The sequence below is a fragment of the Chionomys nivalis genome, chromosome 1, assembly GCF_950005125.1.
Source record: "Chionomys nivalis chromosome 1, mChiNiv1.1, whole genome shotgun sequence".
NCBI classification, from domain to species: Eukaryota; Metazoa; Chordata; class Mammalia; order Rodentia; family Cricetidae; genus Chionomys; species Chionomys nivalis.
In genome coordinates, this window is record NC_080086.1 from 37,019,258 (window position 1) to 37,087,844 (window position 68,587).

At 49.3% G+C, this 68,587-nt stretch overlaps 4 protein-coding genes and 1 pseudogene across 11 annotated transcripts; 3 read left to right on the forward strand and 2 right to left on the reverse strand.

The window, feature by feature from the left end:
- The first annotated feature begins 3,800 nt into the window (after positions 1-3,800).
- Positions 3,801-8,805, forward strand: Rpusd3 (RNA pseudouridine synthase D3). 4 transcript variants are annotated; one of them, XM_057768385.1, is made up of 9 exons: positions 3,801-3,923; positions 4,200-4,339; positions 5,032-5,088; positions 5,163-5,262; positions 6,049-6,156; positions 6,235-6,319; positions 6,479-6,602; positions 6,909-7,048; positions 8,065-8,805. In XM_057768385.1, the coding sequence occupies exons 1-9, from the start codon at positions 3,823-3,825 to the stop codon at positions 8,254-8,256; spliced, it is 1,047 nt and encodes a 348-aa protein (XP_057624368.1). In that variant the 5' UTR covers positions 3,801-3,822; the 3' UTR covers positions 8,257-8,805. The 4 variants fall into 4 exon arrangements, with proteins under 4 accessions (XP_057624368.1, XP_057624374.1, XP_057624379.1 ...); XM_057768391.1 differs by having other exon boundaries at positions 5,032-5,076; XM_057768396.1 differs by having other exon boundaries at positions 6,919-7,048; positions 8,065-8,233.
- An 18-nt stretch (positions 8,806-8,823) lies between these two features.
- On the reverse strand, positions 8,824-32,258 carry Ttll3 (tubulin tyrosine ligase like 3). Of its 4 annotated transcripts, XM_057768363.1 has the most exons (14): positions 31,967-32,258; positions 28,795-28,886; positions 27,115-27,283; positions 26,889-26,986; positions 24,282-24,410; positions 23,209-23,323; positions 22,221-22,322; positions 20,567-20,762; positions 17,720-17,868; positions 15,860-16,103; positions 14,224-14,659; positions 10,624-10,894; positions 9,640-9,866; positions 8,824-9,517 (listed from the first exon to the last, which is right to left on the reverse strand). In XM_057768363.1, the coding sequence occupies exons 2-14, from the start codon at positions 28,840-28,842 to the stop codon at positions 9,260-9,262; spliced, it is 2,442 nt and encodes an 813-aa protein (XP_057624346.1). In that variant the 5' UTR covers positions 28,843-28,886; positions 31,967-32,258; the 3' UTR covers positions 8,824-9,259. The 4 variants fall into 4 exon arrangements, with proteins under 4 accessions (XP_057624346.1, XP_057624352.1, XP_057624354.1 ...); XM_057768369.1 differs by lacking the exon at positions 28,795-28,886 and having other exon boundaries at positions 8,825-9,517; XM_057768371.1 differs by lacking the exon at positions 31,967-32,258 and having other exon boundaries at positions 8,825-9,517; positions 27,115-27,390; positions 28,795-28,823.
- A 147-nt stretch (positions 32,259-32,405) lies between these two features.
- On the reverse strand, positions 32,406-45,593 carry Arpc4 (actin related protein 2/3 complex subunit 4). The gene is made up of 6 exons (XM_057768410.1): positions 45,452-45,593; positions 42,436-42,554; positions 41,417-41,528; positions 39,477-39,572; positions 38,160-38,330; positions 32,406-33,282 (listed from the first exon to the last, which is right to left on the reverse strand). The coding sequence occupies exons 1-6, from the start codon at positions 45,452-45,454 to the stop codon at positions 33,277-33,279; spliced, it is 507 nt and encodes a 168-aa protein (XP_057624393.1). The 5' UTR covers positions 45,455-45,593; the 3' UTR covers positions 32,406-33,276.
- Positions 45,594-45,762: 169 nt separating this feature from the next.
- On the forward strand, positions 45,763-56,686 carry Tada3 (transcriptional adaptor 3). Of its 2 annotated transcripts, none has more exons than XM_057768380.1 (9): positions 45,763-46,337; positions 47,473-47,705; positions 48,677-48,927; positions 49,035-49,140; positions 51,601-51,742; positions 51,834-51,937; positions 53,077-53,186; positions 53,868-54,053; positions 56,190-56,686. In XM_057768380.1, exons 2-9 carry the CDS (start codon positions 47,499-47,501, stop codon positions 56,380-56,382), a joined length of 1,299 nt encoding a protein of 432 aa, XP_057624363.1. In that variant the 5' UTR covers positions 45,763-46,337; positions 47,473-47,498; the 3' UTR covers positions 56,383-56,686. The 2 variants fall into 2 exon arrangements, with proteins under 2 accessions (XP_057624363.1, XP_057624361.1); XM_057768378.1 differs by having other exon boundaries at positions 45,764-46,337; positions 47,455-47,705.
- A 9,850-nt stretch (positions 56,687-66,536) lies between these two features.
- LOC130884919 (T-complex protein 1 subunit gamma-like) overlaps positions 66,537-68,587 on the forward strand; it is a 2,395-nt pseudogene continuing 344 nt past the window's right edge.

Sequence of the window (68,587 nt, forward strand, 5' to 3'; positions counted from 1 at the left end):
AAGAGCACTTTCTATTTTAGGCCCTCTCACGGTTGTGGACCTGCCTGGAGGCAGGCTGGCTCCAGGGCTCGGCCTTCTGGAGGTCTGGTTTACCTCAGTCCCGTTTCCCTTCGCTTAAGCGCTAGCCTGTCCACACCTGCTGCAAGGTTGTAACTGAGCCAGAGAGGCTGATGCAAGCTGGTGTTTGTCCCTGGCCTCTTCTCCTGGGCTTGAGTTTCACAAGTTCAGCTGCTGACTAGGGCAGCCACCTGGCACTGAGCCCTCAGCCCAGGCAATGTTTGGCTCCTCCTTTTCTTCCAGGAGCTCAGAGCCCACTGGAATGAAGGTAACTGTCTGTGGGAAGGGAACAAGAGAGGGCAGCCTGCCAAGGGGCATGGGGCAGGGAGGGAGACCTCCAAAGAGTAAAGGATCTATAACCTCTGGAGAGCCCGGTAGCTCCAAGTAGGGAGACAGCCTTTCCTGGGGCTAGACAGTGTTGGCAAGAGGAAACCTCTGCTTAGCTGAGTGGGCCACGAAACAGCCTTTGGCTAGTCTGTCTGTCTGTCTCCTATTTTAATTAATAAATGAAAATAAGGGGCTGGAGAGATGACTCAGTGGTTAAGAGCATTGCCTGCTCTTCCAAAGGTCCTGAGTTCAATTCCCAACAACCACATGGTGGCTCACAACCATCTGTAAAGAGGTCTGGCGCCCTCTTCTGGCCTTCAGGCATACACACAGACAGAATATTGTATACATAATAAATAAATAAATATTTAAAAAAAAATAAATGAAAATAAAAACACAAAAAAACCACACATACTTTGTTTTTGTTTTATTTTTATTTTGGTTTTTTTTTTTTTTGGACATGTACTGGCATGCATGTGCCATAGCACAAGTCTAGAGGTCAAAGGACAACTTGTAGAGCTGGTTCTCTCCCCCCACCATGCGGATATTGGGGATCAGACTCAGGTGTCAGACTTGGCTTCAGTCCTCCTTCCTGGCTCCATCTCACTGACCCTTATACATATGTATTTCAGACAGTCTCACAGAGCCCAGGCTGACCTCCAGTTTTATGTAGCCAAGGGTGACTGTGGACTCCCGATCCTTCAGCCTCCACCTCTCTAGTGCTGGGATCACACTGTGCTGTGCACTTTGCCTAGTCTGTTCTAAATCCTTGCTCAAGCTGCTTCTGAGATACACAGGAGACCTCCCAGGAGGCTTCGGGAATACCCATAGCCTGAGACAGAGTAGCCACACACTCTAAGTGATGCCAGACAAGATGAAACCAATTGCTTTTTTTTTTTTTTTTAACGAGACAGGGTTTCTCTGTGGCTTTGGAGCCTGTCCTGGAACTCCCTTTGTAGCCCAGGCTGGCCTCGAACTCCCAGAGATCCGCCTGCCTCTGCCTCCTGAGTGCTGGGATTAAAGGCGTGCGCCACCACCGCCCGGCACCAATTGCTTTTTTTTTGTTTTTTTTTTTTTTTCGAGACAGGGTTTCTCTGTGGCTTTGGAGCCTGTCCTGGAACTAGCTCTGTAGACCAGGCTGCCAGGCTGGTCTCGAACTCACAGAGATCCACTTGCCTCTGACCAATTGCTTTTTTAAATTTCCTTTTTGCCAAGTTTGTCACCCACCAGCCCTTCCTGTGTTGTGCATATAGCACAGACCTGCAGACCTGGCTGTCTTGGAACTTGTAGAGTAGGGTGGTCTCAAATTCCAGAGATCTGCCTGCCTCTATCTCTTGATCGCTAGGGTTAGTGCTGTGTGCCACCACGCCCAGATATATTCTTTAAATGTTGCTTTTAAAAACATTAATTTTGAATGGAAAGAAGCCAACATAAGATGTAGCCTCCAAGAAGAGCCACCCACAACAAACTACCCACTTCCTCCAAGCAGGCCCCACCTCCCACAGTTCCATCACCTCCCAAGAGCCCATCCATTCTGATCCATTCACTCATTCAATAGGTCAGAGTTCATAGGTTCCAACCGAGCCTGGAAGCCTCCTTATAAACCCGCCCAGACATGTGCTGTGCAAGTAGCCTAGGTATTCCTCCTCTCAATCAAGCTACGTCATCACTCCTTCCACATTTGTCTGTTTGCTGTTGCTATAACACAACACTTGAGACCAGACTGAGTGTGCAGCTCCGTGTTAGAGTGCTTGCCTAGCAAGTGTAGGGCCCTGGATCCATCCACAGTACTGAAAAAACAAACAAGCCCAAAACTGTGAAGACTGATATGTTTAAGATATATATGGTGTTGGAGAAACCTCTTGGTGGCGGAGAGCACTTGCTGCTCTTGCAGAGGACCTGAGTTCAGTTCCCAGCACCCACATGAAAGCTCACAACTGCCCAAAAACTCCAGCTCTGAAGGATCTAATGCCCTCTTGTGGCCTCTCAGGGCACCTGCAACACATGTGATATACACTTACACAGATGCACAGGCATTTACACACAAATAAAAACAAAACAAATCATACACACACACACAGTTTATCTGGGTCATGGTTCTAGAGGCTGCAGAGTCCACAAGCCTGGAGCCAGTATCTACTTAGCATATCCAGAGTGCACCCCAAAACGGTTCTCTTTTCTCTTCTCTCCTTCTTAGAAGGTTGTTAATGTCATTACGGGAGCAATGCCTTCATAGTCTTTTCTTTTCTTCTTTTTTTTATGAGGGGGAGGGTTGAGAGGGTTTCTCTGTAGCTTTGTAATCTGTCCTGGAACTTGCTCTGTAGACCAGGCTGGCCTTGAACTCACAGAGATCCACCTGCCTCTGCCTCCTGAGTGCTGGGATTAAAGGCGAGTGCCATCAACCCCAGTTTATAATCTTATCTAGTACTAATTACTGCAGCCTCCAAATACCATTATCATGAATTTGAAGATTTACTATCCCAGAACCAGATAAAGCCTCAGCAAAGGACACAACACAATTTTAGGCCGAGTTCTGTGGTGGAGGCAGCACCTGCCTCTAAATCAGTGGTTCTCAGCCTTCCTAATGCTGTGACCCTTTAATACAGTTCCTCATGTTGTGGGGACCCCCAGCCATAAAATTATTTTGCTGCTACTTCATAACCACAATTTTGCTACTATTATGAATCATCATAATGTAAATACATCTGTTTTCCGATGGTCTTAGGTGACCCTGTGAAAGGGCCGTTTGACCCCCAAAGGGGTCGTGATCGACAGGTTGAGAACCAGTGCTCTAAATAAAGGAAGAGAGAGGGTTATTGTACCCCTCTGATTTCTCTGCCAAAAGTAAATCTAGTGCTGGAGTCTTCAAAAAGCCCTTTCAGGTCTGGGAATGTAACTCAGTAAGAGCCTGCCTCTGCCCCCACACCCGGCCTAGCTTGTTTTTCTTTTGATAGAAGGGCCTAATGTATTCCAGACTGGTCTCCAACTCAGTCTGTACCTGTGATCTTGGTCTTCGTGTGGTGCTGGGGATCGAACCCAGGAACTTGTGCATTCTAGATAATCTCTCTACCATTTGAGGCAGACTATTTCTATGCAGCTGTCCTAGCAGGAAGGCTGTGGGGCTTCACCTTCTTCCTGTGCTTTACAAGGGAGATTTTCAGATTAAGGGTCTCGAGAATTAAAACGACAATCTGCAAGCTGGTCTCCTTCTGTTCTATCCCGACTAAACCACCCCGCCTCGTGCCTCGGTTTCTCCCACAAAGCAAAGCTGAAAACGGCATTTTCCCTTCCTCAGCCCAGGGAACGCTCAGAGCGTCCCTCTGCTGAGCTCCGCCTGTTCGGTGCTCTGATTGACAGCCTGCCTGACCAATCTGCGCACGGAGGGTGCACGTGGTGGGCAGTCCCGTGGACACGCATGCGCCTGTGCTTGCTCTGGGGATGGGAGCCTTGCGTGTTTGGCATTGGGTTTCGGGGACCTGGCGGCCCGGGTTCGTAGCTGGCGTACGGCGGAGAGATGCAGGCTTCGGCACCAAGGCCGGGTGATTATAACACTCCACTTCCGTGTAGGAGGGAGGGTAGGACAAGGGGAGGGCAGGTCCGGCATTCAGATCAGAGCATGGGTTCTAATCCCAACTGTGCTGTGTGACCCGACTCGAGATCCATGGCGCACTGAGCATCTGATGCCTTTCCTGTCGTCTTGGGCGCATGTGGACCTCAACTGTCAGCCGAGTCCGGGAGTTCTGAGGCTTTTGTAAGAAAAGGCTGCACTGGGCAGGATGGGCGGAGGAGGTACCGGTTTCTGTCGTGTTTCTCAGGCGTCGGCCTCAACCTCAAGCTTCCAGCAAGAGCAAGGACCCAGTGGATGACCAGCCCTTCCCGGGGCTTCTGCGGACAGAGAACCTCGGCGTGGAAGAGCTGGTTGACGTGCTGAAGGCAGCTGTGGTAGATCAGAAAGGTGAGGGAGCCTACTGCTCCTGACCCTCCGACCCCCTGGAGTCGGACCCTTGTAGTTTAGGAGCCCGGCCAGCAGTCACATCCCCTTCTAGCCTAAGTCGGCATCGTGGGGACAGGCATGGGAAACCTTCACACCGCCCCTGCGTTCAGAGACCCCCAGTAACAGACGTTAGTTTCCTGTCAGAACAAACTTTGGGGTTATAGCTGGGGCCTGTAAGCTGCGTGCTGTGCGCCATGAGGGATAACAATTTCTCCGAACCTCTCAATTCTTGTAGCAGTGAGGAGGCTACACGGTATTGGGGGAAGTATGGCTCCTGGCTTGACAGATCAAGCGTTCTGATGTGAGAAATGATGGATCTCTGCTGTTTCTGGGAGTGGTGATCACACCTGTAATTCTAGATTTGGGCGTTAGAGGCAAGGAGGATCAGGAGTTCAAGACCAGACTTAGTTATGTGAGTTTGAGGCCAGCCTGTTTGAGCCCCTGTCTCAAACCAGACCGTCAAGGACTGTGGGAGGGACACGCATTATATAAGGGACATGGCAGCCAGTGTGAATGAAAGCCCAGAACAGCAGGTGCAAAGGCCCTGGGGTGCAAGGAGCAGGAAGTTCAGTTTGGAGTGGGGTTGGGAGCTTATAACCCCTGAGACTGCATGCACACAGGCTGCTTTTGGTGACATCTACGGAATGTTTCAGGACCTCTGGTGACACTGAACAAGCCACAGGGTCTGCCTGTGACAGGTATGGGCACAGGTAAGGAGGGAGAGGTTGGTAGGGAGGAGATGGATGGATGGTGCTCTGGCAACGTGTCCTCTCCCTCTTCTCAGGGAGACCCGGGGAGCTGACGTTGCTTTCTGTGCTGCCACAGCTGAGCCAGGCCCTGGGGCTTGGACACCGGGAGCTCCAGGTTGTGCGAGCACCTGGAAAGTGAGTGCTGACTGCCCGGGGCATTCATTTTACACCCACTGCATATAAAAGTCCTATGCAGGTACTTGGCACACGGTAGACCCTCCTGCATTGGCTCTGCTTTCTCCGGGGTTGTTTTTTAGGAGGTGTGGACTGTAGCCCTGGCGTTACTGTTTGGCCTTAAACTGATGTTCCTTGTTTGTTTGTTTGTTTGTTTGGTCTTTTGTTTTTTAGACAGGGTTTCTCTGTGTAAAGCCCTAGCTGTCCTAGAACTAGCTCTTGTAGACCAAACTGACCTCAAATTCACAGAGATCCGCCTGCCTCTGCCTCTTGAGTACTGGGATTAAAGGCATGTGCCACCACCGCCCAGCTATAATTTTGTATTTTATGTGCATTGAGTGTTTCACCTGCATGTATGTCTGAGGGTCTCAGATTCCCTGGAACTGGAGTTCAGACAGTCATGAGCTGTCATGTGGGTGCTGAGAATTGAACCCAGGTCCTCTGGAAGAGCAGCTAGCGCTCTGAATTGCAGAGCCATCTCTCCAGCCCCTTGGAGGTCTCCTTTAAAAGGACCAAAGATTTGTTTTTATGTAATGTGTGCATGTTTAGCCTGCCGGTATGTCTGTGCCCCACAGTGCATGCCTGGTGCCCCAAGAGGCCAGAAGAGGGCATCAGATCTCCTGGAACTGGCATTACGGCAGTTGTGAACCACCATGTGGATGCTGAATGCAGGTCTCTGCAAGAGCAGCCATCTGGCCCTCAGTTTTGAGACCCAGGGGCTTTATGTGACGTGTCCCCTTCTTCCAGGGAGGCCTCTGGGCTTGTGCTCCTCTCCAGCTGTCCCCAGACAGCAAGCCGCCTGCAGAAGTTCTTCGCTCACTCCAGGAGAAGCCAGAGGCCCACAGCCACCTACTGGTGAGCGGTGTGGGGTGACTCCCAGGGCCAAGGGACAGTCCCGGGTGACTGTTCTGAGACCTCCTTTCTCTTTCTCAGTGCCATCACTGATGGCATCCCTGAGCCTTCTGAGGGGACTGTCAGCGTGGCTCTGAAGCTGGAACGCGTGGATGGCATTGATCTTGTGAGTCAAAGGAGAGGAGCCCTTTCGGGTTTTGCCTTACAGAGGAGTCTGTACTGTGCACATGGGGTGACTAGGTCCCCTGTCCTAAGTCAGCTGGCAGCAGGTGGGCTCGATGGGGCTCGTAGGTGTGTGCTAAGTCATTCTTGGCCGGTTCCCTAGGCAGTCCCAGCGGCATCCCCATCTCGAAAGGACATCCTAGAAGGTGTCAAGAGGACCCTCAGCCATTTTCACGTGATGGCCACAGGCTGTGGCTGTGCCCTGGTCCAGCTGCAGCCACTGACAGGTGGGTCTGCTGGGGAGATGAAGCCTGTGAGGAAGATGGAGCTTGGCAACAGGCAAAGAGCATCTTGTGTGGGCGGGCTCAGTGGGAGGCAGCACTTCTAGGTGCACACCCACAGTCTAGCATCCAGGGACTTCTGCTCTGTAGGGTTGACTCCCCAGGTGTGGTGGCATGCCAGCTGTCACTGTCCTGATCTGCTCATGGGCCTCTCTCTGAAGGCAGAGGTCACCTCACAGATCCATAGGCTCTGGGAACGAGGACAGCCCTTCCTGGTCAGGAAGAACAGCTGGCTCCTCACCCATCTTTCAGTGTTTCCCAGTCAACTGCAGGTGCACATGGCTCTGCAGCTCTGCCCGGTGCTTGGAGACCACACCTGTGCTGCTCGAGTGGGCACTGTTCTGGGCCAGCGCTTTCTGTGGCCAGCCACGACCACCAAACCCCAGATACAGGTAGGTCCTCAGGCCTGCTCCATTTGGAGGCGGGGGATGGCTTGTCTTCTGTGCCCCTGTGGAGCTGCGCGGCTCAGACAGCGCCATACTCCCTCAGGCTTCCTTCTGTCCGTGAGCCCAGCGAGGGGTAGCTGATCTCTAACAGGCCCTGAAGTCCACCATCCTGAGTGTTTGTGTATCATTTCTTCTTTGGGTTAAGTCCAGTGAATGGGCGTGCAGTAGGAGTGGGTTTGACTCTAGGCAGCCACTTGGAGACAAGGACTGTTGCTTTCTGGCCAGAGGGGGAGATGAAGTTTTCGTGAATCGTGGCTTTGAGAGCCAGGTCTGTGTCCTTTTTCTCACATCCCATTGACCAGAGGCTCAATCATATGGCTTCAGTAAACACAAAAGAGGCTGAAATGTAATTTAGCTCTGTGCAGAGAGAATACTCTGCCTGACTGTAGAGAAAATGACTGCATTTGCAGTAGACCAGGGAGGCCCATCAGAGCTGGGTGCTCCTCACTGTAGGTCAGGGAGGCCCATCGGAGCTGGTGCTCCTTACTGCAGACCAGGGAGGCCCATCGGAGCTGGGTGCTCCTCACTGTAGGTCAGGGAGGCCCATCGGAGCTGGTGCTCCTCACTACAGACCAGGGAGGCCCATCAAAGGTGGGTGCTCCTCACTGTAGGACATGGAGACCCATCAGAGCTGGGTGCTCCTCACTGTAGATCAGGGAGGCCCATCGGAGCTGGGAGCTCCTCACTGCAGACCAGGGAGGCCCATCAGAGCTGGGTGCTCCTCACTGTAGGTTAGGGAGGCCCATCGGAGCTGGGTGCTCCTCACTGCAGACCAGGGAGGCCCATCAAAGGTGGGTGCTCCTCACTGTAGGACAGGGAAACCCATCAGAGCTGGGTCTCCTCACTGCAGACCAGGGAGGCCCATCGGAGCTGGGTGCTCCTCACTGTAGGACAGGGAGACCCATCAGAGCTGGGTCTCCTCTGGCTGGAGCTCAGATGGGCTGCCGTCTTTCCCACCCCAGGTCCTGGATGAAGCTCTCCTCAAACGCCTCCGCCTGAGTCCTTCCCAGGTGGCCCAGATGCCCTTGCACCTGCACCTGCACCGCCTCCTCCTCCCAGGCACCAGATCCAGGGACCCTCCCAGTGAACTTCTGGCGCCCGTGCCCTCTTACTTCTCTCGGACCCTGCAGTGCCTGCGGCTCTCCCAAAAATAGACAGCGTTTGACCCCCAATTGGAAAATGGAAAGAGGAAGAGCTGTGACCCACGTCATGGACAGTGGGGTTGGTGCTGAGCACAGCCAAGGTCCTGGGCTCCTTAGTCTGCCAATCTAAGATCAAATCCCAGTTAGGCTACTTGCTTGCTGTGTGGCGTTGGGCAGTTGACTTTCCTCTGGACTTAATAAAAGTCCTACCTCATAAGCCTGCTTTTGAAGATTTACTGAGAAAGCAAATGTTAACCAGGGACTGTGCTCTGCTCAAGTGAACAGCGGCCAGGTCTGGAGGTGGCATCTGCCCTACTCCTAGCCAGGAGGAGCTTTGTTTGACTTTTGAGACTGGGCCTCTCTGTGTATCCCTGGCTGGACTGGAGCTCAGAGATCCACCTGCCTCTGCCTTCCGAGTACTGGGGGCCAGGCATGAACCACTGTATCTGCATGAGCTCTTCCAACTTTGATTTCAACACCCAGCTCCCCTCCCCAACCTGCCCAGGACACAGACACAGGCTACAGATAGTGCTGGCAGCTAATGCTCTGCAGGTAGGAAATGCCACACTTTGTTTCTTATGGCTTGACTAACCTGTCACTGAGGGAAAGACTAGACATACTCTCTGGAGAAGGGTTGAGGTTTAGGGGAAGCCCATCTCTTGTCAGAACGTTCTGTGCCCATAAGAAACTATTCTGCCAGCCCAGTTTGCCTTTGGAAAGGGGCACTTCCTGCCTGCTATGGTCTCAGGTGAGCCTTGTCTCCTTGTTCAATCTCAGTTTCCTCATCTGTATAGTGAAGGCTCTTCCCCCACCAACCCAATCTTCCTGCAGAGAAAGCTGATGTCTGTTATTGGATAGGGACTGTGGCCCTTGCTGGTGCAGGCCCTGCTGGTCAGCTCTTGTTATGAGCCTTGTCTCACATTATTCAAGCCAAGCCTGAAGAACTTTACTTGTTTTTTTTTTTTTTTTTGTTTTTTTTTAATATGATTCTGGATCCAGGATGGGGCAGTGGAGATCAGAATAGGGGTTTCTCTATCCTTATAGCCCCCCTGGTCCACAGTGTCCGGGATGTCAAAATAAGGGTCAAGGGTTTGGGGAAGCTCAGCCTCTTCTCAGGGTATGCCTCAGCCCTGGGTTTGTCGCAGAGTCTGGCCTTGAACTTGCCTTTGGCTTTGACTTTCCTGTGGGTGCTGGGAAGAGGTCCAGCTTCGAAGGGCAGAGGCCACGAGGCACTTCCAAAGTGGGGGCCTCGAAGGTGCAGGGGAATAGCAGCCTCGGTGTAAAGGAGGGGAGGGAGAGAGATGATCAGGCCTATGCCCCCTGTCTGTGCCCTTCAGCCCCGACCCCACTGCTCAGCACTACCCGCCAGGGTATGAGGTGCAGCTCAAAGCCCACCTTTCCTGGTTTCAGCATGCTGGGTGCCAGCTTGAGGTCAGGGTGAGGTGGGAAGGACATCAGAACCTTGGCAGTGGGTAGAGTCATCAAGGCCTTGCCTGTGGTTGACAGAGCCTTAGAGCCCACCAGCCGGCCACGTTGCAGTCTGAGGACCCGGCCCTGGGGTCGGAGCACGCGGGGAGAAGGCAGCCAGGCCTTGGAATGGAGACTAGGGAAGTAGGAAGGGGCTGTGGGAGAAGGGAAGCTGTGAGGGTCTGGGTAAGGCCCCAGAGCCTGACCAGTTTTTCCACAGGGTATGTGGAGAGGTGGGGGGCGGGAGGTGAGGGCAGAGGAGCCCCTCCCAGCTCCTCCAGAGGCAGTGGGAAGAACACAGGGTTGGGGAACCAACAGACCTGGGTCTGCATCCCAGCTCTGCCCCTTCTGAGCTGTGCAACCTCAGGCAGCGTCCTTAAACTTCCTGCTACCTCGGCTGGAAAATGGGGACAATAGCGTCTACCTCACTAGGGTGTTGTGAGGGCTGAGGGGGCTGATTAGGGATCGGGAAGGGCACGGTAGCAGCACTTTTCCCCCAGAGAGGAGTGAGGGCCAAGTCTGGCCAGAGCACAGCAGAGGTCTGGACTCCAGGGACGCGCACTCTGGGACCAAGCCGGGGCATATTCTGGTCTAACTGCCTGGCAGGGTGACTACTTTGGAATACTCATTTGGTTGTATATTTAACGATATTTGGTGAGCAGAGCAGTGTTCGTACTTGCTATCACTGGTGGCCTTTTGGCATGAGGGCAAGCCCAGACGCTTGGGAAGGGCTTGGAGAGCCGGTGGGAATGGCCTTGGGAGCTCTAGGGCACTTGGGGAACATCGTATTACCCCAGGCCTCAGGTTGTTTCAGACACAGTGACCTGTTGAAAGTGTGGCCCACCCTGGTGTTTGAGGGCTCCCAGTCCCGGAGGGTGAGGCAGACCAGGGCTGTGGCACTTTTTGCCTTGCCTTTCTTCCCCTTTCCAGAGACGGAAGTGGTGGCAGTCGGGTCTGGCTTCTCCGGGTGTCCCAGGCTTCTGGCTCCAACGTCTTTCCTAGAAGCTGACCTGTGGGTAGGGGACCCTGAGTCCTTGCCTTCCCCAGAGCCTTGCTGGGTCAGCAGATGAGGGAGTGATGAGCGGACTCCTGAGCGCCGATGGCCCACTGCCATGGGCTTCTTGATGGTAGACCCCTCCACCAGTAGCCGGATACCCACGTACTGGGGCACCTCCACAGCAGGCTATGGGCAGGAGAGAAAACAAGGCCATCACAGACACTAGTGAGAGATGGCAGGACACCATCTAGTGACTAGTGACACAAGGCAGAGATGGGCGGAATCAGTTTCTGGGGTATCTGGTCAAGAGGCACTTCTGTTCTCAAGGGGTCCAGAGAACCTAGACTCACAGAGCCCCAGGGAGCAGGAAACCAGAGAAGCAGAGATCTTAGCCATGCAGACAAAGCAGTCAATCCCACTACACACTAAGGTGACCTCTGGCCTGTGTCAGAATGAAAGCAGGTTCGTGCCATGGGCAGCCAGAGGCAGATGGGATTGAGCCATGGTTTTCTGTGTGGATGTAATTCCCATCATGAATACTGAGAAGAGGGATGGGGCTAGAGAGATGGCTCAGAAGAGCACTGACTGCTCTTCCAGAGGACCCAGATTCAATTTCCAGAATTCACACGGCAGCTCGCAATTGTCTGTGACTCCAGCCACACCCAAACAGACACACATGCCTGCAAAACACCAATGCACAGAGAAAAATATTTTTTAAAAAAGAGGGAGGTACGGTGACTCCTCCCTGGTAGGGTCTCTGAGGTTAAATAGGGGCTTCAGGATCGACTCTACCTGACTCCTAGTAGCTTTCTAATAAACGGGCAAGTTACAGGCAGTTGTGAATTGCCTGACGTGGGTGCTAGGACCTGAGCTTGGGACCTCTACAAGAGCATCAAGTGCTCTTAACTGCTGACCCATCTCTCCAGCCCCAACCTGTTTTCTTTGTAACTTACACTGTCTATGGTATTATGTTTTTAGCAACAGAAATGAATAGATACACGAAGTAATAAATTTTGGGGGGAGACAGTGTTGAGATGGCTTAGTGAGTTAAGTTACTTGCTGAGTTCAAGCCTCAGGACCCATGGGGTAGGAGCAGAGAACGGGCTCCACAAGTCGGCCTCTGACTTCCACACCTGTGCTGTGGCATGTGTGACCACACACATACACATACACAAACACAATAAATATAAAGAAAAATTTAAAAAGCTGCAAATGGGTGGACGTGGCTTCTAATAGAGGTCTCTGCTGGCAGCCACCTCAGTCCAAGGTCAAATTTGGCATCAGGAACCAGAGGATCTGTTGGTTGTGCCTTGTGACAGTTCCGTGATGTACCTAGCACCACCCAAGTGTTTTTTGCCAAATGTCTCTACCCTGAACCTCATCAGCTTGTTAACCTATCTTCTAGTTTACAGGACAGAGAACAGACTGAGTTGAACAACACTAGGGGACAAGCAGATAAAGGAGAATGTGGGACAGTGCTACAGCCGGCCTGCCTGGCACCCAGAGCTGTCCTAGATAAAGGAATCAGAGAGACAAAGCCACTAGTGTAGCTACCTTAGTTGCCCAATGGCCCTCAAACTCAAAAACAGATCAGCAATAAAAGATACCTGGGGGACAAAGGACATTTGAAAAGTGTGAATGCCCAGCCATTCAGTTTTGTTGTGAGACAAGGTTTCATGCAGCCCAGGTTGGCCTCAGGCTCCCCATACAGCCAGGATAACTGTGAACTCTTGCTCCTCCTGCCGCTGCCTCCAAAACGCGGGGGTTACAGGTGTGTGTTGCCATGCCTGTACAAATTTCGCTCCAGTTTAAACTGCAGATTACTTCCTCTTTCCCATTTTCTCCCCTCTCTTCTAAGACTACGTTGTTGTGACAGATTCTCATTATAAAGCCCTAGCTGACCTGACATTTGCTATGTAAATCAGGCAGGCTGTGAACCTGTGACAGTCCTGCCTCTGTTGCCCAAGTGCTGGGATTGCAGGTATATGTGGATACCTGCTTATATGGCCTCCTTTACCTGGAAGTGTAGCTCAGTGGTACTGCACATGCCAAGCGTGCAGGCATGGATTCCGTCCCTAGTGATGGCATCCCCAACAAAAACTGAAGCTTGTTGATCAGGAACTGTAAGAAGCACGGGGTCACCCAGGTTATGTGGTCAGTGCTTTCCCTTCCTGTGGCTAACCTAGACTTTGGTGGATCCTAGCTAGAAGACTCCTGCTTATAAATAGTTCTCAGAATTCAGAAACCCTTAAAAACATCCTTTCAAAGCTTTGTTTATGTGGTTGTTTTTAAGTTGGGTCTCACTCTGAATACCAGGCTAGTCTGGAACTCACTGTGTAACCCAAGCTTCCCTTGAACTGAAAGTGATCCCTGTCTCAGCCTTCTGAATACTAGGCGGTGGGGGGTTGAAGCCCCATATCCCACTGTGATGGCTGTCAGCTTGACTGGACTGAGACAACCTAGGCCCCTGGTGGGCCCTTATGGGTGTTTCTAGAGAGAATTAGACCAAGAGGGCTTTGACCTTATAAATGACTTCACCCATTGGTGGATTCAGAACTCTGATAAACTGCTGGGAGACTGCAGCTCCGTGGGGAGTGGCATGGAGACTCATTCCTGTGAGCTCAGCACTTGGGAGGCTTGAAGTAGGAGGAATGCTGTGAGTTTCAGGCTAGCCTGGGAAACAGCTTAAGTTCTAGCCCAGCCGAGGCTACACAGAGCAAGCCCTGTTTAAAGAAACTAAAAGTGGGTTTTAGTTTACAACTAAAAGATGGCTCTACCCACTGCCAAGGTCCTGATGTCCTTCCCACCTCACCTGACCTCAAGCTGGCACCCAGCATGCTGAAACCGGGAAAGGTGGGCTTTGAGCTGCACCTCATACCCTGGCGGGTAGTGCTGAGCAGTGGGGTCGGGGCTGAAGGGCACAGACGGGGCAGAGGCCTGATCATCTCTCTCCCTCCCCTCCTTTACACCGACTAAACTAAAAGCCAAAGTAATGTTTTTGGCTGAATAAAAACCAATCCTCTTCTTATTATAAACAAGCAAGATCAAATCTGTTTTTGGGAAGAGATGAATAGTATAATGATAATCATTATTATAACAATAACGCACTGCTAATTGATTCTTGATAGACCTTGCAGTTACTGGAGCTCCCATCAGCCTTACTGGGCAAAAACAGTAGCTAAAGCTGTCCTCTGTCCTCTGGCTAGGCAACCCAAACCCTTGTGCAAAGATCAAACCCCTTCACTGTACAGATGAGCGAATGAGCTGCTCCCTAGAGGCTTGGAATTACCACTGGAAGCTGATCATGTCCCAGACCCTCTGAAAATATATCTGTGACTACAAACTCATTGGCATTAATGTTTCTCAGAGGACAGTAATCTCTACAGATGAGGAGACAGGCCAGAGGGACGTGTCTGTGTTAAGATACCCCTTGGGGACAGGCCAGAAGCCCAGGTCTCCCAGCAGCCCCCGGGGCTTGCTGGGAGGTGCCTGTGGGAGGTGCTGGAACATCTCACCTGCTTATAGATGAGCTCAAAGGCTCCCGTGTTACAGCTGCGGTCCAGTCGCCGGTCAATGACCACACGCAGAGTGTCTGCTTGCACACCAGCACAGAGACGGGCAGTGACAGCTGTGGAAGGCGCCATGGTGGGGCTGGCGTTGATCTCAATCAACCAGGGCCGGAAGTCTTCCCCAAACACAAAGTCGGCTCCATAGAGCTCAAAGCTGGCCTTCCGGCACTGCACAGTGTCTTGGGAGGTCTGCAGGGCGTGGATCACAGCAGCCTTCATGCCGGGTACAATGACACTAGACCAGGCATTTGGGGCGCCCACCTCCTGCAAGTGAGCCTGAAACCTTTGACTGGACCACATGTTGTCGGGGGGCAGCATCGGGTGCCGGTGGCAGGAGGCCTCCAGGTGTCTCTGGATGGAATTGTTACACAGGTGCACAGAGCTGCAGTGGAGCAGAGACACAGGCTCAGCCCTGGAGCCCAACCTCGGGACTGCAGGCCGAATCCTGTGGTCAGCCATCTTGGGGAGCTTAACTGACATGGAAGGACAGAGCTGCCCCCTGGCCCCAGCCCTCAGGTGAACTAAGGCCAGGGCTAGCCATTTCTCAGAACACTCGGGTGTTGCCGACAGGCCACAGTGGCAGGTGCTTTGGTTCACCCTTCCTGTGTGTGGCAGGGGATGGAGACGGAGAGGATGACCCTAGATGGTCAAATCCCAGCTTCACCAATGACTAGCTGTGAGACTCAAGCAAGCCGTGAACCTGCTTGCCCCTCTCATCGCTCGAATGGTAATAACTCACTTCATCGTGTTTGAGAAATGACTGTTACAACCAAGCAGAAACACTTATCGCCTGTGAAGTGTTGATGAGAGACAGCTACCGTGTATTGCTGTATCAGTCTTCAGTTGTGGAAACTGAGGCTGGCCTTTCTCTCTGGAATGGTTGCATGTCACCCAGGCTAGGTTAAAACTTGCCATGTAACTGAGGGTGACAGTGAACTGATTGTCCTGCCTCTATCTTCCAAGTGTGGGATCACAGGCATCCACTACTCCACCTGGCTTGATTTTGACTCCTGCCTTAGCCTCCCAAGTTCTAGGGTTACAGTTAGGAGCTACCACACCTTGCTTGTTTTGGCTTCAGTGGAGGTCTCATTATATAGCCCAGGATGTCCTTAAACTCAGAACCCTTCAGATTTAGCCTCACAAGCGCTGGGGTCACAGATGGGACTACTGGGCCCCGATAGAAACTGAGGCATTTCTCACATCTCTGAAGGATCACAACCTGGATGTGGCAGAGATGGAATTTGAACCCAGGCCTCATCAAGGTTACCTCTCATCCCAAGAGCAAACCACAAGTTTCCCTTAGTCTGCTATTACCCAATCTACATTTTCTTCATAACACATATCAGCTTCTAGCCTATTAGCCATGATTACTCAAGCTCATTGCTAGGGTGTAAGCTCTTGATTAGCTGGAGTTCTCATTCTGCTCATGTCTGTATCCCCGGGGTACTCTCTTGGCAAGCTCCTTCAGGGCAGAGGATGGGTGGTGGTGAAAGCCCCGCCTCCCCACCTGCAGAGTCCACTGTTCTGTCTGTTGACCTCCCTACCAAACCGGGCAGTCAGGGGAGGTGGAGGAAGGGCTCACTTGTCCAGGTTCTTGAGGGAGAAGGGCTGTGTGGAGAAGCGGATGTAGCTGTCTCGGTAGAACCACACAGTGAGTGGATTCCAGTCAGTCACCAGGAACCACTGTCTCAGGTCAAACTTGGTGCCAAAGATGAGCAGGGGCCGCTCAATATACTTCTGCACGATCCACTTGCCATCCTTCATCAGCATGGGGTTGCAGTCCACCAGCTTCAGCATCTCTTCCAGGTGGTCCATGCACACAATACCTGAGGGGGAACGCAGCTAGTCAGGACCCAAAGGCTCGAGGACCACAGATTCCATCCTAAACTCTCATCCTGAGTCCAGCTGAACCATCTTCCCTCTAGCAAAGCTAAGAATTTAAATAGTTTTTCTAATTAATTGTTTACTAAACTTTGATTTGCTATATACAGGTAAAAATTTAACTGAGGGGTGGGGGCTGGAGAGATGGTTCAACATTAAGAGCACTTGCTGTTCTTGCAGAAGACCCCAGCACTCCTATGGCAGAACCCCAGTTCCAGGGGACCTGACACCCTCTCTGTCCTCCATGGGAAGCAGGCACATACACCCTGTACATCCATATAAACAGGAAAACACATACACATAATATTAAATAAACATTAGATAAAAAAACTAGATAAGGGCAAGATGGCTGAGTGGGTAAGGTACTTGTCACCATGGTTGGCCACCGAGCGCAGTTCTCAGAACCCACGCAGGGGAAGAGAGAACAGACCTCAGTTGCCCTCTCACCGTTCTTTTTTGTTTGCTTGTTTTGTTTTTTGTTTCTCGAGACAGGGTTTCTCAGCAGCCATGGAGCCAGCCCTGGAACTCACTACCTTGCTTTCATAGGCTCTTATGGGCTTGGGGGCTGTGGGATGAAGCTAGGCCTGTGGGGAGACTGTGGCGACATTCGGCCGGTGCCATCTCACTCTGTCACAACTAACCCTGGCTACAGGGCCTCACTGTGTAGTTCTGTAGACCAGACTGGCCTTGAACTCAGAGATCCGCCTGCCTCTGCCTCCTGAGTGCTGGGATCAAAAGCATGCGCCACTATACCCAGCTTGTTCTCCCTCTTTTTTTCTTTTATTTTATGACAGCTTATGTAGTCCAGGCTGGCTTCATGCTTACTGTGTAGCCAAGGTTGACCTTGACCGCTGCTTTTGTTTCCACTTTGGATGATAATCTAGTACCCCAGGAACAGATACATTTTCCTTTTTCTGTTTTTCTTTAAGTTTGTTATTTATTTTTAGCTTATGTGTATAAATGTTTTACATATGTCTGTATGCCGCATGTGTGCCTGGGGGCCAGAAGAGGGACTGATCCCCTGGAACCGGAGATGCACAGAATACTTGCCTTGTGACATTTCACTCACCTCTACGTTACCATGTAGATTTTTTTCTAATAAAGAATCTCATCACTACAAGTTTTCTGTCTGTTTCTCAGGAGGTCTTCTGCGGTCTTTAAAGACCAGGCTGATACTGGGCCCTTGTATGTACTCAGCGAAACCACTGAAGTGATTCAGTGAAGGTAAAGCCCAGGAAAGGTCTTAGGGAATGAGAGGCAAAGCAGCCACATCCGTAGCGTGACCACTGACCTAGCACCATGCCGAGTGGTAGGTGTGCGCCGTGCCGAGTGTTAGGTGTGCGCTGCATTTAACCTTTCCCTGACAGACCTAGCACCATCCCCACCTCACAATGGAGGACACAGGTTCAGAGAGGTGAACTGACCTGTTCAAGGTCACACAACCTATTTGTGACAGAACTGAGAGCCAAACGTGGCAGTGGGGCAGCCGGTGCTATTAACCCCCTTGGCTTCTAGCGATAAATAAAGGTACTAAAACCAGTAGCAAAGGTTGCTCTCCCACCTCGGCCACGGGACTTGGCTCCTGGCTTCACAATCCAGATGTTTCGATCCCCCTCCATGTCGATCTGGGGTACCACAGCCCGAAGCTGCTGTAGAATGTCTTCGCAGCGCTGGACCTGGGTCTCTAGGTGTCTCAGTTCTGCCCCTTCACTGTGTAGAGACAGTGGGACTTGGGGAGGTGGGGCCTGGGGCCAAATGAGAGCATAGGACAATCGGAGACCAGGCCCCTGCTATGCTAACCTGCTTTGGTCGTGCCTGCCCGAGACACCTAGATAGGTCTCCCCACTTCCCATTCCCAAATCACCAACAGCCTCTAACCTATCCAGATTTCAGCCCTCCCCAATTCCAGTCTACCCTCTGACACTTATTTCCCTAAGATAGGGCACTAAGTCAGGCACCCTGGCAGACACCCCTTGCACCCCCCCCCCCAGCATCCCTCTAGGGAATTATTACTCAGCCAATCTTAGAGAAATGCAAATTGAAGGTGAGAGAGTTAAGGGACCTGCCCAAGGTTACACGCTGGATGGAGTGGCTGAGCCAGAGTGCAGAAGCCTGACTGCTTCACCCAAGGGAGCTCTCGGAGTCCACCCCTCCTTATCTCGACATAACTCTGGTTGACAGGTGTGCTCTCCTAGTCTGAGTCTGCGCAGGCTTGGCTGTATCCCACCTCACCAGGATTTGTTTCTCTCCCATCACACACTCTCCCATGCTATAGACCAATTTATTCAGTTACTGTCTGCCTCTCCCGCTGGCCTTTCTGGTATGTGGTGCAGGGGCTCGAACCCAAGGGCCCAGTAGGCTGAGCACACATACTCTCCTCTTAGCTACAAGTGGAGCCTGCAGGGCTGTCTTCTGCGGGGTTTGCTGCCTGCTGTATCACACTCTAACAGAACCCCTGCCACTTAGCAGGCAGTCTGCAAGTCTGTGGACTGAATGGCTGACTGTGCATACTTGGGTGGGAGTTGACCTAGACAGTCAGGGGTTAGAGCTGTCCCAGATGGATGCCTCATTTAAACTACTGGACAACAAAGACCCCCTTGGGTGCTAGGCTCACTTGAACAGTTTGATCTCCCACCATAGATAGCTTTGTTTTTAGGAGCAGCAGCAAGAACAAAGGCGGCTGTGGTGTTGCTCTGTTTGTGCCTAACAAATAAAGATTGCCTGAAGGTCAAAATAGGGAGCTCAGCCCCTAGTTAGCCAGTAGAGGCCAGGCAGCAGAGGCCAGGCAGCGGTGGCACACACTTTAATCCCAGCACTCAGGAGACAGAGGCATAAGGATCTCTGTGAGTTTAAGGCCACCCTGGTCCAAAAGAGAAACAGAGACAGACAGTGGTGACAGCTCACACCTTTAATCCCAGTACTTGGGAGTCACATGCCTTTAATCCCAGCACTAAGGCGGTGGAGACAGAAAGGGATATGGCTGGGCAGCTGGGCGGAGAGAGGAATATAAGGTGGGAGGAGACAGGAGCTGACTGCTTTCAGTCTGAGGATTCCTGGAAACAGGACCTTGTGCACTTTGGTCTGAGGATTCAGTAGAGGTAAAAGGTTTCTCTAAGGGCTGGCTCCTTTACTTCTCTGATCTTTCAGAATTTATCCCTGATATCTGACTCCAGGATTTTATTATTCAATTAGAATTTGCATTCCAGGTGGCCAGATGGAGGGCTTGAAGTTCTCTGAGGAAGAGTCCCATTGGCTCCCGATGAGCTTTCCTGTGGTGTGTCATAGAGTGTCTGCCTAGAAAATCTGGGTAGAGGCCCAGAGAAAGTGTCACTTGGGAGTGGCAAGGGCACAGGGAATTTGAAAATGTCTGTTCAGTATGATTTTTATATTTAGAAGGAAAAAAAACCTGTTTTGATGGAAGTCAACTTTTATAAATGTCAGGCTGGTGAGGCATGGTCTTGTTTTCTGTTTTTATTATTTTGAATTATGTGTGTGTGTGTGCATGTGCACACATGTGCACAGGTATTTGAGGACTCCATAAACAATAGGTCCCTTAGAGCTGGAGTTACAGTTGGTTATGAGCTGCCTGACATGGGTGCTGGGAACCAAATCAGAACCTCTGACAGTTAGTGCTCTTAACCACTGAGCCCCCAAATGGGCTCACTGTAAAAATGGTAAGTGCTGAGCCCTGCAGAGCTTTAGCTCTGGAGTCTGGAATAATGCTAGATACACAGGTGGTGCTCACCAAGGCTTGCAGCATTCTCCTGCTGCCATGCCAGAACCTGCACCCCTGTACCGCTTCCTGCCCTCTACCACTCAAGAGCCTTTGCCCAAGGCGAGCTCCGAAAACGCCACCCGTTCTCCCCCTGACTCTCTTACACACCCTACAAGGTTCTGGATTCTATATCAAAGAAACCTGTTAAACTCACTGTGTTTAACCCGACCTTTCCAAATGAGGCTGATCACTAAGCCCCTTTCTTATGACGTCTTGTTTCCTTCCTACGGTGATTAGCATCCTGTGTCACACTGACAGACGGCCTCTAGGATGAAATCTAAGTGCTTTAGATCATCCTGATTTTAAGGAACACTCAAGCCTGTGCTGACCCCACAATACAAATTGTCTTATGTTGTTTCGAAAACCCAGTGATGTTTCTGGGGTCACAGAGCTTAGGAGATGGGAAGAAAGAACTAGAATTTAAGTCTACTGACAACCCAAGCTACCACCTTGAGTCCATGCTATGCTAAGGAGAGAAAAGTGGATCGGACTCTCATGGAGCCATTGGGAGCCTCTGAGGGTCAGGAGTGTCCAGGATAAAAGAAAGTGGGGGGCTTGGGCTGTGCTCCCTGGAGTGGGTCTGACTGTAACCCCTGACCATGTGCCTACAGCCCTGCCCTCTAGGGCACTTACTGGACTATTTGGTAGTAGTGCTGGAGGAAGTCGGACCACCCCTCAGGGCTGAAGTAGAGTGGGGCATCTGGGTCCTTGTCGATGTCCTTGTGGGCCATGCTGCTGAGGTGCTCCTCACACGCACTCAGCGCCTCGTCCACAAACTCTGACGACACTATCACTGCCTTTTTCTCCTGCTTCTTGGGCAGTGTGATTTCTGTAGGGATGGAAGGGACCGAAGCAGGTAGCGTGACACATGCCATCGTCCTTTGCTGACCTGAAACCTGTCACTTACCTGAGGCCTTGCCCTAAAGACACCTGAGGCCCAGAGTGAACTCAATCCCCAGCCACCCTGGGGCATGATACTCACTCACCTGGAACTGCTCTAAATTCACCTGCAACCCTAGCAGTTTGTCCCCGGCCACCACTGTCCCTGCATCTTACTCAACTAAGGCTCCAGCCTGAATGTCCCAAAGGTCTCTAGAGCATACCTACCCCAACACCCACCACCCCAGCACAACTTAGCCCTACAATGTACCTGGAAACCTTGCCTAGGTGAACCTAGATACACATGAAGCCAAATCTTACTTAGCTTCCTACATCCCATCTCTCAGAATCCTGATGGACATCCACAGCCCCGAAGCCACAGAGTACTAAAGTACATGCAAATGGAAGCACTCAGTTGTAAATGATACGCCAACCCCTGCACCAGAGGACCTAACCCTGGCTCAGTCCTTTGCCTACTTAAAAACTCATGTCACGCAACCATACCCTCAACTGCCCACCTGCAACATTGACCCACACTTGAGTTCAGCACACGGAAGTTTAAATGCAGGGTCTCTGGGCACATACGGTTCCCTGTGGCCCAGATCCTGGCACGTAACAGTCTTTTTTGGTACCTGATCCACCTAGGTCAAATGACAGCACTTGATGGTGTGTATGTAAGGGTTCCTCCTGAAGGGCCAGGGACTTTTCTCCTTCCAGTAAAGCTGCCCATTCCTTCCCAGAGTCCCTTGGCCATGGAGCCCCAGTATTGTAGAGGGGGAAGGGGAAGCAATATGTTGGACCAGCCTGGAGAGTGTTTCTCTGTCCCCTCCCTTCCCAGGTGTTCCTTATGTGTAGGAACAGGGTTTCTTGGGGGACATTTGTGCATAGCTGAGTTCTTCTGTGTCTTCCCAGAGAACTTGAATTGGCTAGCACAGGCAGGGATGAGCCATGTGGTCTCAGCCTGCCCTCTAAAGTGGTCAGTCGGGCCTATTCAAGGGCTGAACAATTGACAATTGACAGGTAGACAGATAAGGGGTAGATGCAAGGGTCGACTGCAGGATAATGTGGTAAGCAAAGGACAGGTGGGTGGGGAGACAGGAAGATGGGCTGTGCAAGGGCAGGAAGGGAGGGGACAGACGGGTACCTCACAGAAATGATGGCAGTGGTAGGTGACTGAAGTGATTGTCAAGAGATGGCCGGGTAGCAAGATGATGGAGATGGTGGCTGGGGGGGGGGGGGTAGGTGGATGGCTGGGTGAGCAGGAGTGAGCAATAGTCACAGACGGGAAGATGGAGGGGAAGCTGGTGGCAAAGGCTGCAGTTTGGCCATGTGACTTAAACGTGAGGATGGACAGATGAGTGGATGGTTAGCACACAGCAGTGGGAGCGGAGGCAAGCACAGCACTCACCTAGGACCTCTTCCTTTCTTGTCTGCATGGAGGAGTATGGCTTCTCTTCCGACTTCACCACCAGCTTGAGAACGTTGCGGGCAGCTGTCAGCCAGAAGTCCTCTGCTCCCAGGCAGGGATACCCTGCTCAGCCCCCAGGCTCCAGGCCTCTCCTGGTTCTGGAACCTCACCATGGCTTGCCCCATTTTGGATCCAGAACCTCATTTACCTGTCTCTCTCTAACACCTGGCTCCTACCCCAGTTATAGAATATCACACCCACAGTGTGATAGACTCGACACGGACTGTTTCCAGATAGCCTGAACCTGTTTCATTTCTCTCTCTTTTTCTTTCTTTCTTTCTTTCTTTCTTTCTTTCTTTCTTTCTTTCTTTCTTTCCTTTTTTCTTTTCTTTTTTTTTTTTTGAGACAGAGTCTTGCAGCTTCAAGCTGACCAGCTTGGAATTCACTATATAGACAAGGGTGGTCTCAAATTTGTTGCAATCCTGCCTCTGCTTCCCTACACTGGGGATTATGGGTATGACCCACCTCCCATGGCCCTCTTTGTCCATTTTGATACTTAACTCTAACCTGAGAACCACACTGTAGCCTAAATCCTATCTAAGGTTTAGAATGTAATTTAAAAGCTGCCATCTGCTCTGGGTCCAAATTCTAAACTCAGAACCCATATTGGAGCTGGAGCCTACTTTGCTTTAAAGACTCACAGCCTTTTCTGGAACCTGGTCTAGCCTGCAACTTATCTGGATTCCAAATAGAACCAACCCACCAACCTCTAGAACCTGCTCTAGAATAAAAGCCTGGCTCCCTGGGCTTCTCTGTACCAGGGTTGGCCAAGCTAGAGGCTCAGGAATGGAAGAACCATTAGTGGGAGGTAGGGACTGGGGCTACAGAGGAAAGTCTACTGAGTAGGTAAGGGCAAGAGGGGACCTGTTGTTTTCCACTATGGGGCAGGCAACAGGAGGGGGCCAGGCCTGGGCTGGAGTCCTCTTACCTATAAAAGCTTTCTTGTCATCCTCTGCCCCCAGGCGATAGCATCGTGGGAAGAAGGAGTCAGCATCAGCCTCATCGAACCATGGCAGATTCCGGAGGTTGAGACACAGGCCCACCTATGGAGACAGCTGCTGAAAGGGCTGTGGAGGACACAGAGAGTGTTGAGGGGCTCCCCCACACGCAGCATATGTCCAGATGCCCAGGAAGACGTACTTGCTAGACCTGACTTGATATCCATCCATCTCCAGGTTTGCCCAGCTGAGAAGGCCTCCCTTTTCTACCTATAAAAGCATATTCCACCCAGGAAGCCTTGATAGTTCACACCACAGTGTGAATGATGTCATAGCCTAGTGGTTCTCAACCTTCCTAATGATGTGACCCTTTAATACAGTACCTCATGTATGGTGAGTGCCCCCAACCATGAAATTTTGTTGCTACTTCCTAACTGTAATTTTGCTACTGTCATGAATCATAATGTAATTATCTGATATGCAGGTTACCTGATATGGGACCCCCAAAGAGGCCATGCCCCACAGGTTGAGAATCACTGGCATAACAGATGCTGGTAAACCCCTTATCCTTTACACAGCCTTAGATAACAGGCATGCTGGTATTCTCATCTAAAGATGAGCAAGTGGGCCAAGCAGTGGTGGCGCACGCCTTTAATCCCAGCACTCGGGAGGTAGAGACAGGTGCATCTCTATGAGTTCGAGGCCAGCCTGGTCTGCAAAGTGAATTCCAGGACAGGCTCCAAAGCTACACAGAGAAACCCTGTCTCGAAAAACAAAAACAAAAACAAAACAAAAAAGATGAGTAGGTGGAGGCTGGGAGAGGCGGAGCCACTTGCTGAGAAACCTAGTAACAGACATGCTCTATGCAGGCCAGGGCCCCTTTGTTTACAATCATTGAGTTGGTGTTTTTGTTTTCAGACTTCATGGGAATTGAGCCCACAATCGTCATGCCAACATATGTCAGATATAGTTCGGAGACTGAGAACCCAAGAACATCTTGTGTTCTTTGCAGAAGCGGGGCTGCCAGCCCACAGGCCAGGGTTGGAGTCCCTGGGATGTCTACCTTTGTAGTGAAGGAGCCAGCACGGGCATAATGGTTTATCATCTGATCCTTGGATAGGAAGCGACAGTCCAGCACATCTCGCCGAGTGGTCCAGATGAGGTAAGGGGTCTCATTCCGAACCATGCGGGACTGGAGGAAAGGGGAGGAGATGGAGACAGGGAGGCCGGTGGGGTCAGCTTCTCCCTGCCCTACCACACAGAGAGGAGAAGAGGTGTCCAGGTGTCCTCTGGACTCCCCCAACTCTGAATGAATAAGGCATGCGAAGACATCTTCTCCGGAGGAGCTACGGGGTGAGCACACAGCAGGCCCTTTCCAGCCTCCACTTGTGTTCCAAGGCAATGACCAAGCTGCACACCACGATGCCACACCTTGCTTTGTGACCTCAGTGATTGTCCCAGTAGAAGGACCGTGACGCCAATCAATGCGCACAAATCATGGACAGAGGCCCTCCACGGACCCGACCTTTCCATTCTCCATACAACTCTGGGACACAGGATGCTCACCAGCCAGCAGCACTGTAACTGGCTCTGGTCTTTATTTTTAGAGATAGGCTCCTGTTATACAGTCCACGAAAGCCTCAAACTCGCCAGGTAGCCCAGGCTACCTTCTAACTCATGGTCTTCCTGATTCAGTCTCCCACTTGCTCGATTACAGATGTGTACCACCCTGCCTGGCTTCAAACTGCCCCCTCTGTGTATTGGGAAATTGCTACCTCTGTGTTTTTCAGGTCAGATGTAGTGGCACACACCCAGCACTCCAAAGGCAGAGGCAACTGGATAGACTCTGGATCTCTGAGTTCAAAGCCAGCCTGGTCTACATATGGACAGCCAGGGTTACATAGAGAAACCTTGTCTTGCAGGGAAAGGAGCAAGTAAGAGAAAAGGCTTCATGTTGACAATTTCGTGTTGTTTTGTTTTTTGATGAGCTAGTCTCTGTGGCCATGTTTGTGGGGGTCTGTCACTCTGCCTCTCTCTGTAGAATGCACTACCTTTACCTTTAACCCTACTTAGAGGGCTTCACTGAGGACTGAATGAGCTGACACAGAAGATGCTTAGGACAAGGTGCAAAATGGCCGTGGTGGTGCTTTCCTTTTTGTTGTTTTGTGTTTCTAGACAGGGTTTCTCTGTGTAGCTCTGGCTGTCCTGGAATGCTGTACTAAACCAGGCTGGCCTTGAACTCACAGAGACCTGCCTGCCTCTGCCTCCTGAGTGCTGGGATTAAAGGTGTGCGCCACCACCACCTGGACAGGAGGAAAAAAATTAATTGACTTTTATGTGCACTGGTGTGAAAGTGTCAGATCCCCTGAAACTGTTGTTACAGACAGTTGTGAGCTGCCATGTGGGTGATAGGAATTGAACCCGGATCCTCTGGAAGAGCAGCCAATGTTCTTAACTGCTGAGCCATCTCTCCAGCCCATCCGGGAAGAGAATCTTAATGAGGGATCGTTTAGATCGGGTTGGTCGGTGGAAAGACCCAGATCACCATGGTGGTGCTGTTCCTCGGGCTTGGGTCCTGGACTGGATATGAGGAGAGGAGGTGAGGCTGAGTGGAGAGCAAAGCCTGCATTCATTTCTCCGCTCCTGACTATGGCTGTGATGCGGATGTGATGCGACCAGCTGTTTAAGGTCTTCACCTTGACTTCTCTGCAATGACTATAACCTAGAACCAGGAGTTAAACTTTCCATGCCAAGTTGCTTTTTGTCAGAGTATTTCATTATAGAAACAGAAATGAAATTATTGAAGGCAGCCAGAAGACTTGGCACATGATGGTGCCTGAGTTGATCCCGAGAGAATCAACTTCAGAAAGTTGTCCTCTGACCTTCATGTGCGTGTGCAGCTCCACACCCACATACATACATGTCATACACAAAGAAAAACATGGCGATTTCATACAGTTCACTTGGCTCTGACCTCATACCCTCTCTTCACCACACATGCCCTCCACAGCACTCAGCACCTCTCAAATTTTGGTGTGCATGTTTCTGTATGTGGGATTGTGTGTTTTGTGTGTGCCCATGTGGAGGCCAGAGTACAATCTTGGGATCCCATCAGGAGCCATCTATCTGGTTTTATATTTTTTAAGGCGGTATTTGGGGTTTTTTGTTGGTTGGTTTGCTTGGTCTTTTTTTTTTTTTTTTTTTTTTTTTTTTTTTTTTTGAGATAGGGTTTCTCTGTGTAGCCCTGGCTGCCCTGGAACCCATTCTGTAGAGCAGTCTGATATACTGATATCTGCTTGTCTCTGCCTCCCAAGAGTTGGGATTAAAGGCATTCGCCACCACTGTCCAGCTGACATACCTGGGTTCTGGGGCTTGAACTTGGGTCCTAACTTTATTAAAGAATGCATTATCTTTGCTTGTCTCTTAACTTTTAAAGCCATTTCTTACAGCCTTCATTTGCCAAGGGCAAAGGAAAGAGTTGCACAAAGTACTTGGCAGGGAGAGCCATCAAAGCCACCACGAGTAAAAGATGTGGTCACCCTCTCAGTCCTACTAAGTTCCTCACCATTCTGCAGATCTAGCCAGTCTTTAGAGAAGCAATCTAGTTTTCCAGAGAAGGAAGGACATCTAACTGCTAGGCCCCCACTTTATTGGCCCCCAGAGTCCTCACCATTAAAGCGTGTACCCCATCCAGGTCATCAAATTCCAGAAAACCATCCAAGTCCAACAGCTGTGGCTCCCGAAAGTCCTCGTTCTCTTCTTCATCCTCTGTGGATGTGGAGAATGACTCCTTGGGACTGTGTCTAGGCTCCACAGTCCTTTAAGGTCTCAACCCTGGACCAGTTGAGAACGGAAAAGGACTCAAGAAGCTTGTGCACAGGGAGGAACCTACTCACCATCCTCCATGGTATCACTATCACCCATCAATGAACTGTCTAGATCCTTCTGGGGTGGTGGCAGGATGGTGCCTTGGGGATGGACCATCTTTTTTTCTACCCATCCCCTCTGGCGCAATAGACACCGGATCACTGGGTATCGGCCATGAATCATAAAGATCTTCTTCTGCTGTAAGATGAGAGGCAGGGACTTGCTTCAGCATCAGACATATAGGAGGCAATGGTGACGACAGGATCTCTGCCTTCAGGGAATTTTTATTCCCCAGTAGGAGGCAGCTCATAAACAAGAAGAAAAATAAATACAAATAGTTAATAGCTACTAAGTACCTATTATGTAGTAAGCACTTACATGCACCACTAAGAACAATTTGCATTTTAATTACATATTTAAGGCACACAGAGGCTAAACAGTTTCTCTAAAACTACACGGTAGTTAAGTGACAGAGCAAGGATTTCTTCCTTTCTGTTTGGTGCTGGGGATTAAACCCAGCGCCTTCTACACGCTAAGCACATGTTCTATCCCTGGTATTCCCAGTCTCGAGAGCAATGCATAGTCATGGTCACAGAAAACTAGGAAAGAGCTGCGAATGCAGAGCTGAGCGAATGGCAGTTAGAGCAGAGTGGGGTAGCATGTGCAAAGGTCCAGAGGCTAGCGAGAAGTCAGAAGGAACTGAGAGGCCAGGGAGAGTGAAGTCTGATAAATAGAGTTCCCAAGAATACTAGAGTATGACTGGACTGTGTAGGGCCCCGTGAACCTTAAAATTTAGCCTTGCATTTTATAAGGAGATGAATGAGTCAAGAGCATAACTAAGGAAGTCTCTGTAAGTTTGCATGCAACTGCATGGAGCATCAATGGGGGAGGGGACAGGCACAGAGGCAGATCCTTAGGAGGATGCCACGGTCTGAACAACTGCGATAGTTAGAATGAGGGTGGTAACGTGGAGACTGGGAAGGAGCTGCTTCCCATTCTGGAGGTGTGGATGATGACGACGGATGGATGGAACTGGAAAAATGGATTTCTGGTTTCTGAAGCAAGTGATGGAGAAAGCTGGATACCGGGTTTGGAGGGGGCACCGACAGGTTTGGACAGTGGAACAGGAGTAAGGTTTGGGATACAAGCGTGAGATGCTGGTGAGCTCTTTGGAGACATCCATCAGAGGGCTGGATCTCCAGGATGGGGGTTGGAGGCAGAAAAAATGTGGGGTAGGGTACGGTGTGATCCTGGACTCCTAAACTCAAGGAAAGAGGTGCATAAAGACAGATTGGACCCAGGACCCAAGACTCTGGGGAGTCTTCAGAGGCAGAGGCCAGGGAGCAAGCAAGGGGAACCGGGAGCGTGGAGCCAGCCAGCCATTTAGCCTAGGGTGGAATGCAGGAGCCGTTTGCAATACACAGTACCCCCAGCAGGAGAAAGGCAGTTAAGGACTTGGCTCCTTGCTGTGCACCAAGGCCCTAAATGAGAGTAATTTCTAAATTACTAAAGGGCTAGAAGGGCTGGGGAATCAGGACCTAGTGACCTGAAGAATATATCCCTAGGTAGAGACAAATCAGCCAAGTCTATGGGCCTGATGCGTGCGTGCGTGTGTGTGCTTGTATTAAATCTTTCTTTGACATTTATGGATTTATTTAAGGATATAAGAAACTAGTAAGTGTAACCACCACCACCCCATCCCCTCCAACCTTGACGGCTCTCTCTACGTGGATTTTGGCGTTTCTGAGTCGGCCCATGTGGTGAGGTCCCTTGGAGAATCCTCGCCAGAGGACAAGGGAATCTGCAGAGAGATGCGGAGCAGGAACACAGAAAGCTGGGGGTTGGGCCCAGGGACTTCTCTGACCTCAAGGTGCCTGCGCTCCCTTGCCCCTACCCTGCATCCAGACGCCCAATCTCCAATGCTCTCCAGATTCCCCATTCCTTCCACCCTGGCGACCTTTCTCTGCAGCCACCAGGGTCTCAGGGCTGGCTGCCTGCACTGTGCCTCACCATCAGGTGGCGGCGGGGCAGTAGGCAGGGGCTCATCCAGGGTCTGGGGGAGCAGGGAGCAGACGGGGTGGGAGCTCGCAGTGTCCTGGGCACCCGGCGCAAACGACTTGTGGGCGTGGGCCGGCGCAAACGACTTGTGGGCGTGGGCGCTGCTTAGGTGGCGTACAGGAAATGGGCTGTAATCCCCACGGCAACGTGTCCCCTCGGGCCTGGCGGAGGCGGGCCCGGGCCATTGCAGTCTCCCAGGCGGGTGGAACTGGGAGCTGCTTGCCCAGGGCCACCGGGAAGGGGAATTGGTGTTGAGCTCGGGCGGCTGCGGCCTCCGGTGCCAGCTGCACTCCGAGCTGCCTTCTTGGCGGTAACAGGCAGCGGCAGGCCTCAGCTGCCCGGCGCTCAGGAGAAGCGCGGCGCTGAGTCCCTGCATGCGCCTGTCGCCAGCTCCCAGCACCCCAGTGTCTTCGCCCAGATTCCCTCTCAGGCCCCGCCCTCTGTTTCCCGTCTCCTAGGAGACAGTTGCCTAGGCACAATCAGACTCTGGTAGAGGGCTGGAGAGCAGTAGTGGGAAGTGGAGAGCCTTTGGTGGTTTTGGCTCTGGGCCCTCACTTGCTAGGCACTGAGGATGGAAGAACCAAGCACTGGGGTGATTATTAGAGTTCTTTATTATTATTATTATTATTATTATTATTATTATTATTATTATTATTGTGCGCTGGCCTACACACACACACTAAAGCTCTGGGATAAGGGCTGTCAACTGGTCCCTGATCTCATGGAGCTTACAGTGTACGGAAATCCAAAAGTTAGCAAAAGAAACAAAAAGGTGCTGGTTTAAGGGCATGGAAAAAGCAGTGAGCTGAAACTGGGAAGGGGCCTCTTGAAGGCAAGGCAGTCCACTCAGGTGACCAGTGAAGCTAACAGTGCACATGCAAAGGAGCCTGGAGCCACCAAGGGAAGAGATGACACCACAGCCTAGCAGTGGGAAGTCCCAGCAGCTGCCCTGTGAACCTTTGAGGGGGCAGGTGAATTAAAGGCCGAGGTGAGGTTAGATTAGTCCTGTGGGGCCTAGGTGGAGATGGCAGGTCATCTTTGGGTTGCATATGGGGTGGCCATATAAGGTTCAGAGCACACACTGCCTCTTCCACTAACTTGAAAAAGTCAAATCATTTTTATCAACTGAAGAAATGTAAAGACACTGGGCGGTGGTGGCATACACCTTTAATCCCAGCACTTGGAAGGCAGAGAGGCAGACGGATCTCTGCGAGCCTGAGTTCAGCCTGGTCTAGAGAGTGAGTTCCAGGACCAGAAAAGCCTGTCTTGAAAAACCAAGAAAAGAAAGAAAGAAAGAAAGAAAGAAAGAAAGAAAGAAAGAAAGAGAAATGAAAAGACACAGAGTACTTCATTCTGGCCAAATCACAACTCAGAAAATAAGTCAGACTCCAAAACAGTACATAATTTGTCTCACAATCACACAGCATAGCCAAACCTAGTACTAGCTGGGTGGTGATGGCGCACGCCTTTAATCCCAACACTTGGGAAGCAGAGACAGGCAGATCTCTGTGAGTTCGAGACCAGCCTGGTCTACAAGAGCTAGTTCCAGGACAGGCTTCAAAGCTACAGAGAAACCCTGTCTTGGAAAAAACAACAACAACAAAAATAAACCTAGTACAAAGGTCTGATTCCAACACCTTTCTGAGAAGGTCTCAAGTACCTCGGCAGACTTTCAACAACTGGACCACCAGCACACCTGGTGCTGGGATGGAACTCAAGGCTTCATGTATGCCAGACAAAGCAGTCTAGCAGCTGAGCTATCTGCCCAGCCACTTGGGCTTCCTGTGAGGGTTGGAGAGGCCGGCTCTAGCGTGTCTATTCAAGCAGTCCAAGAACCCAGCTGTCAGTCACCAGCAAATCTGCCTTTGCAGTGAAGGTCCCCCACCTACCTGTCCAGCCAACCCTCCCCCCACCCAACATGGCTGGGAACTGGCCTTCCAGAAGAGAGGGAGGGATAGATGGTTGGCAGCAATCTAGTCTGCTCTCAGCCTGTAAATCTGGTTTTCGGGACTTTGTACCTTGGGAGAGAATCTACAACGTAAGCAGTTTTGGCTGGCTCACCAGAGCAAGGATGTTCGAGGGTTGGGTGACCAGCTGCCATTTCCTCCTGACCACCTGGTTTCACCAGGAGTACCTTTAACAGTCACTGCAAAGTTACAATAAAGCCATGTACCACAGAGGGTTCAACTAATTCAATAAGGCAGGAGGTCACAGAGGGAGTGTCACAAAGGGACAGCAGCCAGTCAGTCAAGTTGCCCCCACCCCTCCTTTCTTTAACACTTGTTCTTTTCAAAAGACCCCCTTTTGGGGGCTGGTGATAGGTTTGCATACTGTGCTCAATCCCAGCACTGAGAAATAATTCCCTCCAAACCTCAACAAAAACTGCTTTGGCCACCCAGAAAGCTCAGCTCTCTTTTACATACACATTTTTAGTTAATTTGAGAAAATTATCTTCCTGTAGTTCAAGGACAGCCTAGAACTCACAGAAGTCCTGCTTCCAATTTCCCAAGTGCTAGTATTACTAGTGTGAGTCAACAGACCTGGTGCAAAGCCAACTGTTCTTGAAGCTTCCCCTGATACTCTCTTCTGCGAGTACACTTCCCCTCCTCCACTCCAATCATGACCACTCTTCAATGCCTATTTACAGACCTCACCTTTTCTGGACCCGAGCTGTATCAGAGTGTCAGGATTGAGGTAGAGCAAATAGAGGGATAAACAGAGAGGGATCAACCACTGCTCACCCAGCACCTGTGTGGCAGGGGCAGTGCTATATAGCTCCCATTGTCTCTACGTATTAGGAGACAGCGAGAGAGGACCGCTTACTTCAGGAGCCAGCAGGAAGTCCTAGGCACTGATGAACTTCCTGAGTAACACCTGTTAAGTCACTAGTGGGACTCAGACTCTGGGACGGTGTGGAGAGTGATTCCGACAGCACAGGCAGAAGTCTCCCTCGAGCTCACAGGATGTGAGCTCTGGAGCAAGCGATTTTGGAATGTGGCACCTGTAATCCTTATCCACAAAGTGGGATCCTGGTTTCTGAGGATACCTGAAGATAGAATAGAAGCATGGTGTGGAAAACACTGCTATCTCTGTTCAGGCAGAGACCACCTTCAGAGGAATGGTGACTGACTGCAGTGAAGGTCTCTGGTCTCCCAGTGACAAAATTGTCTGGTGGACTGCTCCAGACCCGAGTGCCGGTCATACACGACTCCAAGGAATAAAAACCCCTGTCCTTCCACACATACACAGAGCACAGACCTCATGCAACCCCAAAGGGGCAGGAAGAAACTTTAATTAGGGGAAGGGCGGATTCATCAGAATCAGAGACAGCGAGCGTGGGAGCAGAGGAGCCGGAGCAGGCGAGGCCCAGCTGGGCACTCAAGGACTCACCTCTGCACCTCCAGCACAGGCACTGTTCCCAGACAGGCAAGCCTTGGGGCCTCTCAGCTGGGGAGGTGTTGGGGGGGGACTCCAGGTAGCCCCTGCAGCCAGAAGTTGCCTGGCTTTTGGACCCCAGCTGCTAGGTCTGCCTGGCAATCATGGATTCAGCCCTTGCTCCCAACCAGTACGGTGGCCATCTTCAGGCAGAACTCAGGAGGCTAGTAGGGAGTCCTTACCACCTCTACTGGGCCCAAGGAGGAGAGACTGGAGTCTGGAACCTCTGTCTCTCCCCACCTGGGGTAGCACAGGAAAAACAGTCGCCTTCTGGCTCCAGGCCCGCCCAGACCACAGCGACCAATAAGGTACAATCACTGGGGCCAGTCACAGCCACTGGAGGTGGAGGTTGTTGGTTTAAAAAAAAAAAAAAAAAAAAAAGACAAAAAGGTTACAGTCTTCTACAAGCACAGAGTTTAGGTTTCAAGACATTTTAAAAAAAGTCTGTCCCGGCCCAGGGGACTGAACATCAGAAGCTAGCCTGACCAGACACGTGTGGGCTCGGGGCAGGTCCACTGCTGCCTTTTTTGCACAGCCAGCAAGCACACCACACCCGCCTCCCGCATCCGATGCCCACCCAACCCAGCTTCCTGCTGCTGCTGCACCGCTGCTCCGGGGTTGACTCCAGGACACCGTCGCAGATGCGCAGAGACACAGGGAAGGCCAAGGGGGAAGGCCACGAGATCCAGCCAGATGATTTAAAACTGTCGAAGAGAATGACAGGCAATGAATAGGGGTTATTATATCCTGCCTGATGAGCCTGTTCCAGGTGAGCCAACTCTGAGCTGCTCTTGTTCAGGTCTCTGAGTACAGGATCAGCTTTTGGCACTTCATGAGCATACTCTCTATGAACCTCCATGTGGGCACTAGGAACCAAACCCAGTCCTCGGAAAGAGCGACAAGTGCTCTTTACCACCAAGTCATCTCTACAGCTCCATGAGCATGCTCTTAATCTGGTTGAACTCTGGCAGTGATCTGAAGGCACTAGCCTAGAACACAGGTTTTAAGTGCTAAGGGCTTCCCCACAGCTTGTTTGGTAACTGAAGCAGCTTTAGACATGGGACCCACATGTGAAGGGCTGGAGGACTCTGAGCCAAGAAGAGAGGGACAAGGTCTAGTACTTTATGTTAAACTTTGAGTGATTGTCAAACGACAACAGGGCTGAGCAGAGCTTTCTGCTCCCTGTGGTAGCACATTCACAATCCTAGCCTTTAGGAAAGCAGAGGCACAAGGATCGGGTCAAGGCCATAGTCAATGGCAAGTGAATTCAGGGGCCGCCTGAGCTGTTTCCCTGCCTTCCTCCTAGAAAGACAGGGAGAGCCGGGTGGTGGTGGGGTGGTGGTGGCACACGCCTTTTTAATCCCAGAGGCAGGTGGATCTCTGTGAGTTTGAGGCCAGTCTGGTCTACAGAGTGAGTTCCAGGACGGGTTCCAAAGCTACACAGAGAAACCCTGTCTCAAAAAACAAACAGCCGGGTGGTAGTGGCACACGCCTTTAATCCCAGCACTCTGGAGGCAGAGGCAGGCGGATCTCTGGGAGTTCGAGACCAGCCTGGTCTACAAGAGCTAGTTCCAGGACAGGCTCCAAAACCACAGAGAAACCCTGTCTCGAAAAACCAAAAAAAAAAAAAAAAAGACAGGGAGGGAAGGGAAGGAAAAGGAGGGGAGGGAGACAGAAGAAAAGGAAAGGAAGGGACAGGACGAAATGCTTTCTGCCCTCAGGTACCGCCACGGTTCCCAGAACAGCCCTGGACACGTATAAACCAGAGACTGCAATGACTGAGCACAGCCCGAGGCCGGGCCGCATCATGCTTAAAGCTATGAACTAGCTGCCAACTGTGAAGGTAACAGATGCCACTACCAAATTCAAATTTGGGGATTCGTTTGAACAATTTGTTCTGGTCTGGCTGTGTAGGCTTGCAATCCCAGCTACTACAGCAGCTGAGGTAGGGTGACTGCACATCTGAGGACTCTTGGGACTAAAAGTAAAAAGCAGGTGGGGCCAGGGCTCAAGCAGCACGAGCAAAGCCCTTGGCTTGGCTCAACTCCAAGCTCCAAAAGCAAAAACCGGGACAAGGAGCAGTAATGGGCTGCAGCTGCCTGGTGGCATCTGTTTTCAGAGGTAAGTGCTACCAGGTCCCACTCCCAGCACTTGGGAGGCAGAGGCAGGCGGATCTCTGTGAGTTTGAGGCCAGCCTGATCTACAAGAGCTAGTTCCATCCAGGACAGGCTCCAAAGCCACAAAAAAAAAAAAAAAAAAAAAAAAAAAAAAAGAAAAGAAAAGGAAAGAAAAAAAAAAAGAGCTAGTTCCAGGACAGGCTCCAAAGCTACAGAGAAACCCTGTCTCAAAAAAAAAAAAAAAAAAAAAAAAACCCAAACCGCCGGGCGGTGGTGGCACACGCCTTTAATCCCAGCACTGGGGAGGCAGAGGCAGGCGGATCTCTGGGAGTTCAAGACCAGCCTGGTCTACAAGAGCTAGTTCCAGGACAGGCTCCAAAATCACAGAGAAACCCTGTCTCGAAAAAAACAAAAAAAAAAGCCCACTCTACATTCCTCTGCTTTCAGTTATTAGACACTGGGCACTTCAAGAGCCTCACCTTACTCTCAGCAAAATGCTAACATATGTTTCAAAGGCTTTTTTCAGTAGGTTTTATTAAATTGCATATGAGTGTTTCTCCTGCAGGTATGTCTGTACTATTTGTGTGCCTGATGTCCAGAAATCAGAAGAGGATTTTAGATCCCCTGAAAGTGAAGTTACAGATGGTTCTAAGTCATCACACTGGTACTGAAAACCTTACCTGGTCCTCTGGAAAAAGCAGCAAATGCTCTTAACTGCTGAGCAAACCCCCCACCTTTCAGACTGTTTTTAAGTTTTTCTTTTTTAAAAATAGAACAAAAGTAAACAAAACAAAACCCAAACAAACAAACAAACAGAAAATGTGGGAAACTAGGGGTGACTTGGGCTAGAGTGCTTTCTGGGCGTGCATGAAAATCTAAGTTTATTCTCCAGCACCACCCATGGAAACAGGGGTGTGTGCCTATAATCCCAGTGCTGGGGACCATGGGGGGGGGCAGACAAGCCGATCCTGGGGATTCACTGGCCAGTGAATTCACAGCCAGTCTTCTGAAATGGCAGACTCCAAGTTGAATGAGAAACCAAAAACAAGGTGAAAGGCAATAGAGAAGACAACCAATGCTGATGTCTGGGTGGCCCCTGCAGACATATACACACATGCATGTACTACATGTCCATGCACAAATATTTCTAAAACCAATGGGCTGAAGAAATAGCACTATGGTTAAGAAGACTTACAGCTCTTCCAGAGGACCTGAGTTCAATTCCCAGCACTCATGTTGGGTGGCTTGCAACTGCCTGTAATTCTAGTTCCTGGGTAGTCAACTTGGCCATGTGGCCTCTGTAGGTACCCGCACTCGTGCATATGTATACACACACACTTCAAAATAATAATAATAAAAAGACTAAAAAACCCAACAGGCTGGGCGGTGGTGGCGCACGCCTTTAACTTTAATCCCAGCACTTGGGAGGCAGAGGTAGGCGGATCTCTCTGAGTTCGAGGCCTGCCTGGTCTACAAGAGCTAGTTCCAGGACAGGCACCAAAAACTACAGAGAAACCCTGTCTCAAAAACAAACAAACAAAAACAAAACAAAACAAAAAAACCAACAACAAAAAACAAAAAAAGAATAAAATTTATTACACATTCTGGGGTCAGTTTTCACTCAGGGACCCTGTTAGGCCAGGGTTTGCTTTCCAGCATTTTGTCTCTCACTGGTCTTATGTTTACTCCGTATTTATGCTCTGCTCCATGGGGCTGGCATACAGCAAGTCCAGGGACAGGATACTCTGGGAGGACACCACTTGTCCCTGTATCCCACACACACAGACACACTGGGCTTCAGGCCTTGTGAGTCCCACATCTGGCTCCATCCTTAGCCCCTGCATCCATTTCAAGTGTTTTTTGTCCACTCCCTCACAGCTGGTCTGGCAGGGGATGGTACAGCCTGGAAACAACACCATTACACCCAGAATGAGCCCCTGGGTTTGTTGTCCCAAGTTCTGAGCCCCTCTCAGCCAGAAGTACAGAGCTGGTTACCACTCCCATTCCACTCTGGATTCAGCTGGAAGAGATTGTCCCAGTACAGTCCTCTCCTGCCCTTTAGTCTGCCCACCTGTGAAGCTCAGAAACACAACTGGGAAGTTCTTACACATTTACTTAACATACATATAAGGCCCTAATACCGCTGACTGGTCAGACCTCTGCCAAACTCCCAGTTTAAAGGGAAGTACGCAAACATCGGAACAATGAAACAAACCAGAACCCCACACATTTACTACAGGCTCCAGGCATGGGAGGGGCAGGCTCTATTTTGAGTGGTACAAGAGTATGTTGTTTAAACTTTACTGCCTCCATAAAAATTTAAGTGCAGCTAGGTATTGGTGACACACACCTTTAATGCCCAGAAGGCAGAAGCAGGCGGATCTCTGTGAGTCCAGACTGATCTACATGGCAAGTTCCAGGCCTGTCAAGGCTACATAGTGAGACCAGGCATCAAAAACAAAAGACAACAAATATGAAGTATGAGGGGCTTAGAGATGAAATCACTGACCTCTCTGGAGAACCTGAGTCCAGTGCCTGCACCCACAGCAGCCAGCTCCTAAAGCCCCAGATGACTGCGCACCCTGTTCTGGAATCTGTGGGCACAATCATCTCCACCCACCCCCCAGCACTCTCACGTGATCCTGCTAACGCTCAGCCTCCCTGAGAGGTGCACACTAACAGCAGCACCCATCACTGATGCAGAAACCAAGGCTCCTTGAGCAGTTCAGTGATGTGCCTGAGGGAGGCAGGAGGCAGGCCCACACATTGGGTCTGATTTGGGAATATAAACAACACAGCCTTGTGCGCTGGCCACCCACAGGATAATTAAACCCCAGGGGATGTGGGTATCATCTCCATTTTTAGGATTCTGAACTCCCCAGGGCTGGGTCTGTTTGCACTAGTAAGGAGAAAACATGAACTCTACTAAGGAGGGATCAACAGCTCTGAGAGGAATGTATCAACAAACCAGAGACTGGAAGGCAGCGGCCATCCTGAAACTCTAGACAAAGCTGTGCTGCCGGCTCCTCATGTAAACAACTCCTCCTCCCAGAGCACTGCAGTCCTGCAGCTGATCGGCACAAGTCGTGCGTAATGGGAAACATGTTGAAGAAACCATAGCAGTAAGTCTGAGAAACAGACACTGGAGAAAATATTTATGTCTGTTTGGGAAGTGGACTGATGATTAACTCTCAGAGGAGTCACAAGGTACTTTATCTTCCTCACTCGGGGTTTAAACTAGGACAGGTAAAGACTAGGCAGAACTGGGAAACACAGAATTCATGCCTACAATTCCACCAAGACTTGCCTCCCAGACTTGCAGAAATAAAAACAACAACAACAAAAACAACCTGGGGCTCAAGGATGAATTCTTTGGCCTCACTCAGGACTATCTTGTCAATGCCACATTCCCAGAACTCATAGTTTCTTCCACCTCTGCTAGGGAGTGGCAAGGCCCTACTCACATTCTTGAGGAACTCCTCGGCCACAATGCGGGCCCGGGCATTGACTGACAGCTTCATCTCACTGATCTCCTTGTCAATCTCCTCCATGAAGTGGATTACAAAGTCCACCAATTTGTGTTTGTACATCTGCTCCGTGTGGAAGTTGGTGATGAGAAAGCTGATGTCATACCCCTGGGGAGAGAAGCCAGCAGGGATGGGGCAGAAGAGACGAGACAAAAATTAGCCCCCAGGGACACTTGGTTGTCATATCTTCTTCACTTTCACACAAAGCTTCTAACTGCTACCATCTTCTTGCAGGTTATATACTCGTCCTTCAGTCAGCAACCCACTTGGCTTGGGGAGGGGGCATATGGGTGAGTTCACATTTTGTGTGTCTGTCGGACCCAAGCAACTGAACCTGGTTCAAAATTGTGTGCCAGGTCAGATGTCCCTGAAAGTCTGTGGCATAAACAGCCCTGTGTTCAAAATGAGCAAAGGGAATAAAGGGACCACCTTTCTTATTTCAAAGAATCCAGTCCAATAGTAAAAAGCACAGGAGAAATGACCCGGCCGAGGATGGAACTGGAGCTGTTTGCTACAGGAGAATGTGTGAGAGTGAGCTCATTTACTCTAGTGGCCCCAGAGGTTAGAGCGAGGACAGAGAGAGAACGTGGCACAAGGTGAAGAACCATTTGGTATGCTGGATGATGGTCTTTACTGTTCTAACATGGCTGCTAGGTTGGTCACCAGGGAGACTTGGCAGGGGGCCCATGGAGTGGACTCAAGCACCTTTAAATACAAAGGCAGGCAGCAAGCATCTCACTGCTTACTGGGGCTTTGAGAGGCGGGACTTAAGTTGGGAAAGCTTAGGAAGGTTTTTGTTTTGTTTTTCTTCCTTTCTTCTCCGCTGCTCCCCCCCCCCTTGGAAATATGTATCAAAATGTAGCCTAGGCTGGCTACACATGATTCTCTTGCCTTAGTCAAGAGTACAAGAATGCCCATCACACCCAGTGCAGGAAGGATTTTGAAATCATTATTTTGTCTGTGACAAGGCTCAAGATTCTGTGAAGGAGGGCACTGCACAGACCTCCCCCTCCTAGGGTTCTGTCTCCGTTACCATGTATGGCTGACTCAGTCAAGGCAGTGATACCCCAGCTCTGGAAAAGCAGCAGCCCTTGGCCTACAATCCCACAGACCCAGGGAACAGTTATCCAGCTACTTGCCCAGCAGTGCAAAGCCTTGGGTTCCCTCCCCCATACTGCAAAAAAAATCAAACAATCCCGGGCCACCCAGAGACAGAACCCTGGTGATTACAAATATCAGAAGCATAGGTCTCACCTCCACAGGTTTCCTTCGAAGGATAAAGAAGTTCTCTGCTCGCATCATCATGAAGCGCATGAATTTATGGCATAAAATCTTCTCAATCTCATCAGCCTGGTGACAGCAAGAGAAAGACAGCTCTCCAGTCAACATGCAAAACCACTGTGAGCCTGGCTTTCCAGTCCGAGGACCTCCCAGCTACAGAGAGGCCTGGTGGAAGCAAAGACTGCTGACCTCTGAACTGCTAACTGAAGGGAGGACCTAGCCAGGGCATTTCTGAGATCTCCTCTCATGCCATGGCGGGAACTCTGGCAAGCTAGTCCTTCATCAGCTCTAGTGGAGTCCACACCTGTATCTGAAGCTACCTGACCTTTCTCACGTCACCAGTGTGGCACGACCATCTGGGTATGAGAGGCTTCCTCCAGGAGTGTCTGCCTTGACAGTACTAAAATCCAACAATCCCGAAATCTTTCCTTTCTCAAATCTTCCAATTACCCCTGCATCTGGGCCATCAGACACCAGTAGAGCCACACAGCCTCCCTGTGTGTCCTTACCTTTTGTTTAAAAAAAAAAAAAAACCTGAAAGCTTTCAAAGAAGTTGCTAATCTAAATTTTGCAACATTGTTTTAATTGTATTTTTAGGGCCGACTGCTGGGGAAGGAGCAAATGAAACTGTTTTCCTACTTAGGATACAAAGTTTCTCTTCAAGACAAATAGAATCTAGGTCAAGTTTAAAACAAACATTAAATAACCATTCAAGTGATACTAAGGCAGACAGCAACACCCAGACCTCTGTGATAGACATTTGTTAAATATTGCCCAAGGAAACATGTAATAAATGAAATTATACTTTATACATATATGAATTGGAACAGAGCAGAAAGCTCAGAAAGAAACTGAAATATTTATAATCAATTGATTTCCAAGATCACAACACCAAGATCACAACAGCAAGAATTTCTTCAATAAATTGTGCTGACAAGCCGGGCGGTGGTGGCGCACGCCTTTAATCCCAGCACTCGGGAGGCAGAGGAAGGCGGATCTCTGTGAGTTCGAGACCAGCCTGGTCTACAAGAGCTAGTTCCAGGACAGGCTCCAAAACCACAGAGAAACCCTGTCTCGAAAAAAAACAAAAAAAAAAAAAAAAAAAAAAATTGTGCTGACAACTGAACATTCACACGTGGAAGAGTGAAACTAGACCCTTATCTTGTACCATATACAAAAATTAACTCCAGATGGATAAAAAACCTCTAAGTAGATCCTCCAACTATAAGACTACTTGAGAAAACACACAAAGAAAACGCCATGATACTTGTCTGGGAAATTACTGTTAGACAGACATTCAGTTCCGATAGCTTCACCAGAGCTCTTGTTGGCATTTTCCTTTCTGATTCTGGATGTATCATCCCACCCACTGCTGGCCTGCACAGTTGATTCTGAAAGCCAAGCTAGAATCAGACAGTTTGCTCTCTCTCTCTTTGAATTTTGTATGTGCATGTGTGCTGTACCATCTATTTTTAAATGAAGTGGCAATTTCAAAACCTATGGCTATCAAACCAGTGCTGGTTGGTTGGTTGGTACGGTTCTGAGTACACACAACCACCACCTGTTAGAAACCTTCTCTGATCCCATGTCCTTGCCTGCTACATTTCCTTTTCTGTAATCCAGAGAAAGGCCTTTGAGATAGGGTTGCTGACATTTTATTCTACTGATCCACTTTTTGTTTTGTTTTTTTTCAGATAGGGACTTACCAAGTAGCCCAGGCTGGCCTTGGCTTTCCATCTTTAGTCTCAGATGTCCAAGTGCTAGGATTACAGGTACCTGCCTCCACCAGCTTACTCTGGCCAGTCATGCCACGTAAACTCCAGCAAGCAGGCTCTGACTCTAGCCCACAGACCTTCCAGATGGGACCCTGCTGTAAAGAGCACTCCTAACTATGCCCCTCCATGGCAACTCACCTGTTTCACAGCAATGCTGACCCGGACAGAGTTGATGGAACCCTCGATCAGAACCTTTTCCTTCTCATTCCTGCTGATGGTAACAGGTTGCAATAGGAGCTCTTTGCTACTCCTAAAAATACAAAATCAGAGGACCAAGCTCACGCCATTGACTCTAGGCATTTGTAAAGGTACCCGTGGTTCATGAACTGTCACCATTTGAAAATGCCTACTGAAAACCTTGTATATCAAGTAATAACACAGTCCATCCTAACATTTGAATTGTTTGATATATAGCAATCACTTTGGGGATGAGGAATATAGTTCAGCTGTAGAGTGTGTGCCTAGGATGCCCAAGGACCTGGGTTCAATCCCCAGCAATAAAATATTTTTATCATCTATGTGGTAACGCAGCTTTACTTCAACTATGTAAATCCCAGATTTTTTCCCCTTTGCTTCTTTTGATTTCTTGAGAAAAGACTTGTTGTGTAGCTGAGGCTAGCCCTGACCCTGTGGCTCTATTGCTATTGCCTTAGCCTCCCATGTGCTGGGATTAACAGTCTATGTCATCTCTTGCCAGATGAAATTTCAAAGAGGAAGAATATTTACTTATGAAATGAAAACCAGATAAGAGAAAAATGCATTCAAAATACGAAGTATTTGGGTGTAAGAGGGTCTAAGCTGTCTGGCAGTTATTAATGATAAAAAGTAAAAGTCCTGATCCTTAAATTATTAATTCAGAGATGTCATCTCTGGGAACTAAATCCTGTTGCCACTTCTGGAGCTGCCAGTGACTCGGTAACACTACCGGAAACACTTCTGCACAGCTGCTCTAAGAAGCCACACTCTGGGGTAGGTCTCCCATAGGGTTTGGCCTGTCAACCCACTACCCTATTTTCTTAATTCCAAATTGGGAACCAACATTCATCCAGCAGCAGGACACAAGTCACTGAAGGAATCCTGGCAATTCTAAGACATTAAATTCATGACCCCCTTAGACAGGGTCTACTCTTATCAGCCCCACTCTGGCCTTCTCCTACCTGACTTCGACCTCTGGCTTGTTGTGTCTTTCCACGACCTGGGAGGAGAAGTTCTCCAGGCAGAGGGCAGCCTGCAGTGTGGCCCGCACGGCACTAAGGTAGGGGCGGAGAGTGGCAGTCTGCAGAAATAAACCCAAGATTAGAAAGGACCAGGACCAGAGTCTGCCTCACCAAAGCCAGTCTTGCCCCCCTTCCCCCCCCCCCCGCCCAGCTCCTATGGAAGGAAGATAGTACTGAAGGCTTCAGGCACTCACCACACAGAACAGAATACACCACACTCTCAAGATACAGCCCAGTTGGGAGCCTAGAGCGATGGTTCCCAGTAACAAACAATGCTGCTTGGAATTTAGCAAAATGCAGAGAAAAAAACAAAACAAAACAAAAAAACCCGACAGTTATGACTAAGGGCAGGGCAGGGACCATGGACTTCAGTGGACATAGGCAGCAGGGGGCATGCGCCCTAACATCTGGAACGCACAATACAATTACCTAGCCCCAAAAGTCACCAGTGCCGAGGCTGGGTAATACTGGTCTAGAAGGGTCCATGTCTTCCACCTATTTTCTACACTGACAGATGTATTGATCCATGCCCTGAGCATGCTGGGGGTTCAGTCAGATTACTTCTGCTCTCAAATAGCTCAACTGGGATCACAAAGGGTAATGGAGGGCAAAATGTAACATAACTAGATTTTTAAATAACCTATACTAAGGAAGCTAGTTTGACTAGATACTAGGTCAGGGAGGTTTAACAATGAGAAAAGTAGACTGAGGACATTCTCAGTAGAGTGGACAAGGTCAGCTACAATCGTCATCTACTTTACATCTCAGTCAAGCTCTCCCCTCAGGGCTTATCACAGGCTGCCCCATCACCTGTACTCTCCTCCCCGCGGCTTAGGTCAGCCCTCTCAGCTTATTGAGAAGGCCTCTTCCTTCCTCAAAGTGGTCTTTTCTACTTCCTCCCCCAGCATTTACCATAGCTTACGATATGTATACTTTACATATAATCCACAAGACATTTTCATGTAGTTTGTTACATGAATTTTCCTTCACTAGATTGTAATTCTCATGGTCAACAGACAACTTTATTCAGCCATGCACGCTGCAACTAATTCAGTACCTCCTGGACACAGTGTCTTACAAATTTTCTATACAGTAAATAAACACATGATCTATAAGAAGCATTTTAAATCACACAGATCAGGCTGCAAAGGCAGGCTGGGATAAAACCCTAGAGAATCTACATGCCAGTCCAGTTAGCTTTTCTCTCAATGTGACAGGAAGCACTGGGACTTTCTAAGGAGGAAGTTACAAGGCTTCAGCGGCACAGAGGCTCTCTGGAGAATGGAATGGAGAGAGAAGTGAGACTCGTGGCAGAGAAGAGGTCTGAGTACAGACTGGAGCAGTGGAGACAGGCAGGGGAAGTTGAACAAGTGAAGAAAAACGGGACAGACATCAGACAGAATGGGGGAAAAGCCAAAAACCTAACTAACTTCCGGTCAGTGGTCACGTAGCTCGGCACCAGGGTCTGTCTACATATTAGAGAATACTACTTATATGTCAACCAAGAAAAGGCAAAACTAGAAGGGCGAAAAGTTAGAAGTTGTCTGGGGTGGTGGGTAGCATTGGAAGAGAGACAGAATGTTTTCTTCCTTGACTGTAGCAGTGGCTGATTATTTTGTCAATAGCCAAAGAAAGAAAACTAAAAGTGAATTCTAGGTAGCTAACCCTGTGATGTTTGCCTTTTAGTGAAAAGATGGTTTCAAGTACATAAACTTAAACTGGGTGATAGTGGCTCACACTTTTAATCCCAGCATTTAGGAGGCAGAGGCAGGAAGATCTCTGTGAGTTCGAGGCCAGCCTGGTCTACAGAGTGAGTTCCAGAATAGGCTCCAATGCTACAGAGAAACCCTGTCTCGAAAAACTAAACTAAAACAAAAAATTAAGTGCAATAAACTTTTTTATTTATTTATTTATTTTATTTTATTTTTTGAGACAGGGTTTCTCCGTAGCTTTTTGGTTCCTGTCCTGGAACTAGCTCTTCTAGACCAGGCTGGCCTCGAACTCACAGAGATCCGCCTGCCTCTGCCTCCCGAGTGCTGGGATTAAAGGCGTGCACCACCGCTGCCCGACAAGTACAATAAACTTAAATGCTTAAAAATGAAAAGCTATTTCCTCAGCCAAAGGGAAACAGCTTTCAGACTGAGGAATGAAACCAGTTAGGACACAGGAGAATGAACAAGTTTAGAAAGGTGGATGACGTTTGAACAAGAGGATCTAATTTCAATGTGTCTCCTCCAGACAGTCGCGTCACAGGAGCGTGGCAAGCAGTCCAGTCTTCAGAACTGAGGTCATCAAACCCAGCATGACCGGGAAATGCAATAGGAAGAGAGACCCAACAGTACGGAACACCTACAGACACAAACCCGAGCATCCCCTGGCAGGAAAGGGTCAGTGGTCATCACCGTTTACACACCTTAAGGTCAACACCGTACCGCACTACTAGGAAGGAGTCTGAATCACCACAGAACCTTCATTGAGGCCTGGAAGCAAAGGGCTGGAGGGACCAAGAGGGTGATAAAAAGTGGACACTTGCCTCGGGGTGCCGTCAGATCAAGAGGGCAGGCGGGGACAAGGGGGTGTACTTAGCGAACGAACCTCTACCGTGGATGGAGAGGAGGCCCCGCTTCATTCCTCAGCGGTACTACCTCGGCTGCAAGCCGCTACCACAGGCCTAGCAGCCCCGCTTCCTGCCTCCTCGAACTTTGGGGAGAGGCCATTCCTTCCGGGGATGCCAAACTTGGAAGCCTCTGGGCCCGCTCCTGCCCAGCTCACCTCCCAGCTCGCCCCTTCCTCCTCGCCTCGGCCCTCGTCCCACCCTCTGCCTCCCCATCCTCATCGTGCCCCCTCATCCCAGAGCAACCTCCGGCCGCAAGCCCTGGCTGCAAACAGCATCTCCCCCAGACCCAAAGCCTCTCCAGGCAAGACACAAGGAGGCCCCCAGCCCAGGGTCTCTCACCATCGCGGGAGCTGTCTGGGCCGGAAAGCGGAAGTGCGGAAGTGCTCGGCCCCGCGACGCCTGCCCTTTCGCGAGAGGCGCAGCCGCAGTCTCCGCCAGCACTTCCGGGGCGGACCATTTCGGTCAGGACCGGGGAGGAATTCCCGAGCGACGTTCGGATCTCCGGGACGATTTCATACTCGGACCGCTGGGACTTGTAGGAGACCTGAAGTGACACGGAAGTACTCGGGGCCCCTTGGGTCTCCGTACACTTTTGCCACCGCCCTTGATTCTTGTGGCCTTGGTTGTAACTTTACCCCCCCCACGTAACAATAGTACAGCCCGACCTCAGGTTGGGCACCAAATTAGGACAGGCCGAGCCGGAGAAGCCCGACGTTTCTTCCGGTGGTGCTCCCCTATCCTCTCCGGGCTCCTCCTACTAGCAGCCCTGGGGCTCGGCCGGGAAGCCGGTCCCTAGAGAACTCGATTCTGAGCCCCGCCCTAGCCCCTGGCTGCTTCCTAGGGGACACCTCAGGCCTAGCATTCCACCTGTCGGAGGTTCGTAGGTGGCCTTACACCTCCCCGCCAGGCCACTGTCGGCTGGCTGTGTCCCCGCCCTCGCGTCAACTGCAGGGGGCCCGCCCATAGCCAGTTCCGGGGCGGTTGCTCTGATAGCGCTGAACTCCCCGCCCCCTCCTGCGGCCCGGGGCCTGTAGGAGGCCTCAGAGAGGAGGTAGGAGAGGTGGGGGCTGTGTGAGGGGCTCCCTAGAGGACGAGGACCCTGGAGGCGGGATCTTGGGGCGACACACAGGTGGAGCCAGCCATTAAGCAGTCCCACTTCTGTGCCGGGCACTGAACTGGGCATTTGACGAGCATCACTTCTTAATCCTCAGAACATTCCAGGGAGGTAGGTACCCTTAATGTCCCCATTTTACAGATTTATACTTTTTAATGGGGAAACGGACCAAGGCATCATTTCTTGTCCTGGAAAAAATACTGAGATTCAGGTTAAATAGCATGCTTAGGAAGGGCACATAAGAAGAAAATGGGCTGGGACTTAGTTCTGTCTGCTTGACCAGCTCGTGTTCCAAACTAGCTAGGGACAGAGAGAAGGTGCAAAGGTTTGGAATGAGGTGAGACAAGGAGAGGCTGGTCGAACCGCGTAAGAAAGAATGTTTGAAACAGCTCACCATAGGAAAACAGAGGCGATAGGAAGATAGGGCAGACTGGTATCTCTTGTAGTGCAGGTTTAAGACTATTTGGGTTTGAATTGCAGTTAGGAGGCTGGGCCTAATCATGTTGTAAACTTAGCTGCTTGGGAGGCTGAAGCAGGTGGTTCATAAGTTCAAGGCCTGCCCTGGCAACTTAGTAAGAGCTGAATTCATGAAAGGAGGCTGAATGTAACCTAGCCTGCCTACACACGGTCTGGGGCCCTGACCTGGCTCCCCAGTGCTACATAAGCCAGGTGTGGTTACATGCCTGGAATTCCATCACTTGGGAGGTGGGAATAAATCTTTGGTTTACTTAGCTACGTTGAGACCAGCCTGGGTTGTAAAAAAAAAAAAAAAAAAGTAAATAAAAAGGACTGGAAGCCAGGTGTGGTGGTGCACGCCTTTAAGCCAGCACTCTGAGAGGTAGAGGCAGGTATAATGAGTACCAGGCCAGGCCAGCCAAGGCTACTTAGTGAGATTTTGCTCAATAAAAAAAGGAAAGAAAGAAAAAGAAAAAAAAGCACTGGAGATAGAGCATGTGTGAGACTCCGGGTTCAGTCTTTCAGTCTCAGTGCTACCAAAACAAAAACAATGAATTGCAGTTGGGAATCTAGGCAACTCTTTTAGAGTCTGTTTCCTTTTTTGTCAAAAAAAAGATAAAGTCCACCCCCAAAACTATAATTCAGTGGAGCAAGCCTCTGGTGCACAGTCAGGACTCTGTGACCAGGAGCTTTGCCATCATCCTGCTCTATAAACCTGAAGCCTGGTTTCTTTGTTGGGCCTCTGCCCCATTTCTCTTTGTCTCCCACCCAGCGGGCTCCTCCGCTCTAGTTTTCCAGGGTCCCATCTCCTGGGCCATGAGTGAGCTGAAGGACTGCCCATTGCAATTCCATGATTTCAAGTCTGTGGACCACCTGAAGGTCTGTCCCCGGTACACGGCAGTGCTGGCCCGCTCTGAGGACGATGGGATTGGGATTGAGGAGCTGGACACCCTGCAGCTGGAGCTTGAGACCCTGCTGTCCTCTGCTAGCCGGCGGCTGCGTGTGCTAGAAGCTGAAACCCAGGTGATTTCCCCATCACTGGGGACAGACTGTGTCAAGTTATGGGATGGGGCATTAGGTTAACTCTCTCTGTTGAGGCTGAGGATGGATGGGAGAGAGATCCTAATGGGAATCACGACAGCAGAGTTAAGTCCCAAGGGCCAGGGATGCCATCCAACTGGATCCTAGAAGATGGACTCTGACCACTGTAGTCCCTGGATTCCCTGGAAGTTTCCTTAGATACCCTGTGACAGTCAGTTGTTTGTGGAGACAAGACTCCCAGGCTGGTTGATGATTGAAATGAAGGTTAACTTGGGAGTCTTGATCATCACCAAAAAACCCACTACCAATGTATTTCCACAGGACTGCTATGCTCTTGGGCATAACCTTTTTTAAATTTCTTTTTCATTTCTTTTCTTTTTTTTTTTTTTTTGGTTTTTCGAGACAGGGTTTCTCTGTGGCTTTGGAGCCTGTCCTGGAACTAGCTATTGTAGACCAGGCTGGTCTCGAACTCACAGAGATCCGCCTGCCTCTGCCTCCCAAGTGCTGGGATTAAAGGACTGCGGCGCCACCGCCCAGCTTAAATTTCTTTTTTTAGCCTTTCTATCAAACAGTCTGGGTAGTTTGGTGACAGAGGAGTCAGTGTAGACCTATGTTTACCTTCATGCAAGAAAGTCACACAGGAGGGCTGGAGAGATGGCTCAGAGGTTAAGAGCATTGCCTGCTCTTCGAAAGGTCCTGAGTTCAATTCCCAGCAACCACATGGTGGCTCACAACCATCTGTAATGAGGTCTGGTGCCCTCTTCTGGCCTGCAGACACACATGTAGACAGAATATTGTATACATAATAAATAAATATTTTAAAAAAAAAAAAAAAAAAGAAAGTCACACAGGAAGACTCAGGCTTTGAAGGCTCAAATGCTAGATCTCAAGTTATCCACAGTGGGAAAGAGGTGCTGTCTCTTCTCTCCTCAGTGACTACCTTTGTGTTTCAGATCCTTACTGACTGGCAGGATAAGAAAGGTGACCGACGATTCCTGAAGCTGGGTCGAGACCATGAGCTTGGTGCTCCTCCAAAACATGGGAAGCCCAAGAAGCAGAAACTGGAAGGGAAGGCAGGACATGGGCCAGGTCCTGGCCCAGGACGACCCAAATCCAAAAACGTTCAACCCAAGATCCAGGAATATGAATTCACTGATGACCCAATCGACGTGCCTCGGATCCCCAAGAATGATGCTCCCAACAGGTTCTGAGCCTGAGCACATAGAAGAGCTAGAGGGGCCTAGGGACTTGGTGGAGCCTAAGGATAAAGGAGCCCAGAGGCGCCTACTCAGGGTCTGCTTCTTCCTGCAGGTTCTGGGCCTCTGTGGAGCCCTACTGTGCCGATATCACCAGTGAGGAGGTCCGAACACTAGAGGAGCTCCTGAAGCCCCCTGAAGATGAAGCTGAACATTACAAGGTAGAAACCCTAGGCTTCACAGTCAGAACAGGAGGGCTCAGAGGTGCCTCTGAATCCTAGGCAGCAAAGCCCGCATCATCTACTTCTTCCTTCCCAGCCTCCTGCCTGCTGCATTGCCCCTGCAGACACTGAGGCTCAGCTGTCCCAAGTGGTGTGTGTGTCAGTGAAGTCCATCCTGTCAGCTTGCCTTGATCCTAAGAGCCTCTGAACACGCTCCCTGCTGCTAGACTTCAGCCACGCTTTCTTTCTTTACTTAATATATAAAAGTTAAGTTCCTGTTTCTTTTCTAAGACACTAGAACTTGCTGTGGTACCCAGGCTGACCTTAAACACTTGGATTCACCTCTCTCAGGAGGTCCCTGGATGTCTAGAACCACAAACATATATCACTACACCTGGCTTAAAAGTTTTTGGTTTTGTTGAAACTGGATTTCACATAGCCCAGGCTAGTGTTGAACTTTGTGTAGCTAATAGTGAGCCTGAACTTGTGATCTTCCTTCCTCTGACTCCCTGGGCTGGCATTGCAGGTGTGTGCCACCATGCCCAGTTTTGCAGTCCTGGCGGAACCCAGGACCCTATACATTCCAGGAAAGCTCTCTACCAGCAGAGATACATCCCCAGCAAGTTAGTTTTGTTTATCATGAAAATAAAACATGCCCCATAAAAGAAAGTGGACAAGCCTGGTGGTGGTGGCGCACACCTTTAATCCCAGCACTTGGGAGGCAGAGGCAGGCGGATCTCTGTGAGTTTGAGGCCAGCCTGGTCTACAAGAGCTAGTTCCAGGACAGGCTCCAAAGCTACAGAGAAACCCTGTCTCAAAAAAATAAAATAAAGTGGACAAACGTGTGAGGAGGGGACTCTACCACAGGTCAGCTGCCACCGCAGGTGTGCCGCTTCTAGATCATGCCTAGCCTGTTAGCCACAAGATGGAGTCCAAGTGTCTCAGTTCTTGGTGACACCTGGGTTCCCTTCTTCAGTTTTCCTTGGCGCCGGCCCTCTTTCCTGCTGCATTTATCAGCTGCACCAGGCATGTCTTCCTCCTGCTGGTCTCACTAGGGTCTGTGCCCAAGCTCTTCTGAGCAAACCATGCTACTGCCACCCTAGATGCCTTCCCAGACTCCTCAGTAGAAGAGGAAGCTGGGCCCAGTGGCTCACACCTGTCCCCCTTGGGAGGCTGAGGCAAGTTTGAGGCCAGCCTGGGCTTACAAGTGTGAGGTCCTTTCCCCAAGAATAACAGAGGAAGTGGTCTCACTTGGTGACTCCGTGGTCCCTTGGCTGCTTTAATTACACTTACCTGAATTAAAAAAAAAAAAAAGAAAACATTTCTTTGAGGCCAGAGATGTAGTTAATGATAAAGCTCAGAGGTAGGACAAGTGTTTAGCATGGACAGGGCTCCAAATTCAGTCATGACGTAAAGAACTGCTGCAGCCTGTAATCTCCTCACTGAGTTTGAGATCATGTTGTCCTACACAAGTCCCCGTCTCAAAGCAAGACAGGGAAGGCAGTCCATTTCAGCAGTGTAGGTTTAAGCAACACACACACACAATCCCTTCTCATCCCTGCCTTGGGCCCTACTTCTCTTTAGAAGAACTGCCTGTGATCAAGAGGATCCATAGACACAGTATTTTATACTTTATATCTTTTTGTTGTTGTTTTGTGTTTTTGCTTCTTTCGAGATAGGGTTTCTCTAATAGCCCTGGCTGCCCTGGAACACCATCCTGGGCTTGTACTTTGCATCTTAATTATTATTGCATATCAGCTTCTAGATGTATTTTAATTTCTGTATTTGTTTGAGACAAGATAGGGTCTCAGCCCAGGCTCAGGCTCAACAATCATCCTACTTTAGCCTCCTGAGTGCTAAGACAACAGCTGTGTGCCACCACGCCCAGCTGTTTTCATTCTTTATATACCTGTTTCTCTTACTAGAGTGTAAGTATAAAGATTTTATCTTCTGGCCAGGTGGTAATGGTGCACGCACACCTTTAATCCCAGCACTCGGGAGGTAGATGCAGGCCAGGCAGATCTCTGTGAGTTTGAGGCCAACTTGGTCTACCAGCTAGTTCCAGGACAGCTAAAACTGTTACACAGAGAAACCCTGTCTTGAAATAACCAAAAAGAGGCTGGGCGGTGATGGCGCACGCCTTTAATCCCAGCACTTGGGAGGCAGAGGCAGGCGGATCTCTGTGCGTTCGAGACCAGCCTGGTCTATAGAGCTAGTTCCAGGACAGGCTCCAAAGCCACAGAGAAACCCTGTCTCGAAAAAAGTATCTTCTTTGCCTTTTGTGGCACCACCCTTTGCCTTGGGCTAGGGACTTGGGCAACAAATAAATGAAGAAAACGGAAAGAATAGAGTGCTTACTGACAGCGTCCCTTACCAGGAGCCAGGAGAGTCTCCCTCTCACACTCTAGGCTCAGGTGGCCAGTGTTCACTGCTTAGAATTGAATGGTGTCTTTGCTGCAGATTCCTCCACTAGGGAAACACTACTCCCAGCGCTGGGCCCAGGAAGATCTGCTAGAGGAGCAGAAGGATGGGGCTCGGGCAGCAGCCGTGGCTGATAAGAAGAAAGGCCTCATGGGACCACTGACTGAACTGGACACGAAAGGTAAGTCCCTCAACTCCCTGTCCACACCATGCTCAGGGTCTGAGTTCCCAGAGCTTCAGGCCTCCTTCTGCCCTTTCTCTGGCCACTGCAGATGTGGATGCCCTGCTGAAGAAGTCTGAGGCTCAGCATGAGCAGCCAGAAGATGGGTGTCCCTTTGGTGCCCTGACACAGCGCTTGCTGCAGGCCCTGGTGGAGGTGAGCACTCAATTGGGCTGGGAACTACAAGCTAGATGTGGTAGCATATGCTTGTAATCCCAGCAACACACTATAGAGTCAGACTATGGGCTGGAACTTATAGTCATTCTCCTGCATCAGCTTCCCAGTGCTGGGGTAGCAGATGTAAGCCACCACACTTGGCTTCCATCGATGCCCTTGCTGAGCGTTGGTTAAGGAGAATTCATGCATCCTCTCACTGGAGGCATGTGCCGTGTTAGTTCCATGATGCAGCTGAGGAAATTGAGGTTTAGGAAAGGGGGACTTTGTTTCAGACCACCAGCTAATAAGTAAAGGTAGAATTCAAACCTGCTTATGCCCTGCCTGACTTTGCAGACATCCTTTTATGTCCTTGAGCCTCAGTTTCCTCTTCTGGCTCTAACACAGTAGTTTTTCTCTCAGGGGACCGTTGGGGTGTGCATTCCAGGTAGGCAGAGGCAGCGGGAAGGAAATCTGCCTTAGCCCAGCAGAGACTCCAGCTTATGTGGCTTTTCATCCTGACCGCTGTCACTCTGGGCGTGGTTACCGCACCTGGCCCTCAGAAATTGTGTGAGGAGGAGTCTGTGAAGGAAGTATTCTGGATGTGACTGACACTCTAACCTCTTGAGATCACTGGAGCGTTCGTCCCCCGAGTGCATCTGACTGTAGGGGAGCCTGGGAAATGTAGTGTAGCTCAGCTGCTGTGGAGGAAAGCAGTGCTGGCTGGCACAGTTCCTGTCACTGCTGTGCTTGTGTCCCCTTCTTTTGTTATCAACATTCCCCTCCCCTCAAAAAATGGATTCTGAAATGATCAAAGCTTTGAAGGAAACTTTTATTTGTTCTTTTGATTTTTGGTTTTTTTCGAGACAGAGTTTCTCTGTTTAACAGCCTTCGCTGTCCTGGAACTTGGTTTGTAGACCAGGCTGGCCTTGAACTCACTGAGATCCACCTCCCTCTGCCCCACAAGTGCTGGGATTAAAGATGGTGTGCCACCACTGCCCGGCTGGAGGAAGCTTTTTAACATGAGTGGGATGGAAAAGATGACAGACTATTTCTATCTAGCCTGTGGAGACTATCTATGTCAGAGAAGAACAGAAAAATGGGGATCTATGGCTTTCTTCTAACCTATCTCTGATTTTTAGGAAAATATTATTTCCCCTATGGAGGACTCTCCTATTCCTGACATGTCTGGGAAAGAATCAGGGGCTGATGGAGCAAGCACCTCTCCCCGAAATCAGAACAAGCCCTTCAGGTGAGTGCCATCCCATCTGCACTCCAGGCTTGACTGTCAGCTTCTGTCTTCTCACGGGGACACATCTTTGTAAAAGGAAGCTAAGGCCACTTGACCAAGTACAAATGTCTCAGATCAAAGTTCTGGCCTCGTTTCTGGACAGACTTAGCATAGACTTGATCACTGTACCTTTGCTTCTCCTGGAGATAACCCAAGTGCCCATCTAAATGCCAAAACTATATATGAAATAACTCAGTATACTTGACATGAAAGAATTAAAACAATAGAGTACCAAAGTGGGGGAAAGGAGTGATCTTATTTGTACTTTTAAAATATACTTAGCTAAGCGGTGATGGAGCATGCCTTTAATCCCAACACTCGGAAGGCAACAGCAGGCAGATCTCTGTGAGTTTGAGACCAGCCTGGTCTACAAGAGCTAATTCCAGGACAGGCTCCAAAGCTACAGAGAAACCATGCCTCAAAATAAATAAATAAATAAATAAACAAACAAATAAATAAATAAATAAATATATTGGATAGAAAAAAGATCTTGGAAATGTCTATCATACAAGATTGTAACTCACACATAAAAAGGCCTGAAACGTGTGTGGCTATAGTGGGTTCACAAAGTGAAGAGGCCCCAGGATCCTCTGAGGAGCCTCCAGCTAGCTCTCAGAACTCAGGTGCTGGCCTTGCCTACAGTGTACCACATACCAAGTCCCTGGAGAGCCGCATCAAGGAGGAGCTGATTGCCCAGGGCCTCCTGGAGTCCGAGGACCGGCCTGCTGAGGACTCAGAGGATGAGGTCCTTGCTGAGCTGCGCAAACGGCAGGCGGAGCTGAAGGCACTCAGTGCACACAACCGGACCAAGAAGCATGACCTGCTGAGGTGAGTGAGTACTGTGCCGGGGACCAGCCCTGCTCCCCTGGTTGTGTCTCAGATGGATGTCAAGTGCCAGGCTCTAGCACCCACAACCGACATGGATGGATTTGATTCTTTTTTCAGATTTTTTTCATTTTAATTGTGTGTATGTGGGTTTATGCATACGAGTGCAGGTGTCTGTGGTGTGCTGGGATTAAAGGAGTTTTCTTTTTCTTAATGGTATTATTTAATCAAAATACCACAGCAGTGGGAAGATAGCTCAGAGGAGGAAGTGCTTGCCACTAAAAAGCCTGAGTTCAGTCTTCAGCACCCACACAAAAGCTGGCCATAACCCCAGTGCCTGGATGGGCAGAGGCAAGCCTAGTCAAGTAGGTCTGTCTAAGATCCCATTAAAAGATCCTGCCTCACAAAAGAAGGCCAAGGGCCAGCAAGATGGTTCAGCAGGTAAAGGCACTTGCTACCAAGCCTGGCCACTTGATTTCAGTACCTAAAACCAGGTGATAGAGAAAGAAAACCAACTCCTGCAAGTTGCCCTCTGGTCTCCACATACACACCATGGCGTTCAATCCCCTAATAAACAACAATTAGTAAAAGTAAACAAGGCGAAGCATGCTAGAGAGAGATACCTAATATCAGCCTCTGGCCTCCACGTGCAGCACACACATGTGCTGGAGCTCAGCCCTGGAGCTCTGTGCTCCAGCTGTAGGGTTGTGAGCAAGGCACTTCGGGCCCAAGCAGCAAGGGGGACTAGATTTCCTAGAGACCTTCAGCTCCGCCATCAGTGGAACTAAGTCAGATCCATGCATGATCAGTGGAACTAAGTCAGATCCATGCATGGTAGGAGTGTGGAGCCACATGCACGCCTGTAATCCTAACACGTGGAAGGAGTGTGGCGCGGCATGAACACCTGTGATCCTGACACATGGTAGGAGTGTGGAGCAGCATGCACACCTGTAATCCTAACACACACGTGGAAGGAGTGTGGAGGGCATGCACGCCTGTAATCCTACACGTGGAAGGGGTGTGGAGGGCATGCACGCCTGTAATCCTACACGTGGAAGGAGTGTGGAGGGCATGCACGCCTGTAATCCTACACGTGGAAGGGGTGTGGAGGGCATGCACGCCTGTAATCCTACACGTGGAAGGGGTGTGGAGGGCATGCACGCCTGTAATCCTACACGTGGAAGGAGTGTGGAGGGCATGCAGGCCTGTAATCCTACACGTGGAAGGGCTACTGCGGGGAGAGAGAGCTCAGGCCCGGCTGGAGCTGCTCTCTCAGGTGTTTCAGTCACTCTTGCTCCACCTGAGCCCCGGTTTCTTCCCTAGTATAACACGGGAATAATGGTTCTCACTTTGAAAGACTGTTGTGAGAACTTGCTATATGCACATGTGTGTATGTTAAGTTTATGGGGTTTCATTGTTTTGTTTTGTTTTTTGAGAAAAGGTTTCTCTGTGCAACCCTGGCTGTCCTGGAACTTGCTCTGTAGACCAGGCTGGTCTCCAACTCAGAGATCAGCCTGCCTCTGCCTTCCGAGGGCTGGGATTAAAGATGTACACCACCACTGCCCGGTGCTTATGGTTTTTTTTTTTTAAATGTTTATTTTTTTTTTAATTTTATGTGTGTAGGTGTTTTGCCTGCAAGTATGTCCATGCACCAGGCATGCTGAGCTGTCTCTCCAGCTCCTAGGTTTTATTTTTTAAGCTAGGGATAGTGGCTCACACCTTCCATCTTAGCAATTGAGAGGTGGAGGCAGAAAGATTGCCTCAAGTTCAGGGCCAGCCTAGACTATATAGTAATTTTCAGATCAGCCTGGGCTATAGTGTGAGACTATCTCAAAAAAAAAAAAAAAAAAAAAAAAAAAAGTATTTTTAGGTTCACAGCAAAATTGACAGAAAGGTAAGAGATTTCCTGTGTAGTCCCACATGCTGCCCCAACTATAAGCAGCATTAAGTTAACATTTTGGAACATTTAAATAATGCCATACACACAGTCCCAGATCAGTGTGGCTTTGCATCTATGCACAATGGCTGTCAATGAAACAGGCCAAGGAGTGCCAGCCGCAGCTGGGATTGTGAGGAGGCTCAGTCCGGAAGGAGGGGACAAACTCTGGGATGAGGTAACCGTGACACTTGCCCCCGCAGGTTGGCGAAGGAAGAGGTGAGCCGGCAGGAGCTGAGGCAGCGGGTCCGCATGGCTGACAATGAGGTCATGGATGCCTTTCGCAAGATCATGGCTGCCCGGCAGAAGAAGCGCACCCCCACGAAGAAGGAAAAGGACCAGGCCTGGAAGACCCTGAAGGAGCGGGAGAGCATTCTAAAGCTCCTAGACGGGTAGCCTCGCCTGCTGTTGGCCACTTCCCTGGCCTGGCAAAAGCCCACTTCCTTTGAAGCCGTTGCTGGGGGCTGCCCATCAAATGACTACAGTCTCAGGGCTGAAATGCTCTCAGCCAGCATGCAAAGCCTTACTGTGCAGGCCTGGACCTAGCATCTGCCTGGGGTCCCAGATGAGCGGGCATGTTCCTGGCTGTCCCCTTTCCTTCTTCAGTCTCTCGACCCCTTCCCCTCGAGGACTTCTTCCTTGTGGGTTTGTAAAGTACAGAATAAAGCGACTGCTGTGTTTTGTTTTGTTTTTAAAAAAATTCAAAAACACTTACAGTTTTTGAGTATCTGTTATTGTGTAGGAAGGGCTTGGATAGGTTAAAATGTTTCAGGAAGGCATGTTTGGTGGCTCTCAGCTTGTGGCCACTCACCCACATTTATTTTCGAGCACTTTTTTTCTGAGCCAGCAGGAGCTGAGGCAGACAGTGAGGTCGTGGGTGAGGGCTTGGTGGCAGAAGGGTGGGTCCTCGGGCAGGGCTGCCTTCAGCGCTACTGCACAGGGCCACCAAGGACCCATTCCTCAGGCTTCCATAGTGCCAGCTCTCACTGAGGTGTCTCAGCTGTGGGTAGCCGGGAGGATCAGCCAAATGGTTCATTTGTGTCTGTTACTGAAGCCAGCTGGCCGTGGCCTTCCCAAAAAGTAACAAGCCTTGTCCGTCCCAGATGTTCCCGTGTCTTATCTAAGCCCAAACTGGGCTATCATCCCCATTTCCGACACAACCCTTAGGGTTAAGGTAACTACTGCAGTGTTTCTCAGCCTGTGGGTGGCAATCCCTTTGGGGCTCAACATCCCCTTCACAGAGGTCACCTAAGATCATTGGAAAACTCAGATATTTACATTATGATTGATAACAGTAGCAAAATTACAGTTCTGAAGCAGCAATAAGAATAGTTTTATGCTTGGGGGTCAGGACAACATGAGGAACTGTATGAAAGGTCACAGCATTAAGAAGGGCGAGAACCACTGCCCTACTGGGATCTTGTTTTAGCTTTTTGTTTTGTTTGGAGACAGACCTCTGGCTATCTCTAAACTTGTGGCAATCTTCTTGCTTCTGCCTCATCTGCTGGGATTACAGGCCTGGACCATGGTGATGCCTGACCTCCTTAGAGTTCCAGTCATGCAGCCCCACAAAGCCGACCCCATCAGCATTCAGGCAGGTAACAAAGCAAAGGCAGGGTGGGCTGCCAGCATTGTGCCATAGCCTGAGCAGGGAGCCTGCCCGAGAGATGCACAGACTGTGCTCTGCTTCCTGTGCCTTCTCCTCAGGCTAGGGTTAGAGCTGAAGAATTGATAATTTACTACAGGAAAGGAGAGGAGACATTTTACTGAGGAAAGGACCTACGAACTGAGCCACAAAGAGAGATGAACTGTTGTTTGTAGTGGCAAGAGCCTGCAACCCTAGCACTCAGAAGGCTGAGGTAGGCGGGCTGCAGGTTCAGAATATAGACCCTATCTTTTAAAGCAAAAGTAGGAGGTTAGCATCTCTCTGCTATGGAATGTCACTGTCAAACCCTTGGCCAATCATAATGACTGGTTCAAAAACTGACTCTGACTCAACCAGAGTCACTCAGGCGGTCCTTAAAATTGCTCTGTGGGGTCTGGCATGGTTGTACAAGCCTTCATTCCCAGCCCTTGGGAATTAGAAGCAAGAAAGTCAGGAGTTCAAGGACAGCCTGACTTACTTGAGACCTTGTTGTAAAAACAGAAACAATTGAAGTTGAGCATGATGGTGTAGCCTTGTAATCCCAGCACTCTGGGGGTAGAGGTAGCTAAATCAGGAGACCAGGGTCATCGCTGGCTGGATATCAAGTTTGAGGATAGCATCAGTCACATGAGGCCCTGTCTGACAACAGAAAGGAAAGAAAAAGGAAGAGAGTGGAAAAGAGGAAAGAAGGGAAGGAGGGAGCCCAAACAGGAAACAAAGGCACCAGTGGCCTGTTCTGCATGTGGGAGAAGCCCTGGGAATTAGGCCAGCTCAGCAGCAGTGCAGGAAGTGGGGCAGCTGGAGTCACATGACCTCCCACAGAATGCTAGTTAGGTCAGCCTATAAAGGCCATTTGTAAACAGAAAGGCCTGACTAATAAGAGTATACACGGACAAACAAAGATGGAGGAAGGGCCTGAGGGAACAACATCAGGCTCTCTGCCTGCTATTGGGGGCAGCAGGGACAGGTAATGACTCATTGTCCCCAGGCTGTTCATATCTTCCAGAGAGAAAAACAAACAAACACCCACACATGAAAGAAAGACAGTAATTCCAACAATAATAATGAAACTAAGCACTCTGTAAACATTAGCCAGGTACCAGCTGCTGTTTTAACCTTGTTTGGGCATATGATAGGATACCAACAACATCCCATTCTCCACAGATGAGAACATGGAGGCTTAGAATGTTACACACCCTTGCTTGGTCCAAGTGGTTGGTCCAAGTTCTTGGTTATGGAATTGGCCCAGAACAGTCTGTGTGAATAGCATTTCTTTCCCTTGGGCAGAGCCCATATTGTGCCAACATGGCAGCCTTGCTCACAAACCCCTAATTCTAACCACTCATTCCATATTCATTAGGCCTGTCCATAAGTATGGTAGGTGGCATGGGGAGAGTTTCAGGAACAGAGAGTTTTGTGGAGGAGGTGAGATCCAAGGGCCCCAAATTGGGTAGAAGCACGAGAGGAGGAAGGTAGAGACTGTACATAGAAGGCAGTGCGCTGGGGACCGACAGGGTGGAGCAGCTGTGAGGGTTTTATTATTCCATCCAAGAGGCCAGGAAGGGAGCTGGCCTCTCCCGTAAGACACGTTCCCCGCACACTGCCTACTCCAAGGCAAGTAGTACTGTCTGGGCCACAGAGGGCACGCAGGCTCACAGAGAAGTGATGCCTTACAGGGTGTCTGCAGCCTTGGTACAGACTGTTACTGTTTCCAGGAAGTACCACCCACAGGCAGTTCTCTTGTTATTTAATATTTTAAAATGTTAATTATATGCAAATATGTATCTGCGCACATGAATTTAGTGACCTCAGAGGCCAGACGAGGGCATCAGATCCTATGGAGCTAAAGTTGCAGGGGTCAAGCGTGGCCTGACATGGGTGCTGGGAACTGAAGAGCAGCAAGTGCTCTTAACTGCGGAACCATCTCTCCAGCCCATTTCTATTTTCTTCTAAGGAAGAATCTCACGGATCCCAGCCTGGTCTCAAACTCACTCTTGGAATGACCCTGAGCATCTGGTCCGCCTGTCCCTCCTTCCCACATGCTGGAATGATGGGCAAGCACCACCATGCCTCGTTTATGCTGTGCTGGTGATAGAACTCAGGGTTTTGTGCCTGACAGGTAAGCATGCTACTAACGGGGCTACATCTCAAGCCTTCCCTCTATACAGTTCAGACAGCTGTGTCTGGTGTCCCTGGGCCAAATCAGGCGTCCTTTGTGGAACTGGGAGGAAACTGGGATCCCTAGGTAGAGAAGGAATAAGTTCCAGCCACTGTCCAATTTTTACTTGAAGCCACCCCAATACTTTGTGATTAAATGGGGAAAAAAAAGTCTATTGCATCTTACTTGGCCCTAGAAGGGCTGCATCTGCCACCCAAAAATATTTTTCAAAGTCCCAGGTGCCTCTGTGAGCACAGAGAGATAAGCTATGCAACAGCAGGTCCCAGTCCGCCAGCTCCTGAAAGAACTCCAGTTGAAGATGTCATGGATGAATGTCAGCGAACTTTGGTCATCAGGTAAAGTCCCCTCCTGGCCTCGGGCTCCACACTCAACATAGAGAAACAGGCACAAATGGCCCCCTGGTATGATGTGCCCTGTCTGGGTACCACTGACTCCATTTTCCTGCTCTCCTTCCTCAATCACACATTTGCTCCCTTACTCCACAGCTGTTTCTAGAGGCACAGGTGACTAAGGCTCCTGTGACAGGCAGTGGAGATGCAGGCGGTAAGAGCAGGCTCAGAAGAGTGTGAGCAAAGCTGCCAGGGACCTGGGGCAGAGAATGACTCAACAGCAGCTCAGGGAGCCAGAGGGGCTTCAGGGAGCCTCAGACAGGAAGGGCTGGTCAACAGAAGATGACATTCCAGACAGAGGTGTGAGCAGCTGGCTTAGAGAGGTGAGAACTTCAGCTCCTGGGTGTGTGCAGGGAAGGGGAAGGGCAGATGAAACTGCAAAGTAGGCTAGCAGCAGGCTGGGAAAGGCTGAAAACCAGCGCAGATTTATTCCCCAGGCGAGGGACTGCGAAGATCGCTTAGTGGTCAAGAGCACTGGAGGCTCTTCCAGAAGACCGGGGTTCAATTCCTAGCACAGCTGTAGTAACTCCAGTCCCAGGGGGACTTGAGGCGCTCTTATGGTCTCTGTGGGCACTTGCATGCATGTGGTGCACAGTCATATATACAAGCCAAGCAATCATACACATAACATAAAAACAAAAAACCAGCAAAGTGTGGTCCCTGGATGTCTGTGCCTCAGCATCACCTGGGAACCTGATAAAATAGAAAAAACTCTCAGGCCCGGACCCACAGACCTACAGACCTGGAAACTCTGAGCCTGGGGCCCAAGTATCTCAGTTTTATTTTGTTTAGTTTTGAGACAATGACTCTATTTCAGTTTCTTTTTTTTTTAATTTATTTATTTATTATGTATACAATATTCTGTCTGTGTGTATGCCTGCAGGCCAGAAGAGGGCACCAGATCTCATTACAGGTGGTTGTGAGCCACCATGTGGTTGCTGGGAATTGAACTCAGGGCCTTTGGAAGAACAGGCAGTGCTCTTAACCTCTGAGCCATCTCTCCATCCCTCTATCTCAGTTTCAAAATGTCCTCTGAGGCAGGTTAGGTGGTAGAGGTAAGTCCGGCCACTAGGAAGGCTGATCGAGACTTGAGAATCACTTGAACTCAGGAGTTTGGAGCAGCCTGTGCAAAATAGGATAGCCTTCCCCATAAAATCAGATAGATATGTAGACAGACAGACAGACTGGGCATGGTAGTTTACATCTGTAAACCTAGTTCTTGGGAGGCTGAGGCAGGAGGGTTGCCATAAGTTCAAGACCAGTCTGGGCTATAGAGTGAGTTCTGAGTCAGGCTGAGCTAGAATGAAATCCTACCACACAAGCACAAGAATCTGAGTTCAGATTCCCCAAAACCCATACAGAAAGTGTCTTGTTGGAGGTGTGTGGAGGCCACCTGAAGTTTGGCCAGCCAGCCTAGCTACACTGATGAGTTTCAGGACCAGTGAGAGATCCATTTAGACAAGTAACTAAATAGAGATCGGAACTGGACATGTGGCTCAGGAGTTAAGAGCACTTGCTGCTCAACGATGAAGACCAAAATTCAGATTTCAGCACTAAAGTTAGGTGACTCACAATGGCTGTAACTCCAGTTCCAAGGCATTCCGTTAGTTCTGCAGGTTCCTGTGGGCAGCTGCATATACTCAGAGTATGTGTACAGACACTGCATATACTCAGAGTATGTGTACAGACACTGCATATACTCAGAGTATGTGTAAAGAAACTGCATATACTCAGAGTATGTGTACAGACACTGCATATACTCAGAGTATGTGTAAAGAAACTGCATATACTCAGAGTATGTGTACAGACACTGCATATACTCAGAGTATCTGTGCAGACACTGCATATACTCAGAGTATGTGTACAGACACTGCATATACTCAGAGTATGTGTACAGACACTGCATATACTCAGAGTATCTATGCAGACACTTCATATACTCAGAGTATGTGTACAGACGCGCACACAAAATAAAATAACATGGTGGAGGGATTTAGATTTTTATTTAAAAATTTGTTGTTGTTTGGTTTTTCAAGACAAGGCTTCTCTGTATAGCCCTGGCAGTCCTGGAATTCGCCTCAAACTTAGAGAAATCCACCTGCCTCTACACCCACTACCACCTCCCCATCATTCCAGTTTTTTCTTTTTTTTTTTTTTTTTTTCGAGACAAGGTTTCTTTGGAGCCTATATTGGAACTAGCTCTTTTTTTTTTTTTTTTTTTTTTTAACCGTTGGAGAAAAAGCTTTGCCTCCAACCCAGACCACTAACTTCAACATCCCTCTTAAAGTTTGAGTACCCCTAAGCCTGCCAAGGTCCTCTAGAAAACTGGGAAACAGATATTTCATGGATGAGGGTGATTTTTTTAATTTATTTGTTTTTTTAAATTTTATTGATATTTATTGAACTCTACATTTTTTCTCTGCTCCTCTCCCTGCCTCTCCCCCTCCCATTCAACCCTCCCCCAAGGTCTCCATGCTCCCAATTTACTCAGGAGATCTTGTCTTTTTCTACTTTCTACTTCCCATGTAGATTAGATCTATGTAAGTCTCTCTTAGTGTCCACATTGTTCTCTGGGATTGTGGTTTGTAGGCTGGCTTTCTTTGCTTTATGTTTAAAAACCACCTATGAGTGAGTACATGTGATAATTGTCTTTCTGTGTCTGGGATACCTTACTCAAAATAATGTTTTCTAGCTCCATCCATTTTTCTGAAAAATTCAAGCTGTCGTTATTTTTTCTGCTGTGTAGTACTCCATTGTGTAAATATGCCACATTTTCCTTATCCATTCTTCAGTTGAGGATCATTTGGGTTGTTTCCAGGTTCTGGTTATGACAAACAATGCTGCTATGAACATAGCTGAGCACATGTCCTTGTGGCACGATTGAGCATCCTTTGGATATATACCCAAAAGTGGTATTACTGGGTCTTGAGGAAGGTTGTTTTCTAATTTTCTGAGAAATCGCCACACTGACATCCAAAGGGGTTGTACCAGCTTGCATTCCCACCAGCAATGCGGGAGTGTTCCCTTTTCCCCACAACCTCTCCAGCATAAGTTGTCATCACTGTTTTTGATCTTGGTCATTCTTACAGGTGTAAGATGAAATCTCAGAGTTGTTTTGATTTGCATTTCTCTGATGACTAAGGATGTTGAATATTTCCTTAAGCGTCTTTCAGCCATTTTAGAGTCCTCTGGTGAGAGTTCTAAACAGTCTGTACTCCATTTTTTTTTATTGGATTATGTGATCTTTTGGTGTCCAATTTCTTGAGTTCTTTATATATTTTGGAGATCAGACCTCTGTCTGATGTGGGGTTAGTGAAGATCTTTTCCCATTCTGTAGGCTGTCGTTTTGTCTTGTTGACTGTGTCCTTTGCTTTACAGGAGGTCCCATTTATTAATTGTTTCTCTCAGTGTCTGTGCTGCTGGGGTTCTATTTAGGAAGTGGTTCCCTGTGCCAATGTGTTCAAGTGTACTTCCCACTTTCTCTTCTATAAAGTTCAGTGTGGTTGGCTTTATGTTGAGGTCTTGATCCATTTGGACTTGAGTTTTGTGCATGGTGATAGATATGGGTCTATTTTCATTCTTCTACATGTTGATATACAGTTATGCCAGCACCACTTGTTAAATATGCTTTCTTTTTTCCATTTAATATTTTTTGCTTCTTTATCAAAGATCAGGTGTTCGAAGATGTGTGGGTTGACAGCCAGGTCTTCTATTCGGTTCCATTGGTCCTCCTGTCTGTTTTTATGCCAATACCAGGCTGTTTTCAGTAGTGTAGCTCTGTAGTAGAGGTTGAAGTCAGGGATTGTGAATCCTCTAGAAGTTCTTTTATTGCACAGGATTGTTTAGGCTATCCTGGGTTTTTTACTTTTCCAAATGAAGTTTATTGCCGTTCTTTTGAGATCTTTGAAGAATTTTGCTGGGATTTTGATGGGCTGGAACTAGCTCTTGTAGACCAGGCTGGTCTCAGACTCACAGAGATCCGCCTGCCTCTGCCTCCCGAGTGCTGGGATTAAAGGCGTGCGCCACCACCACCCGGTGTCATTCCAGTTTCTATACAAGAAATGATCCAAGTTTTTGTAGCCAACTGGATGCCATCTTTTCCTCTACAGTCAAACATTCTGAGCCAATTTCATTTTCATCTTTTTTTTTTTTGAGACAGTCTTTCTCTGTAGCTTTTTTTTCCCCCCTGGAACTAGTTCTTGTAGACCAGGCTGGCCTCAAACTCACAAAGATCTGCTTGCCTCTGACTCTGACATGCTGGGATTAAAGGTGTGTGCCACCACAGCCTGGCTAAAGATTATTTATTTGTCTATTTATATATTTATACAGTATTCTGCCATCAGATCCTATTATAGATGGTTGTGAGCCACTATGTGGTTGCTGGGAATTGAACTCAGGACCTCTGGAAGAGCAGGCAGTGCTCTTAACCTCTGAGCCATCTCTCCAGGTCCCTCAGATTCATTCTTGTGCTGGCTTCTAAGATGACTAGAATGAAATTTCATCTCATTGGAATGTTCCCTGTACCTCTGACAGAAAATGGAATGAGGATTTCAGGGGAGATTATTTCCTTCCTCTCCCTCTCTCTCTGAGACAAGATACCCTCAAATTCAATATGTAGCTCAGGATGGTCCTGAGTTTATCCTGTTGACTCTACCTGCTGAGTGCTGGGGTTACATACTGTACCACTGTTCCACCACATTCGGTTATGTGGTACCGAGTATTGAACCCAAGGCTGTACAGGCAAGCACTGTGCAACTGAACCACATCCACAGCTTCCCCCTCCCCACCTTTCTTAAAGATTCTTGATACCCAGCTCTGGAAAATATCTTTGTGCATCTGAGGTCAGCCTACTCTACAGTTTCAGGCCAGCCAAAGGTTCAAAGTGAGTCTCTCTCTCTGTCTCTCTCTTACACACACCACACACACACACACACACACACACTGATTTATTTATGTGCGTGTGCACCCTTTGTGAGTTATATGCACCACCTGCACGCAGATGCCTGAAGGGCCAGAAGAGAGTATCTGACCCCCAGAACTAAAGTTGCAGCAGTTTGGAGCCCCCATGTGTGAGTGCTGGAAACCAAACTCCTGGTTCTCAGCAGGATGCTCTTAATCCATCTCTCCAGTTTCCCCCATTGTAACCTCTGACAAAGTTCAGGGCATACCATTAAAATATACTCTGGGAAGACATTTCAGTAAAGGACCCTTTGCGAGTAATATACTTTGCACAAACAAGTTCTTTGTTCCCGTCACAGACCTATACAGGGGCAGTGAAAAGCTCGGTGGGTAAAGGAGCCACCAAATCTGACAGCCTGAGTGTGATCCTCGGGACCCATAGGTGGCAGAAGAGAACCAACTCCCCCAGCTGACCTCCTCAAGAGCGTGTTGTGGGGTTTGTGCGCACTTGTGCACAAGCATACACACAAATAAACTTAAATTAAAACTTTTATTTTGCTGCTTCAACTTCACCATATTCCAGCTTCCCTGGCTGCAAGTGGCCAACATCATTAAAAGATCCAACAACCTAAAAACTGTAAAATATCATAATAAAGGAGAAATAATAAAGTGGCTGTAGCCGGTTCTGGAAAGACACATGACACAGAATCTCCTTCATAAATAAGGTTTATTGAGAGGAAGTGTTGAGGTGGTTTGAATAAGAATGGCCCCCATAGGCTCATATATTTGAATGCTTAGTCACCAGAGAGAGGCACTCTTTGAGAATGCTTAGAAGAATTAGGAGGTGTTGCCTTTTTGGAATGGGTTTAGCCTTGCTGGAGGAAGTGTATCACTAGAGCTAGGCTTTGAGGTTTCAAAAGTCCATGCCAAGTCCATTGTCTCTCTTTGCCTATGGATCAGGGTGTAGCTCTCAGTTACTGCTTCAGGGCCCTCCCAAAGACCACCATGCTCCCACCATGATGATAATGGACCTCTGAAAATCTAAGAAAGCCCCCCAATTAAATGCTTTCCTTTAATGGAATTGAATTGGTCCTGGTGTCTCTTCTCAGCAACAGAACAGTGACTAAGCTGGGTGTTGGTGGAGCACGCCTTTAATCCCAGCACTGGGGAAGCAGAGACAGGGGGATCTCTGTGAGTTCGAGGCCAGACTGGTCTACAAAGCGAGTTCTAGAAGCCTTGTCTTAAAAACCAAAACAAACAAACAAACACAAAAACAAAACAAACAAACAAAAAAAACCAAAACAGTGACTAAGACAAGCCTCACCACTATGATCAGGCCCCAAGATAGGAAAGAGAGGACAGACATCAGAAAGAAAGTGGTACAATACATCCAAAGCTGCGTATCAGAGTCTTAAAAGGAAGAAGAGGTTTCCCCGCCATGATGGGTCACCATTCAATGCTTATGCTCATCAGAATACAAAGCATGCATAGGGAAGAAAAATTCTATCCAGAAATATCAATGCTGCTAAGGTAATAGCAGATGTAATCTGGACACGTTTGGAACCTAAATCTATGATGAAGATGCTTTTGAACCCAACGGGAGGTATCGTGATGACCAATGATAGCAATGACATTCCTTAAGATACTCAATTCGAGCATCCAGCAGCCACGGCCGTGACTGAAATTAGCAGGACCAGGATGAAGAGGACAGGGATGGGACTCTGTGGAGAGAAATGCTGTCTGTGGCTGAGCACTTCCCAGAGTGCTCAGATGCACCCAACAGTGGCGCTCAGTGCTTACCGCATGGCACTGGATGACAGGATCAGCATTCTGAAGAAAGGCAGGGCCCCTACTAGTGTCAATAACCGTGACATGACACTGAACATCATCAACAGCTCCATCACTACGAAAGTCATCGGTCAGTGGTCCTCTTTGGCATGCAACATTGCCCTGGATGCTGACCAGACGGTGCACTTTGAAGACAATGGCCAAAAGGAGAGCGACGTCAAGAAGTAGACAAGGGTGGGAAGCTACCTGGGAGCATCACCGAAGAACTGGATGCCTTATGGGAGTCAAGGATGTGACTCCACAAATACGACTACATTAAAAACCCTCAAATCGTGCTACTGGATTCCTCTCTGAGGTATGAGAAAGGAGCAAGCAAGGCTGACATTGAGGTTATACAAGAGGATTTCACCCAAATCCTGCAAATGGAAGAAGAGTACATTCACTAGTTGTGGTCATCTTGGAAAAGGGCATCTCAGGTTTAGCTCAGCACTACCACATTCAGAGTCTAGACGACAGACAGTTATCACTGCTAGAGCCTTTGGGGCGTGGATAGTCAGCCGACCAGAGGAACTGAGAGATGATGTTGGTGCAGGGGCCGGGCCTATTGGAAGTCAAGAAGGTCGGAGAGTGCAAAGGCCCGAGGCCTTCACCATTCTGCATAGAGGAGCCAAACAGGAGATACTCTCAGAAGTAGGACCCAACCTACAGGTGATGGAGGTAGGTCATCTTTTTATTTGTTGTTTTATTGGTTAAGTAATAAAGAAACTGTCTTGGCCCCTTTAATAGGACAGAAAATTAGGTAGGCGGAGTAGACAGAACAGAATGCTGGGAGAAAGAAGCCGAGTCAGGGGTCGCCATGATTCTCCCATTCCAGACAGACGCAGGTTAAGATCGTCCTTGGTAAGCCAGCTCATGGTGCTACATAGAATATTAGAAATGGGTTAGATCAATATGTAAGAGCTAGCCAATAAGAGGCTGGAACTAATGGGCCAGGCAGTGTTTAAAAGAATACAGTTTCCGTGTAATTATTTCGGGGCATAAGCTAGTCATGCTGGCGGCTGGGTGCCGGGGACGCAGCCCTGCAGCTCATATTACAACAGAGTGGCGCCCAATGTGATAAAAGATAAAATAGATATAAATATTATAACTGTAATTCTTGCTTAATAACTGTTTTGCTATATGTAATATTACTATGTTAAAGTGAAAGCCATTTTTTGTTTAAACAGAAAAAGGGGAAATGATGGAGGTAGGTCATCTTTCTATCTGTTGTTTCATTGGTTAAGTAATAAAGAAACTGCCTTGGCCCCTTTAATAGGACAGAAAATTAGGTAGGCGGAGTAGACAGAACAGAATGCTGGGAGAAAGAAGCCGAGTCAGGGGTCGCCATGATTCTCCCATTCCAGACAGACGCAGGTTAAGATCGTCCTTGGTAAGCCAGCTCATGGTGCTACATAGAATATTAGAAATGGGTTAGATCAATATGTAAGAGCTAGCCAATAAGAGGCTGGAACTAATGGGCCAGGCAGTGTTTAAAAGAATACAGTTTCCGTGTAATTATTTCGGGGCATAAGCTAGTCATGCTGGCGGCTGGGTGCCGGGGACGCAGCCCTGCCGCTCATATTACAACATACAGGGTGCCATGCAAGTGTGCTGCAACATTCTCCTGAGCCGCTAGCTGGAGTCTGCTGCTGGAGATGCCTG

Coding starts and splice junctions, on each gene's coding strand:
- Tada3 (XM_057768380.1), top strand. CDS start 47,499: ATGAGTGAGCTGAAGGACTGCCCATTGCAATTCCATGATTTCAAGTCT. Junction 51,938..53,076: donor TGCTGCAGGCCCTGGTGGAG/GTGAGCACTCAA, acceptor TCTGATTTTTAG/GAAAATATTATTTCCCCTAT. Junction 54,054..56,189: donor AAGAAGCATGACCTGCTGAG/GTGAGTGAGTAC, acceptor TTGCCCCCGCAG/GTTGGCGAAGGAAGAGGTGA.
- Arpc4 (XM_057768410.1), bottom strand. Junction 41,529..42,435: donor AAGCCAGAGGTCGAAGTCAG/GTAGGAGAAGGC, acceptor TTGTATTTTTAG/GAGTAGCAAAGAGCTCCTAT. Junction 38,331..39,476: donor TTCGAAGGAAACCTGTGGAG/GTGAGACCTATG, acceptor TTCTCTCCCCAG/GGGTATGACATCAGCTTTCT.
- Rpusd3 (XM_057768385.1), top strand. CDS start 3,823: ATGGGAGCCTTGCGTGTTTGGCATTGGGTTTCGGGGACCTGGCGGCCC. Junction 3,924..4,199: donor GGCTTCGGCACCAAGGCCGG/GTGATTATAACA, acceptor CGTGTTTCTCAG/GCGTCGGCCTCAACCTCAAG. Junction 6,603..6,908: donor CCAGCTGCAGCCACTGACAG/GTGGGTCTGCTG, acceptor CCCATCTTTCAG/TGTTTCCCAGTCAACTGCAG.
- Ttll3 (XM_057768360.1), bottom strand. CDS start 29,519: ATGCAGGGACTCAGCGCCGCGCTTCTCCTGAGCGCCGGGCAGCTGAGG. Junction 16,104..17,719: donor AGCCAAGTCCCGTGGCCGAG/GTGGGAGAGCAA, acceptor GTTCCCCCTCAG/GTATTGTGTGCATGGACCAC. Junction 9,867..10,623: donor CTCTGGAAAGGGGAAGAAAG/GCAAGGCAAAAA, acceptor CTTCTCCCACAG/CCCCTTCCTACTTCCCTAGT.